Source organism: Neoarius graeffei, chromosome 8 (assembly GCF_027579695.1).
Source record: "Neoarius graeffei isolate fNeoGra1 chromosome 8, fNeoGra1.pri, whole genome shotgun sequence".
NCBI lineage: Eukaryota > Metazoa > Chordata > Actinopteri > Siluriformes > Ariidae > Neoarius > Neoarius graeffei.
In genome coordinates, this window is record NC_083576.1 from 90,949,607 (window position 1) to 91,021,695 (window position 72,089).

Consider the following 72,089-nt stretch of genomic DNA (forward strand, 5'->3'; position numbering starts at 1 on the left):
AATGCATACAGTAGCGTTTTCCTATGTCTCGCAAGAACAATATGTGGACGAGATGGGATTTATTTTGATGTCCCGAGGGTAGCTTTTCTCCATTTTGGGACTGTTTTCCTCCCTTTTGAGGTAAACAGTATGGCCTTACGGAAACAGGTGAATGTGAGGCGCTTTAACTAATTAGCATAACTATGGAACTGCGTCACACCAAGATGGCAATGTGCAGAAAACATTGTGACTCTGCATCGACCTCGGCAAGTTTTGAATCGCAGGGATGTAATTTGTGGTTGACATTCGCGAGTAGATCCTTGAAACAAAAGATGAATATATCTTTCCTCTGTTCCTGCTTTTGTGTTTTTGTTTCTCTGTAAGATCAAAATATTAGGTGTATAACTCCATACTCGTGACCGTGGAGTCAAGCCCATGCATTCTAATGTTAAGATAGCAAAGCAGTCGCTAGAATGATTTAGTTATCTGTCCAGAAAAATGGCATGTCATCTAACCTCGCTCTATCTTGTAGTTGCTCTCAGTAGGTAGACTTCCCTTTTCTTTTCTTTTCCACTGGAGGGAGAGCAGAGTCCACCATGTTTGCCCATGTCAACTTGTTTTGGTTAAAAGTAGGTCAAACACATGCCCCACGGTGGTCACGTGATCTTGTTGCTCACTTGCTTGGTAATCTGGAATCGTAAAATGCGGGATGCTTTTATCTCGGCAAAACATTTACAGTGGTGCTTGAAAGTTTGTGAACCCTTTAGAATTTTCTATATTTCTGCATAAATATGACCTAAAACATCATCAGATTTTCACACAAGTTCTAAAAGTAGATAAAGAGAACCCAGTTAAACAAATGAAACAAAAATATTATACTTGGTCATTTATTTATTGATGAAAATAATCCAATATTACATATCTGTGAGTGGTAAAAGTATGTGAACCTTTGCTTTCAGTATCTGGTGTGACCCCCTTGTGCAGCAATAACTGCAACTAAACATTTGCGGTAACTGTTGATCAGTCCTGCACACCAGCTTGGAGGAATTTTAGCCCGTTCCTCCGTACAGAACAGCTTCAACTCTGGGATGTTGGTGGGTTTCCTCACATGAACTGCTCACTTCAGGTCCTTCCACAACATTTCCATTGGATTAAGGTCAGGACTTTGACTTGGCCATTCCAAAACATTCACTTTATTCTTCTTTAACCATTCTTTAGTAGAACGACTTGTGTGCTTAGGGTCGTTGTCTTGCTGCATGACCCACCTTCTCTTGAGATTCAGTTCATGGACAGATGTCCTGACATTTTCCTTTAGAATTCGCTGGTATAATTCAGAATTCGTTGTTCCATCAATGATGGCAAGCCGTCCTGGCCCAGATGCAGCAAAACAGGCCCAAACCATGATACTACCACCTCCATGTTTCACAGATGGGATAAGGTTCTTATGCTGGAATGCAGTGTTTTCCTTTCTCCAAACATAACGCTTCTCATTTAAACCAAAAAGTTCTATTTTGGTCTCATCCGTCCACAAAACATTTTTCCAATAGCCTTCTGGCTTGTCCACGTGATCTTTAGCAGACTGTAGACAAGCAGCAATGTTCTTTTTGGAGAGCAGTGGCTTTCTTCTTGCAACCCTGCCATGCACACCATTGTTGTTCAGTGTTCTCCTGATGGTGGACTCATGAACATTAACATTAGCCAATGTGAGAGAGGCCTTCAGTTGCTTAGAAGTTACCCTGGGGTCCTTTGTGACCTCGCCAACTATTACACGCCTTGCTCTTAGAGTGATCTTTGTTGGTCGACCACTCCTGGGGAGGGTAATAATGGTCTCGAATTTCCTCCATTTGTACACAATCTGTCTGACTGTGGATTGGTGGAGTCCAAACTCTTTAGAGATGGTTTTGTAACCTTTTCCAGCCTGATGAGCATCAACAACGCTTTTTCTGAGGTCCTCAGAAATCTCCTTTGTTCGTGCCATGATACACTTCCACAAACGTGTTGTGAAGATCAGACTTTGATAGATCCCTGTTCTTTAAATAAAACAGGGTGCCCACTCACACCTGATTGTCATCCCATTGATTGAAAACACCTGACTCTAATTTCACCTTCAAATTAACTGCTAATCCTAGAGGTTCACATACTTTTGCCACTCACAGATATGTAATATTGGATCATTTTCCTCAATAAATAAATGACCAAGTATAATATTTTTGTCTCATTTGTTTAACTGGGTTCTCTTTATCTACTTTTAGGACTTGTGTGAAAATCTGATGATGTTTTAGGTCATATTTAGGCAGAAATATAGAAAATTCTAAAGGGTTCACAAACTTTCAAGCACCACTGTACACACAGGATACACGGTGCATGCGTGAAGCAGCGAAACATCTTGAAACTCCATCAGCAACAGGCGTAGAACATTTTGCCCAGAATTCAACTTTGCAGTCAGAAATTGTTTTACAAAGCACAGTATCAAAATTGAATATTATAATTAATCTGTAGATGTAAACACTAATGTGTAAAAATTAACATTTTATTTAGATCATGTTCCCTCTGCTAAGTCATTTGGCCATTCTTCATTTCAGTATACCACGATCTCCGCCTGGAACGAACTGCAATGCCAGTTGCAGCCCATAAATGTTTTGCATTGTTTTAAATCCAACTTCACAAATTTTTTTTTTTTTTTTATTTGATCAATTTTCTCGGCATTCACAAAATCCTTTTATGTCCTAGTTAACCTTCTAGTTGGCGGCATGGTGGTGTAGTGGGTAGCGCTGTCACGTCACAGCAAGAAGGTTCTGGGTTTCGCGACCGGCGAGGGCCTTTCTGTGCAGAGTTTGCATATTCTCCCCGTGTCCGCGTGGGTTTTCTCCAGGTGCTCCGGTTTCCCCCACAGTCCAAAGACATGCAGGTTAGGTTAACTGGTGCCTCTAAATTGACTGTAGGTGTGAGTGTGAATGGTTGTGTGTCGCCCTGTGATGATCTGGCGACTTGTCCAGGGTGTACCCCACCTTTCACCTATAGTCAGCTGGGATAGGATCCAGCCCGCCTGCGACCCTGTAGAACAGGATAAGCAGCTACGGTGGTGTAGCAAGACATGCAGGTTAGGTTAATATGGGACGGCCTTGGGCTGAGGTGCCTTTGAGCGAGGCACCTAACTCCCAACTGCTCCCTGGGTGCTGTTCGCATGGCTGCCCACTGCTCTGGGTATGTGTGTGTGTGCTCATTGCTCACATGCAGGTGTGTGTTCACTGCTTCAGATGGGTTAAATGCAGAGAGGAAATTTCACGTGTGTGATGAATAAAGTTGTGCTTTCTTTTCTTTTACAGATAATGGATAGAATGGGTGCCATTTACTTGTTGTACCACTCCCAAATTAAACTTAATTTGTTATATCTTTTCAACACTGATTATAATAACACATTTAACTATTCAAAATGTGTATTGGTCAAGCTCAGGCTACGTTACAAGGTTTGGAAGTCAAAGATGGCTGCATTTTTTTCAGTCCTGTTACCAAAACTCTGAAAGTAACAGGACTGAGTTTTTAGCCTAGGATTAGCTAATACATGGAATTAAGCCACATGGCATCATCACTAATAGCATGACCACACTTGGCACATTCTAGTGATTTACCAAAAATCTGTATTTTTAAAATAAACAAATATCATCTAAAAAATAATTTAAGTAACAGGACAATATGTTGACATTGACCTTATCAAAGTTAAAAAATCATCAAATATACAGAAAAGTAAATGAGAGAACTAACTTTTGGTCTTCCCATGGCCTTCAGAAGACACAACTGATGTAACTTCCTGTTGAGCACGTGATTTATGGAATGTTCCAAATTTGTCAGATGTGGTAATATGTTTGGGTAACAGGACTGAGTGAAAACTCAGGGACACGACTAAAATGTGTATTTTAGCTAAGATATTGTGGATTTCTTATGAAAAAAAAATATATTTAAACCATGGATAGGATATGGAGTCACACAATAGTGCAAAAGAAATACTGTTTCTGAAGGATTTTAATCATAATATTTCATAGTTAAGTATAAAGTTAGAGTGCGGGGACAGGTAACACATGCTATTTTTCAGTGTTTTAGGTAGTTTTTATTAATCCTTACAATTATATATCTTAAATTTGAAATCAGATCAACGTGCAGGACATTCTGCGTAATAAGGAAATGTATTTTAAATTTTCTAGTGATGGAAATGGCACCGGTTCGGTGGAATGGCTCTTGGATACTTGTTTTTCCCTCCCCTCTTTTGTTTATAGCTCCTTTTTGATGGACCACAATGGAAATAAGTGTGTACACTTTTTATTTGTCTGTGAAGATTCTCAGTCATCCAGGTACATAGTAATCTGTGGTTGGTAGAAGAGAGCAACTGGACTTGCTTGAAGATTCTTGAAAACGTTTCACCTCTCATCCGAAAGGCTTCCTCAGTTCTGTCTGACCAGGGCTCTCAAGTTTTGAATGCAGGCAAGAGTGACTTCCCCCCGCTGGGAGGCGGTTGGACAGGTCGCAGGAATAGGGGTCTTTCATTAATAATAATATTATTAGTGTTGCTGTTATTAATAACTGCTCAGACTTGCAGAAGAAAGGACAAACACACGGCACTGACAATTCAACCAAATACAAAGTCTTTATTCAATTTCCGTGTATTGAAATAAGTGTATGTGTGTGAGAGAGAGCAGAGAGAGAGATTATGACTGGTGTTGTTTATTGTAAGTGTTTGTTGCCTTTTTGGAGTCCTTCATCATTTGTGTTGTTGGCTCCCACTTAAAACAGTTCGGCTCAAGTCCAGCCATTTTCAGGGTCATGATAGAGGCCAATGTCCCGTCCAGAGACCAGCTGTTTCGGGTTGAGGTTTTGTTCAGACTGACCATTGAAAATACCCTCTCGGCATCAGCATTTGAATGAGGAAGCACCAAAACCAAGGTTGTCTTTGATAACCTCCCAAATTGGTTCAAGCCAGTCACCTTTGAAAAAGGAACCAAGGGCCTCTATTACTTAAATGGTTTCCTTTTATCTTAATAATGAGCAAGTCATGTTGTGTGCAAAAAATTTCTTACTTTGTTCTTTTTTGAGGACATTCTTCCCCAAAACTCCTCAACGTCAAAGGATGTTGGGTCCTGTAATCTGTAATAGTTGGACTTCCCGCTTCCCTATATCTTCCCCTGGAGTCACGCAGTTTCTATATTATGAACAATAAAAACTTAATCTTTCACAAACGGGTCTTCTTCGACTTTTTTACCTATCCTCCCCCTCAACAGTTTGTCCTTCCTCTGTGCTTTTTCTCTCTCAATCGCCTCTGGTACATTTCAGTCCTTTGCTCATCCTTCTTCCTAATTGCTCGGTACCTGCGTGCTCTTGATATGGCAAAGTCGGTCCTGTTCCTCTGAGGATTTTTCCTTGAGCCAAGTCATAACCTTATTCTTCTTTCCTTTCACTTTCCCATCAGTAAAACCAATGGTGGCATTCGGAGCACATCTCCACTGACTATCTGTCAAACCGAGGATCCTCTCACTTTCAATATTGTGCACTGGGGCAGATTTTTTGGTGTCCAGCATCTCTGGGGTGGGAGAGGACAAGCGGCCAGAAAGATAGTCAGCCAGCTGCCTTTCTAAAACACGCACACATCCCTGAAGCAATGACTTCATTGTCCGAGCGAAATGATCAGCCTGGGCCTCTTCAACAACCCTTTGCAGGCATGATAGAACCTGTTCATCTCTGTCCAGTGGGCGTCCAAAACAGTCCTCAGTTGCCTGCAAAACCGACATCGGATTTTCAGCAAACAACTTCACTTTCCCAACACAGTTCTTAAGCAGTGGTACAGCTTCCAAGTTGGACAGTCCCTCCTTATTTCCATAAAGCACTGCCATCCAAGGCCCTGTTATCAGCTTCCCTATCAAACCTAGGGCTTTCATCTGCACAGCAACATGAGGGGATGAAAGGTCTTTCAACAGTGCAGTTCTAAATCCAGTTGTGCAGTTACAGGAATGTTGAAGATATTCAAGCAGCTTGTCTCGAAGGAAGAAGAATGTCCCTCCAAGATGAAAAAGAACATCCATGCGGTTGCCCACATATCTGATGACCATGTTCCGTGGGACACTGTTGGTTTTCATGAAGTGTTTGAACCCTTTTGGGTCACCACTACCCTTCTTGTATCGCATTTTTGAAAGACCATATATTACATTTACAGTGGCAGTACCTTTACCCGAAACCTTTCCATGGAAGTCTGACACAGAGTCATCAGATTTCAGTGATTTTTTTTTGCCTCAGCCGCAAGGCCATCCAGGGGATGTACATTGCATTTTAACTCCAACAAAGTTATGTTTAGTTCCTCCTCAAGTTCAACACGAACACGATGGTTCACAGAAACACGGTCACTCAATGTGCTTTTCAGTTTCTTCACAATAGCTTGGCGGAATTGTACTTCATCAACGTGATTGTATTCTGTGTAAGAATCACTTATATATTTAAGAGCTTGACAAATATGTTGTACATAGTCAGCTGTGGTTCCCCCTACCAAGACATCAACTTGCAACACAAAACTTTTAGATGGACCACCATCAGCCCCAACACAGTTTATATGAATCTCATTTACATGTTCAGGAAGTGATGTAGCATCCCAGGCAATGTTGACATTTTCTTCATTTGCTAGAGCTTCCCCAACCTGAAGGTCACCAAGAATTCCGAGTTCATAGGCACACTGGCTAACAGTGCTAGGATTGGCAACTGAACGAAGTTTTTTCCCTGTTATTTCCTTTACAATGTCCTTAATCAGCATGCCAGTTGCCTCCACAGGTACCTGGTTTAATAAACAGCAGTATATGCTGTGTCTGTAACTGGAGCTGAAGGTCTTTCCATCCTTTTTGCACTCAATAGAACTGTCAGATTCCTCAGCCAATGCATCTTCTAACTGGAGTTGTAAGTCTTCCTTCTCTGCCTGAAGTTGTCGCTGGACTTTTCTATGTTGGTGAACGGATACGGTAGCTGGTGATGGTTGAGCCTTCTTTTTCTTCTTATGATACATCTTCAACTTCAGATGTTTCTGCTTAAGGTCTGCCTTGACTTTTGCCAAAGCATTTCCTTTCAATCTTTCTTGTAACCATCTAATTTTGTCACCTCTGTTTTTGATCTGCTGATCCTTACGCTTCAATGCCTGGTAGACCACACACTTTGGGCATTTCATCTTTTCTGTAAGGGCCTTTATCTTTTTCTTGAAAGCCTTTGCCTCTTTAATCTTACTCTGTGTGGTAAATTGGAGTCTCCTCTTCAACATGGCCTTTCTAGGAGTAAGTTGTTCCACCGCAGACCGAGTAGCCACATTTGATGTCGATGGGGTATGGTGAGGCATGATGAAGCAAGATCAGTGGAAGGCTGGAGATTATTATTATTATTATTATTATTATTATCACTGTCTGCTGTTTCACAGGGCTTATCCTCAGGACAGAGAGTACTCGAAAGGCAAGATTGAGCTGAACCCACATCTTCTACAACATCAGGTTGTGGCACGGCATCTGCAGGAGGAAGCCGATTAACATCTGGAATATCAGCTTCATCTTGAGCAATGTCTTCAGCTTCTGCTCCTTGAACAGAAGTACCGACTCCTACATTGAAAGTGTCATTGCAAATGTCACTGAATAAGCTGAACTCCCTTTGACTGCTTTTTAAATTTTTAAATTTCATTAAAGTTCTTGACACAAGGCTTTTTATCCTGGAACTGAGTACACTCGGCAAACTTTCAGCATCTTCTCTGTCTTGGCTCGACTACTTGACGAGGACAAATATGCCTGAAGGACATGCCCATTCTTCAGCAAGGACACACTCCCAGGAAGCATAGCAAAGTGTGCCTCAAGATGGCATCTGGCTGTACCTGGCTGGCTGTCAGCTTGCAGCTTTCTTTTCTTTTTAGGTGGCATCTGAAAAAGACCAATGTACAACTTAAAAAATAATCCTGAAAATTATCATGAGCAATTAACATTAAAATATGATAGACTCTACCATTTCAAAGACTTAAGGTACAATCATTACATCTTTCTTATCATAAACATGAGGAACTGCAACCATACCATTCATATTTCAATGAATTTTATACTCATATCAGGCAGAAGATGAGGAACTTTCAGTTTGTTAACTAAACTTAGCTTACCATGCAATCAGTGAAATTACTTCTGACACGAACTTGTCAGGATGGGCCTGGAAGAATGTCAGTTACCCCTTTTCCACCAAATCAGTTCCAGGGCTGGTTCGGGGCTGGTGCTGCTTCACAACTCGTTCAACTTGCGAGCCAGCTGAGAACCAGTTTGCTTTTCCATAGCTCGCGGTGCTAAGGGAAGCAACGTCATTATGTCGTTGTATACGTCAGTTACGTCGCTACGTTTGCATAAACCTTGGCGCGAATATCGAAGCAAAAACAACACGGAAGAAGCAGCAGCAGCAACAACAACAATAATAATAATGGATGACTTCGCGTTTGTACACCTGCTGCTTCTCGTTGCTTAAAAATGGCGATCTTTCGCGGTCTTGTTATTGTTGTTGGTCTTAACAACTCCGCCCCCCCGCTGACGTAAGCGGTTCTTTCCTCTGGCCCAGCAGAGAGTTGGTGCTCGCCTGGAACCGGTTTTTCTGGCCCCAGGGCCAGTTCTTTGTCAGTGGAAACAGAAAACCCGGTTCCAAACTAAGCACTGGCCCCGAACCAGCCCTGGAACTGCTTTGGTGGAAAAGGGGCAAGTCTGAGCCTACAAGCACATTAGTTGGGTCCTGCTCCTGAAAAGTAAATAAAAAATAGCTACAATCAATTAAACGTAAAATAATTGCAAAAAAATATATACTAATCCAAACAGCACGTGGCTATATGTTCACAATCACAACATGTCATTTAATCAGATGATGCCATTCAGGTTAGGTGACCTCCTGCCCAGATACTTCATCAATTCCAACTCCTGCAGAAATCCCAAATCATCGGGCAAACTGAAGGCTAGATCATCTACAAACATCATGAAACAGGACTTCTGATGCTAATAAAGAGATATGCAGCCATAATTTTGCATCACACTGAATTTAAAACTGCTTATTTTTTTAAGTTTTAGGGCCCATTTTCCCTTAATGCGGAGTCCGCCATGATGGATCATCAACTTGCACATCCCTCAAACAGGGGCTTCAAAATATACCTTAGAATATTCAGACTGCAATGAAACTTCACAGAACTTTAGGAAAGAATATATAATATATTTGAAAAGTGGGCGGGGATGCAACTGCCAAGCATGACATCACCCAAAGTCTGGACGTTTCCACTGATTAATTTTCTTAAAACTCAAATCGTTTATTATAAATATTTAGATATAAACACTGAGCTTGTACAATTCATCCGTTAAAAAAATAAATTTAATCTTTTTTTTTTTGGAAAGTGGAGCGCCGTTGTCCAATCAGCTTTCACTTCCGAAGGGCGTTCCCATGGAGGACGAGATGAGTCATCTCATCTCATTATCTCTAGCTGCTTTATCCTTCTACAGGGTCGCAGGCAAGCTGGATCCTATCCCAGCTGACTACGGGTGAAAGGCGGGGTACACCCTGGACAAGTCGCCAGGTCATCACAGGGCTGACACATAGACACAGACAACCATTCACACTCACATTCACACCTACGCTCAATTTAGAGTCACCAGTTAACCTAACCTGCATGTCTTTGGACTGTGGGGGAAACCGGAGCACCCGGAGGAAACCCACGCGGACACGGGGAGAACATGCAAACTCCACACAGAAAGGTCCTCGCCGGCCCCGGGGCTCGAACCCAGGACCTTCTTGCTGTGAGGCAACAGCGCTAACCACTACACCACCGTGCCGCCCCGAGATGAGTCAATTTAATAAAATAAATGAGAATCTTCACAGGCATGTTTCTACACACTTTGAAAGTTTACCCTCCCCAGGAGTGGCCGACCAACAAAGATCACTCCAAGAGCAAGGCGTGTACTAGTCGGCGAGGTCACAAAGGACCCCAGAGTAACTTCTAAGCAACCGAAGGCCTCTCTCACATTGGCTAATGCTACTGTTCTTTCCTAACCCTAGTTTCAAAGTGCGTAGAAACATGTCTGTGAAGATTCTCAGTCATCCAGCCATCTCTGAACAGAGGTGGGGGTCTGAGACATCTTTTATCAGCCACCTACTATGCAGCCATCAGCATTCTGATTCTGATTCTATGATGATCCATAAGAGTCAGACAGAACTGAGGAAGCCTTTCGGGTGAGAGGTGAAACGTTTTCAAGAATCTTCAAGCAAGTCCAGTTGCTCTCTTCAACCAATCACAGATTACACTTTTTATTGTGCTATGGAGGTCTTTTACATTTATTTCATTAAATTGACTCATCTCGTCCTCCATGGGAACGCCCCTCGGAAGTGAAAGCTGATTGGACAACGGCGCTCCACTTTCCAAAAAAAAAAAAAAGATTACATTTATTTTTTTAACGGATGAATTGTACAAGCTCAGTGTTTATATCTAAATATTTATAATAAACGATTTGAGTTTTAAGAAAATTAATCAGTGGAAACGTCCAGACTAATGCTTGGCAGTTGCATCCCCGCCCACTTTTCAAAATCCGCCAATCGGTTGTCAAAACGTCACATCGCGTCTGACGTTAGCCTCGCGAGCTGATATGTTATGCCAGCTAGCAAAACATTAGCAGTGTTGGTTTCGGTTCGGGCTCGCAGTAAATTCATCCAGTCATTAAATAATTCACTTTTGGCTGAAGTTGTTTTCGTTAAACCTTTAAGTGTCTCTTCCGGAGTCTGTCGGTGAGCATTAAGCTGTGTGTGTTTGGCCATGGGGGGATTAGCAGTGCTGGCTCGGCGCCTCCACAGGCAGCTGCTGCGGCAGGTTCAGCTCCCCGCTGTGCAGCGCTCGGTTCCGGTCCGCAGCTGTAACCTGTCCGCCTGCTCCAGCAGGTTCGTCCTGTCTCAGAGTGAGTCAATGAGCACCAGTTCCTCTTTCAGTAATGTGGGCTGCTGCTGCTGTTTAATTATATGCAGATGATTTGAGTTAAGAGCAATTCCAGCGTTATGGACGTGACACTTGAACTCAAAATGGCAACAAATGACCCAGTGCATGTTTTATTGTCCCCCAGTATTTAAACAGGTGTTGCATATTTTAAGGCTGTACCATACTGGAGAAGTGATAGAACAAGAACAATTCCCATAGTACATCTAGGGCATGCCAGAAAACGCCAATAAAAGATGCGTTATGGATGTGACAGAAAAAGTATCACTTTTCTTGGGTGACTGTACATTTTTATCAAACTCTGTGAAATCGTAAACCTAATGTCGAAATGGAGATATCCGTTTGATAGAGAGGTCCAAGGTGAATATTAAAAAATCTTTGTTTAAAATATTTTGTATTTTATGCAGAGTTTCGGAAGGAAAAGTCAGCGTTATGGATGTGACGAAATTCCGTTATGGATGTGACGCGTCTGAAATAGACATGACGTATGTTTAGAAAATCAGCAATTTAACCACCATAACCCTTTGAAAAACTCTCTAAATATCAGCTAAAACTATCAAAGTTCTTAAATAATATTTAGGATGGCTATTGTTTTGCTGTTTTGTGGATTTTAGCATACATTTCTGTGGCTTGTGGCAATAATATAGAATTGTACATGATCAAAGTTGGTTTTAGCTTGGGGTTTACATTATAAGAAAGAAAGACTGACAGTGACATATTAGGTTGGTTACAAATTGGTTCAACTTATTCACATCTGTAAAATACAGGCCTAGGTGAGATCTCTGGGAGTGGTTTTGATGTATTACATGTTGCTTTATTTTTGCATGGTGAGGTTGACATTTACATGGAATTGCCCTTAAACATGTTTTTAAACCTGTTTAGGTTCTCAGTGTTCAGCTCCACTAACAATTTCCAGATTCTGGTGCAGCCTGGAACTGAACTGGACTTGCTTTTCCAACCTTATGTTTTGAATCAGTTCCAAATATTGAAGCAAGGGTCAAGTCCTGTATATTTTGCAAAATTATTTGGAAATTGAAAGAAAAAAAAAAAAAAAGCCATCGCCATGAGAACACGATGAAACACGGTGGTGGCGGCATCGTATTAACCAGCCGTCTAGTTTCCAAAACTGTTTACAAATTGCAATTTTATAACTTGTTTTTGCTGTTATCAGCGTTTTAACTGCATTTACAGAAGATACCGTAAATGAAATTTAACTGTAACTTTTGGCCCTTTTCCACTACCCTTTTTCAGCTCGCTTCAGCCCGACACGGCTCGCGTTTCGACTATCTCAGAGCAGCACGACTCAGCTCGCTTCAGCCCTGCTTAGCACCCAAAACTCGCACGGTTTTGGAATGGGGCTGAAGCGAGCCAAACTGAGCCGAGTGAGGCTGGGGGCGTGAGCAGACACTCCCCTGTGCACTGATTGGTGAGGAGGAGTGTCCTCACATGCCCACACACGCCCCGCGAGCACGCTGGGATCTGTAAACACCGTAAACCCGGAAGAAGAAGAATTACGGATTACGAGAATTTCTGAAGCCTTATGCGCCTCGCCTCATCTATACGCTCTTGCCAGTATCTGTTGGCGTTGTCGGTGACAACAAGCCACAGCACCAAGACCAGCAACACTAACGACTCCATGTCCTCCATGTTTATTGTTTACTATTCGGGTCGTGAGACTACCGCTGAAAAGATCACTGATGTCACTGTTTGCGCCGCCTAACGACATCACGTGACGTCCACCCACTTTCGGTAACTCCACCCAATGTGTCCACCCACTTCCAGCCAGCACGGTTCAGCGCGGTTGTAGTCGAAATGCAACTCCAACAGCCCCACTCAGCTCGACTCAGCACGGCACGGCTCAGCCCGACTCAGCCGCGTTGGTAGTGGAAAAGCGGCATTTGACTCCTTTTCTGAATTACGGATCAACTAGAAAACACTGATAATCACGCAACCCTTAATTAAAAAAAAAAAAAAAAAAAAGGGCAGTAATTATACATACACTGATTGTTTAATCCGAAACACCTCACCAAGCTGCTGCACTTCAGACCAGTCCAGCGGCACGGGCGCTTTCCTCTTCTTCCACAGCTTATCCATGGTCAGCAGATACATGATGTCATCTTTGAAGAGCTCAGGAAATGACGAGAAAAGTCAGCTGACTTAGGCCCTGTTCACACGGCAACGGATTCAGGTGAATCTGATAAAATTGTTTATCGTTTCGGCCTGGCGTCCACATGGCACCGGCGTTTTGGGTGCCCCAAAACAAAATCTTTTGAGAACAGGTTCCAGAGTGGAAAGATCTGGCAACGGTGCCGTTGCGAAGTCGTCTGGATGAGTAGAACGGATTTGTTTACGATGACATCACAACTACATGTGCTTCACGCCGGGTAGAAGTGTAACGAACTCGATGCGAGTTGTCAACAAATCCTATAACTTGGTTCATGAAACGCGCTTACAAAATATTTTCACTGCGAATATTTATTGTGTAATGGTGCAAAGTGAGAGAGAGAGAATAGCCCTTAGGGCAGAGTCAATCCCGCCAGCAAAAATAGGGAAAAAAAAGGAGCGATCTCACCTCTTCAGATGTTGGTTTAAGTCCTACAATACATTCCTCAAAAAGGGTGTAGAAGAACAAATTAATCCATCAACGTGTAGCATTCAATTTATTCCGGACCATTAAAGACGCCGCCTTCCGCGTAGAATCATATGTCATCTTCGCTGCCATATTGGATAGGTCAAAGCGGAGAATAAAGATGCCTCATTCATGTGCTGCGTTTAACTGTACCAACAGGTTTACTGTCCAACAAGATCACAAACGGGATTACCTTTCACAGGTGAGACTGGAAAAATACTTTTCATTGTATTTGGTCATTATAATGTAATTTTACGAACAGATTTTTCTGACTTTGTGGCTAATATGAAGTCTCGCGCATAATAGTTTATGCGCATGCGTCCTTACTACTTCTATTGTTGTGGTGTCTCCGATGGGACCGTCTTACAGCGCACCTAGAGGTGTGGCATGTGTATTGCATCGTTTTCAGCAAGCGTTGCGTTGCCATATGGACCTGATATTTTACTGATCCGTTGCCCATGTGGACCCGATATATATAATTTTTTTTTTTTTTTTTAAATCTCGTTGCCGTTGTCGTGTGGATGTAGCCTTTGAGAATCAAATCATGCTCTTCAAACAGCCATCAGAGATAATTAATTACCAAAAGCTCGTTAGGTTAAAGTGCATATTCTGGACCAATTTCGTTTTTTTTTATATGAAAGAATGTCCCTTTACACACTCATCCAGAAGGGTAATTTTGCACAAGGCCGTCTGTCTACAGCAGAAAAAAATAAAATAACAAAACGCGTCTGGAAAAATCCCAAGCGAGTCTGGAGCCAGATTCGTGACGTCACCTGCGGAAGCGCCAGCAGGCTGCGAGAGCTTTGTACGGTTTCAGTGCACAGCCTGTGTAGACCAAGCGCTCCCATTTCTCTCTCATTGTCCGGTCTTTTGGGAAACGATGAGTACTAATCCCATCATGATTGGTGTTGCTACAGCCTCCTACGATACATCTGTTAACCATTTTAATAATTACGCGATAACGTTGAAGAAATTTGCAGAAAATCACCAGGTCGTTTTCTCATAAACAAACCAGCGCTGACGTAGGATTCAGAAGGAGGCGTCCCGCACGCGACGTCACAAAAATCAATGTTTCCCGGGAAATCCAAATGCCGAGTTTTTTCAGAGGCGGACCAATTCACCTCAAATGGCCTGATTTCAACTGAATTTTTCTGGTATTGCGCAAGGTAAAAAAACTGCACAAAATGTGACAGATATTTGACCGAAGTTTAATATAAAATGGAGAATTACACTGATCTCGCTCCTGAATTTACCCGTGATGTGCACTTTAAAGTGTCATGTGACCTCAAGATAAGTACAAGCTGTTCGTTGAGTTTCTTCGAGAACATGCCTAGTTTAATAAACAACATTATAAAGACAAGTGAGCTGTCAAAACTGGATGTTCTGGAAAAGTGTCAGTCAGGTTTGGTTGTACTGTCGCATTTCTCATCCTGAAAAGATGATAATACAGTGGTGTCATTGTGTATGTGGCCTTTTTGGTTTTCTTATTTCTTCTTTGGCTTTTGTTTTTTCTCCAGAATGTCTGCAATCTTGTTTTTAGTTTCTTACGTTGTGACTCCTCTTAGTGTCGGCTGCAGCACAATCAGGCGTACGCACTGTGTTGCGAAAATGCTCAAAGTTTGATTAAGCAGTCTCAAGAAGTAAAGTGATTATTTTTGCTGCCAGATATATTGGGAATGTGGTACTGAAAGTTTTTTTTTTTTTCTTCTCTCCTTATTTGGACCTACATTTAAAAAAAAAAAACAGATATATGAAGCCATGTATTGAGGGCCTACAGACACTGCATACTCATAATGAAGTTTTATTTATCAATAAATGCCAATGATTATATACAATATTTAGTATAAAATAACCTTTATTCATAAACTTTAAAACAGAACATGTGAAATAAATGCTTATAAATCCATATCAGAATGCCATTATGTATTTCTTAGGTCTAACGTAATGAAATTACATTCCCAGCCCAGGCTATTAAGTAAATTACTCGGTATTTTAAATTAAAATTCATTTTTTAAGTGGCACATTTCTGGATCGAGCTGAAAGATAAAAGCATGACTTGTAGGAAGTGCTGTAGTTCTGTCCGTAATAATACCCCATGTGTGCACAAAATACATCATTCATGCAGTTAGTGATTTTAAAAATAGCTTTATGTAGGTGGATGTGAGAAGGCAACTGCCACTGTAAATACAGAATGTATGTTTACTACTGATGTTAAATAACGGGAACAAGATCAGTGAAGCTTTGGACCTACGGACACTACAAGTAGCCTGTGTTATTTTTACTGATTTTATAACAAAAAAATTATTTATATTGACTGATGCGAGATTTGACAACTAGACTAAAAACAGGCAGCACTACAGCGCTAATCATCATGACTCAAAATGTTAACATTTATTCTTTGTTTGCTCTCATGTTAAATAATTTTCATTAATTTGACACTCGTACCATTTACTGTTCCTTCGTTGTATTTGTTTAGTTATTTTTAACAAAAATCTGTAAATTTAATGGGAGAAATAATCTATGGGTAAATCACTGCAAAATAGGAGCAAGAATGCTTTGGGCCTACGGACTCTACAAACAAGAATTATGTGATTTTTGACTTTTATAACAAAAAATTTATTTATATAAATTGATGTGAGATTTGACAACTAGCATTGTAGACTAAAAACAGGCAGCACGACGGCGCTAATCATATGACTCAATGTTAAAAGTTATTTTTTGTTTGCTCTCATGTTAAATAATTTTCATTAAATTGATACTCCTACCATTACTGTCCTTTCATTGTATAATCATTTGCTCATAATACAATAGTTTTACTTATTTGTAACAAAACTTGGTGAATTTTATGGGAGAAATATGGGTAAATCACTTGGTGCGTTTACATGCACATCCAAATTGAGCTGCTGTCGGTAATCGAGCTAAGGGTCCCAGCAGGGTGCCAGAGAAATCCAATCCTACATGCACACAAGGAAATCGAGCTATTGTGTGAGGTACATTGTGCACCCGAGCCACAGGTGGCGCTACACGCCCCATCGTGTTGATACACTTCCGGTTGTCGTCATGAAGAAGAGCTATTCAAGAGTAAAACAAAGTTATCAGTTCCGTGTTCACCTCAGCCCGGTAGATGGCGGTAATACACATCGATTGTTAACCGCCAATAAATCGACAGAAGAAGAAGAAGAAGTGTTCACAAGAAGAACAACGACGAGGACAGCAACATCAAGAGATGTTGTTCCTCCTGACCTCTTCTGCTGCTCACTACTACTACTGTTGTCATGCCGACCGAGGCTGTTGTGTTTCCCGCTTGTGGTCTCGTCACTTCCGGAAGGGGCAGTGCTGAAGTAAGTAGCTCGACTACGTAGCTCGATAGGGTTTACATGCACTAAGTAGCTCGGCTACAATCACATAATCTAGGTCGCGTAGCTCGATTACGAGAAATCCAGTTCGGTTCGATTTCAGCCGAGCTAAGGTGTTTCCATGGCATTTAGAACTTCGATTTCAGTCGAGCTACGGCAGAAATTCGATTTTCTCTATGTGCATGTAAACGCACTGTATGAATAATAGGAACAAGAATGTTCGGGGCCTACGGACTCTACAAACAAGTATTCAGGTTTTATCGCTGTATGTATTAATCCAATTTATGTTGAGTGCTTATGTTTGATAAAAGTATCCAACAACAAATAGCAGCATACCAATAATTATCAAACAGATTTTTTTTTAGGCAAAATTACATGGGTTCAGGATCCGGTGACAAGACCTAGTATTTTGTAAACCATCAGATAACTGCTGATTCACACAACAGAGACATCATATGCTTGCTTATAAATTACATTTTGAGGATATGCACTACCGTTCAAAAGTTTGGGGTCACCCAGACAATTTTGTGTTTTCCATGAAAAGTCACACTTTTATTTCCCACCATAAGTTGTAAAATGAATAAAAAATATAGTCGAGACGTTTTTCTGGCCATTTTGAGCATTTAATCAACCCCACAAATATGATGCTCCAGAAACTCAGGTGGGGTTTACATTAGACCGTATCAGCGGATCATCAGATTAACGTTTTTAAAACGATTAGCGTGCACACAGCAACACCAATACACGATTCGCGTGCACACAGCAACGCCAATACACGGATACGCTCGGCTCCGCAGGCATCCTGCGCTCCAAATCACTCCGCCCTGAACAGCGAGTGCCCTCTGGAGGGTGCGCACTCCGGCCCTGCGCAGCTCACAGAGCGCGCGAGTGAAGTGCACGAGCAGTAATTCGGGACTGAGCCGCTGTGTGTGTGCTCTCAGTGCATATCGGGCATGCGCGTCACTTACCACTTGCAAGTGGAAGGATGGCAAGCCTAAAGACAATCATAACTACACAATGGGCAGTATTTGCATCAGTATTTGCAGTATTTTCATACTTTTATACTCTTTAATGAAAGGTGATATAAGGCGGAAGTCCGCGCCGTTTTTCAGCAGTCGTGTCACATGACCAACGCCAGCGAATCAGGAAGGTGGATGTCACAGTGACGTTGTCCAATGACGACGCCAGCTAGAGCTCAGCACAGCGTATCCGCGTATTCTCAATGTTTACACAGCACCGGACCAGACACGATCTGGATTGAATACGTGGACGCTGGCGGATTCCTGTTTCCCGGCGTTTCCAGGCGTTTTAATGTAAACGGACAGTGCATCCGCGAAGAAAACGAGACAGATACGGTCTAATGTAAACTTGGCCTCAATCTGCTCAAAGGAAGGTCAGTTTTATAGCTTCTCTAAAGAGCTCAACTGTTTTCAGCTGTGCTAACATGATTGTACAAGGGTTTTCTAATCCTCCATTAGCCTTCTGAGGCAATGAGCAAACACATTGTACCATTAGAACACTGGAGTGAGAGTTGCTGGAAATGGGCCTCTATACACCTATGGAGATATTGCACCAAAAACCACACATTTGCAGCTAGAATAGTCATTTACCACATTAGCAATGTATAGAGTGGATTTCTGATTAGTTTAAAGTGATCTTCATTGAAAAGAACAGTGCTTTTCTTTCAAAAATAAGGACATTTCAAAGTGACCCCAAACTTTTGAACGGTAGTGTATCTTACACTTTAGTCTTTTAGAAAGAGTAGTTTTTGTCAGAAAACATATAATCATGCAAAATGACGCTCAACACATGATTTCATTTTTACATTTTTTTTTAATATAATACTGTGTGACACATTTACTCAGTGAACATGAAAAAAACAATTGATAAAAGAAATAATATTTGCAATTCATTTAAACATTTTTTATTTTTTTTACATTTAAAATATCAATAAATAGCGACTGCAACATCATATCAAATTTATGATAAATTTGGATCACATAATTAGTCATAACTTTGGACTCGATTGATCGATTTCCACAATTTTTTCAGGGATTTTAGATCCAACATAGTTACATAACTCCCATTACTCTTCATGATAGACAAGCAAACTCGTAGGATACAGATACTCGATACTAACAGTAGTTGGTACACCTGATTGTGCTGTCGCCGTGTGATAGTGCCAGTGTGGGATTGCTTTTGAGGGGAAAGGAGCTACCGTATGCTTAAAAAGTCACCAGATGGCATCACAGACTAGGCTAATTTGCATATCAGTCAAATCATGATCATCATAATAATGTAACTTTTATTTTATATTTCTTAAACATGCCCGCTATGGGCGGCACGGTGGTGTGGTGGTTAGCGCTGTCGCCTCACAGCAAGAAGGTCCTGGGTTCGAGCCCCGGGGCCGGCGAGGGCCTTTCTGTGCGGAGTTTGCATGTTCTCCCCGTGTCCGCGTGGGTTTCCTCCGGGTGCTCCGTTTTCCCCCACAGTCCAAAGACATGCAGGTTAGGTTAACTGGTGACTCTAAATTGAGCGTAGGTGTGAATGTGAGTGTGAATGGTTGTCTGTGTCTATGTGTCAGCCCTGTGATGACCTGGCGACTTGTCCAGGGTGTACCCCGCCTTTCGCCCGTAGTCAGCTGGGATAGGCTCCAGCTCGCCTGCGACCCTGTAGAACAGGATAAAGCGGCTACAGATAATGAGATGAATGAGATGCCCGCTATGTCTGAATGTGATCTGATGAAAGTGGATAAGTTTGTACTGAGAACATTTCAGCGTTTTCAGCACAACACAGGTTTGTTGTCGGATCAACATTCGAGAGCCGGATTAGCCCTGAGCACTGCGTTCCGGTGTGCTTTAAAGGGCAAAGCAAATTTCTTCAAGCTTATCTGCAAAAACCAAGATGCTGACTGAAACATATCAGCGTCCATCTGACGTGAGGTGCCGTATTGAGCTGTAAATTGATACCGTGTGCTCTAATCGTCACCTGCTGTTCAGATAGTGTGCGACAGGAAAGGAAAATGACACCGCAGTATATATCACACTGCAGAATTATTATATGCACAGCTTTTACTTTACTAAACCTCATTCTAAAATGTCTTGCTAAAAATAAAACAGAAAGCAGATATTTTTCACATCCTCTCACACCAGGCTGTCTGGAGGTAAAAGATATATAAAGCCGTTTTCTACTGGCTTAATGTTTTGATTTCATGTTTGACATTTTATTTCTCCAATGCCTTTATTTAAAGAGATTAGAAGTGAGGAGGAAAAGTTGTGTATTTAAGAGTTAAAGGAGTACTTTGGTTGGTTTGTACGGTACGTCTTCAGTTATCGAAGATATTTAGATATCTTTTCCATCCAAGATGGCGCCGCAGACGGCCGCCACGGGACTTTGCTCTCTCATACTTTCTATGTTTTTTAGGGCTGTAACGATACACCCAACTCACGATTCGATTCGTATCGCGATTTTTGACCCACGATTCGATACACCCACGATTTTTTAAAAATGTTTTTTTAAAGTAGTAAATTTGACTTATTAACATTTACTTACTTACATTAAGTATTTAATAACAAATAATTCAGACCACTGCAGAGAATGAGTAATATGTATGCAAAAATGAACAAATGTATATCCAAAGATTGTTTTATTTCTCAAAATAATACTGTTGAGCCGGAAGCTCTGTTTTTTTCGGTTCTGAAAAAGTCATTTTTCCAAATCGTGTAAATCCATTAAGATTTTTTTTTTGGGGGGGGCGCTCTCTCACTGTCTCACTCTCATAGGGCCAATGATTTTCTGTGATCGCGGAAAACAGATGGAAATTACGGAATTTTTATGGTGAAACGTTGCTCGCGTGTCAAAATGTAACTGCCGCAGAAGGCTTCCGCCCAAGCAGACATGCCTTCAGTGTTGCCAGATATTGCTAATGTTTTCCACCCCAAAATATGTTCAAAACCAGCCAAAAAGCACCTAAACCTGCCCAATCTGGCAACACTGCATGCCTTTCCGGTCAAGTGATTGTGATTGGCTTGTGGCACACCTAGCCAGCCAATGAGCTGCTTGTTTACAGATTCGCTCCCCGCGTCGCAACCAGAATGGCGACCGCTTAAAAGAAATGAATGCTCTGCCAGTGGCGAGTATGGACGTTGCGTGACTCGCAGAAGATTGTCGCAGGTCGGCGAAAAAACGCCTTACTAATAGATATAAAAAATAAAAGTAATTTAAGTAAGTTTAAAATGTAATTTAAATAAAAAGTAAAGTGTTCATAAATTGAAGTTTGGAAGCGCCTCTGTTTTTGGGCTGAGGAGAAGTTTGAAAGGGTGTACCGCGATTCTGCCTTCTTGTATCGCGATACGGATCGTGGCTCTGCGTATCGCGATTTCGATACGCATATCGTTACAGCCCTAATGTTTTTGTGTAATTGTTGTGTTAATTCTTCTCCGTGCTTCACGGAATGCTGCCCTTCCTGATAAGCCTCTCTCCTGCTTTGCTTCTGCGGACTCGTCTTGTCTGAGAGACCCTTCCTGCACTGTTCTCCGAATCGAAATTATGGATTTGATCAACTGGTCACTTCACGCAATTGACACGATTTTCTCGGTGAGAAGTCTGGGTTCGGGGGAACCTGCCTGGGAGAAGTGGCGGCTCTCCCTGCCAGCACTGCCTTCAAGGCCGTCGCTGTAGAAACGCGATTCTCCCCCTGGAGTTCACTGCAGTGAGACTCTCTCTGTGTGTGGTTTTTTTTTTCCTATACTTTCTTTCTGTCTGTACTATGAAAGCTAAGTCAAATCAGAGTCAAATTCCTCGTGTGTGTAACATACCTGGCAATAAAGTGATTCTGATTCTGATATGTTTGGAATGTGATGCAACTAACAAATATAAGTATCTCACATGCTTGGATTTTCATATCCTTGATTTAAATAACATAATTAAGCTGTGTAATTGTAATTTTTGTAAAAACTGTACTGATTTGGATTAGTTTATCAGGAGGACATCAATATTTCCGAGTTAAAGGGGCTTATTGGAGCCCTCTGCTGGTTGTGGCGTGAAGTGCAGTTGCAGTGAAAAATATGGATAAGCGTTCCTCTAGGACTACGTTCAGACTGCACCCTGAAACGATCCATATCCGATTTTTTTGCCCATATGCGACCTGTATCCGATTTGTTATTGACAATCTGAACGACACAGATCCGATTTTTTCACATGCGACCCAGGCCGCTTGGATATGTGGTCCTAATTCCGATGCATATCCGTTATTTTCACATGTGACTGCAGTCTGACCGGACAGGTCGCATTCATGCGACCTACACGTCATCAACAAGAGACAAACGTCACTATTCTGCGTCGGCTAATCCCGCCTCTTTGGTGGAAAACAACAAGATTTGTACAGTTTTCAGAATTTAAATAGACTTTTATAGAATTGATCAAGCTAATGGTGGATTTGGTAGGGACCTGGATGTTGATCTGTTAGCCTGATTAAATAAAACAGTTTCTATAACTGATTTATAACTTAAACCATCCTGTATTACAAGATTGTTCTGGAAATTTCCAGTAATTTGACACCTTCGGTCTCATTAGTCTGCTGCCCACATTAATCAGATTATTGTCTGAGTTCCGCCGCCGCCACAAAAACCACATCGCCAGGTCTCACCTCATCTCCATGCTTTACTTGCAAACTTGAAGAGTGCGCTTTTTTTTTGTTTATGTATTACGTAGATGTGCTTATTTATTACGTGTCAATTTGCGCATGCGGGACACTTTTGGGTCGTTTTCCGTTCATATTGGAGATCGCATACAAGTCTCATATAATTGGTAATGTGAACGGTCTAACAAAAAAATCAGATTTCACAACAAATCGGATATGGGTCGTTTCAGGTTGCAGTCTGAACGTAGTGTTGATGACTCCGCCCCCACATCATATGCATCCTGAGTGTCTGTTTCACATGATGGAATCGAGATCTATCTGTGTCTTGAGCTACAGAAGTGCTGTCCATAAACTCCTCCACGTGCCCGTTCACCACGTCAGGGACTCGCGCCGTCTATCCTTCACTCCATCCATCTGTCTACCCATCACTCCATCCTTCACTCCAAACCATGTCTATCCTTCACTCCATCCATCTGTCTATCCTTCACTCCATCCATCTGTCTACCCATCACTCCATCCTTCACTCCAAACCATGTCTATCCTTCACTCCATCCATCTGTCTATCCTTCACTCCATCCATCTGTCTACCCATCACTCCATCCTTCACTCCAAACCATGTCTATCCTTCACTCCATCCATCTGTCTATCCTTCACTCCATCCATCTGTCTACCCATCATTCCATCCTTCACTCCAAACCATGTCTATCCTTCACTCCATCCATCTGTCTACCCATCACTCCATCCTTCACTCCAAACCATGTCTATCCTTCACTCCATCCACCTGAGCACAGGAAGTTGTGCGCTTACTGAAAAAGATGATCACAACGTTTCTCTGTGGTGAAATATATCTACCAGCTTTTTTTTGCTCACTTCTTAATAACGAGCACATTTTTAATTAATTTTCCTCGCTTGCGTGCATAGATATTTCACACGACTTGGAAATTACGTCTGTGTCAACGATGTACCCTTCTCCGACTGACTTAAAAATAGGTTGGCGGTCCCTCTGCTTCCGTTACGTAGCCAAGATGGCGGTCATTAAGGGTGAGGAGGGTGCAGCGTTGCGCACACACTCAGCGTTTTGACCATTACGAGTCGACCATCCAGGTACTCGTAGTGCTGCACTGCATGCATGTTGCCGTACCGGTCAGCGTGGACACACTTATCCACTACAACTAGCAAGTGTAAGTACAGAAATATGCAATTTGAGGCACACTGCAAGAGTACCGTCAGTGTAAAACGCTGCAGAGTTTCAGTATTTGGTGAAGACGTAGCTCTTTATTTAGTGTTTTTGAAAACTGACGGTTAATATTAGTCACTGGATCTTCTTAATGAAGCAGATTGAGTAACGCTCGCTCGTGGCGGCAGAATGAAGCTTTTGAGAAAATGACGTGAAAATAATTCGGAGCGGTGAAGTATTTGACACTGAGCTCTATACTGACACCTGCTGGACATGACGTTTTATCACGTGGAAATTGAAGGAAGCACCAGACTCAAAAAAAACAAAAGCCTGTCTCTTCTGTTTTATCTCATCTCATTATCTGGAGCCTATCCCAGCTGACTACGGGTGAAAGGCGGGGTACACCCTGGACAAGTCGCCAGGTCATCACAGGGCTGACACATAGACACAGACAACCATTCACACTCACATTCACACCTACGCTCAATTTAGAGTCACCAGTTAACCTAACCTGCATGTCTTTGGACTGTGGGGGAAACCGGAGCACCCAGAGGAAACCCACGCGGACACGGGGAGAACATGCAAACTCCGCACAGAAAGGCCCTCGCCGGCCACGGGGCTCGAACCCGGACCTTCTTGCTGTGAGGCGACAGTGCTAACCACTACATCACCGTACCGCCCCCCCTTCTGTTTTTATCTGTAGATAATTCTCTCGAGTTATGATGTTGAATAAAAAAATAACCGGAGAAAAACATTTTAAGGGTGTCGTCTTCGTTTATTCAATAACGAGAAGATCGACCCAAAACACAGATCAGAACTGAAATCATATAATAAATGAGAGAGGAGATACAATTCTAGTCAGAAGAAAATGAGTTAAGTTGACCTAATTACTAATTCGTTAGCCAAAAATTGACGATACAGCGACCAAGTGTTGTGCAGAAGGTCGAGTTCTTTCAAATAAAACGGTCAGAACTGAAATCCATCGAGAACTGAGGGAGGAGATACGATTTAACCGAAAATAAAGTTATAAACATTGTTTACAACAAGAAAATCAAGGCAAGATCGACCCAAAACATCGATCAGAACTGAAATTGGGAGGATAAATCAGAGAGGAGATAGGATTCTAGCGAGAGGCCTGGAGAATTCGTTGATTTGGCCTAATTACTAACTCATTCGCAAAAAATTTGACAAAACAATGACCAAGTTTTGTGCGGAGTGATGAGTTCTTTCAAACAAAACAACTGGAATGGACATCCATGGAGAACTGACAGAGGAGATACGATTAAACTGAATCGTGGACGACAGACACCACGCCATGGCAATCGGCCTTGTAGTCAGATGAGCTAATAGTTGTATATCGTCCCCTATAGGTGATTGATTTATTTTCTTTTTTGCTGGGTTTTGGATTCCGTTACATCAGTACAGTGTCTACAACCCCGATTCCAAAAAAGTTGGGACAAAGTACAAATTGTAAATAAAAACGGAATGCAATAATTTACAAATCTCAAAAACTGATATTGTATTCACAATAGAACATAGACAACATATCAAATGTCGAAAGTGAGACATTTTGAAATTTCATGCCAAATATTGGCTCATTTGAAATTTCATGACAGCAACACATCTCAGAAAAGTTGGGACAGGGGCAATAAGAGGCTGGAAAAGTTAAAGGTACAAAAAAGGAACAGCTGGAGGACCAAATTGCAACTCATTAGGTCAATTGGCAATAGGTCATTAACATGACTGGGTATAAAAAGAGCATCTTGGAGTGGCAGCGGCTCTCAGAAGTAAAGATGGGAAGAGGATCACCAATCCCCCTAATTCTGCACCGACAAATAGTGGAGCAATATCAGAAAGGAGTTCGACAGTGTAAAATTGCAAAGAGTTTGAACATATCATCATCTACAGTGCATAATATCATCAAAAGATTCAGAGAATCTGGAAGAATCTCTGTGCGTAAGGGTCAAGGCCGGAAAACCATACTGGGTGCCCGTGATCTTCGGGCCCTTAGACGGCACTGCATCGCATACAGGCATGCTTCTGTATTGGAAATCACAAAATGGGCTCAGGAATATTTCCAGAGAACATTATCTGTGAACACAATTCACCGTGCCATCCGCCGTTGCCAGCTAAAACTCTATAGGTCAAAGAAGAAGCCGTATCTAAACATGATCCAGAAGCACAGACGTCTTCTCTGGGCCAAGGCTCATTTAAAATGGACTGTGGCAAAGTGGAAAACTGTTCTGTGGTCAGACGAATCAAAATTTGAAGTTCTTTATGGAAATCAGGGACGCCGTGTCATTCGGACTAAAGAGGAGAAGGACGACCCAAGTTGTTATCAGCGCTCAGTTCAGAAGCCTGCATCTCTGATGGTATGGGGTTGCATTAGTGCGTGTGGCATGGGCAGCTTACACATCTGGAAAGACACCATCAATGCTGAAAGGTATATCCAGGTTCTAGAGCAACATATGCTCCCATCCAGACGACGTCTCTTTCAGGGAAGACCTTGCATTTTCCAACATGACAATGCCAAACCACATACTGCATCAATTACAGCATCATGGCTGCGTAGAAGAAGGGTCCGGGTACTGAACTGGCCAGCCTGCAGTCCAGATCTTTCACACATAGAAAACATTTGGTGCATCATAAAACGGAAGATACGACAAAAAAGACCGAAGACAGTTGAGCAACTAGAATCCTACATTAGACAAGAATGGGTTAACATTCCTATCCCTAAACTTGAGCAACTTGTCTCCTCAGTCCCCAGACGTTTACAGACTGTTGTAAAGAGAAAAGGGGATGTCTCACAGTGGGAAACATGGCCTTGTCCCAACTTTTTTGAGATGTGTTGTTGTCATGAAATTTAAAATCACCTAATTTTTCTCTTTAAATGATACATTTTCTCAGTTTAAACATTTGATATGCCATCTATGTTCTATTCTGAATAAAATATGGAATTTTGAAACTTCCACATCATTGCATTCTGTTTTTATTTACAATTTGTACTTTGTCCCAACTTTTTTGGAATCGGGGTTGTAAAAGAAAGATTTTCAGGTTTTTATGGAGACAGTTATGCAGTCCCAAACACTTAATAATGCAAGAATGCAGAACAAAAACTTCTCAGCATGATGTCAGATTCCGGACGGTGAAGGATGTTTCCCCTCAGGGCTGGAGCTCATTTCTGGGCTGAAAAAAAAAAGCAATAAGTTTGAAATGCAGCATCGAGAATGAGCGTCTCGTGAAGACGTCTGTGAAGCTGCGGGATTATTACACATCTAAAATCAGTTCTAAATATTACAACAAGCATCTTTAAGTTATAAAGTGGAAGTCTGTGAGTGTTTGGAAAATACAGGCTGTTGTACATTTCCTGGGTTCAGTTAGGCAGCTGGGCCATAGAAGGTTCACGCTGCATGCTGCACGCTACACGCGTGTAAAGAAAAGTGGACAAACGTAGCATGACTTGCTCTGGGCCATAGAACGGCGTTCACGTTGCACGCTGCACACTTCACGCGTGAAGCGAGAAATGAACATGCACACTTTTTTTCTAGGTGTGAAGATGGAAATTCCAGTCAATGCATGCGGTCACCGCCGTGCCAGCCAATCAGAACGGGTCTAGGGAGATAACTCTATGCTTTCAGGGGAAAACTTCAGAAAAAATATAATTGAATGGTATAATTGAAAAATAGTTCTTCATCGGGATTGTCAAGCAGATTATAGAATGTTCGGTGAAATTCACCACGGGTTTCTCTCAGAAGGAAGTGTTCTCGGCTCCAAATTCTGTTCCTTTTTCTCTTCCTCTGTCTCAGTAAAAGCAGAATGAGGCAATCGTCGTCATCCGAAGAGTCCATATTGTTGGTTACTCGGTCAAAGTAGAACAGACGCAACACGTGAACATCCAACCATGAAGTTTAATGGCCCAGGGTCCGGTTCTTCACGTGAACGTGTAGCGTGCAGCATGCAGCGTGAACCTTCTATGGCCCAGCTGCCTTATGTTCGCTGTGCAGTCAGGTTTTGGGTTTTGTTCATGTTTATCTAGAGGGGTGTTCACACAGCAACTTTTACTCCGGTGTAGCACCGGGGCTGCCCCGGTAGAGCGTTCACACGGTACAAAGTTATACCGGTGTAGCCCCTGAAAGCTGCTTAAACCGGTGCAAATCTAACCCTGCTCGGGAGGCGGTTTAAGAAATTTACTCCGGAGTAAATGCTAGTTTGCGGGGCAGCACCGATATAAAATGGGCCGTCTGAACGCTACAGGGGTAGACTCGCTACGCGTGAGGAGAGTTGATTACATACGGGCATTGCATAATTTGCATCCTGGTATTTTGCGCTTCCAAAATGGCGAATATCAACAACAACAGAACTGCGTGTCTTCCAGTGTTGCCAGATTGGGCGGTTTTAAGTGCATTTTGGCGGATTTGAACATATTTTGGGCTGGAAAACGTCAGCAGTATCTGGCAACACTGGTGTCTTCATCCACGTTGTTTTCCCAGCGCTTGGTGATGCCATGACAACCGGGAAAAGGAAGTACATTTTCACGCATGCGCATATTTCATTTCCGCATTATTACTATCGTATAGCACGGTCCCAAAAACTGCTGTGTGAACGCAAGTGGGGCTGCACCGGTGCTAACACGCTTCTCTCTAGTAAGGGCCTCTGCATGCTCTTGCGACAAGGCTTTCGCAGATAGCTTTTCGCAGACAGTTGTAATTTATCGTTGAGCGGGGAGTAATAGGCGTGCGCGATGTTATTCACCGCCACAACGCAAGGGGGCGCGAAATCACTAGGAGTAGTTGGTGGGTGTGGTTAGTGGAGTGTTTATCCTCCGGTTACTTATAATGACTAGACCTGGAGTCGTATAGATGTACGTACTTCCTCGATCAACCGCTCTTCGTGCTGCTCCATCTTCGCTCGTGTTTTTAAAAATGCCAGTCGTGAAAAACAAAACAAACCGGGAAAGTAGGGAAGCGGAAGTGCGTGTACAGCAGATGTAGAGTGGACCAATCGGAGCCCTCTTGTCTGCGACACTGTCTGCGGTGGTCACAATTTTTGGGAGGTGCGCTCAGAGCGTCTGCGAGGGGGGGGGCTTTGCAGACGCCATCTGCAACGCCATCTGCGAGGACTGGGTTGTCAGCATAAATTGGCCTTAAGCAGGTTTGTGACGTGTGAACGCTCCACAAAATTTACACCGGTGTAAGAGATATCGCAACAAAATACATCGGTGCAGCATCGATGCAAATATGTGCCGTGTGAACACCCCTAATGACAGGAAGTCCCACTGTGTGAACCACATCAGCACATCTGTGTGAAAAGCATTTACATTAAAAATGCAAAAGGCTTACTTTCCACGATGCGATATAGCGTTTTTGCACCACGTCGCTGATTGCGATTGGTCAGAAGCGGGAAAGGAGCGTCTAATTGTTTAGGGTGAAGGTGAGGTTTTCTTTCACGAGATGTTTGTTTAGCTTTTATGGAAGGAGTCTCGAGAGTCGGAAGAAAAGTCGTAAGTTTTCATGTCTTGTTAACATTAAAAAATAATAATAAGAGCAGCTGGTAACAGATATAAGACCTCCTTTTTTAAATTAATTGTAATTCCTTTTGCGTAAGAGGAATAAAACCAGAGATGCCTACTAGTACGGATTGGCCGTATTTTGTACGGAAAAGTTACGTAAATACGATGTTACGGCAAACAGTGTTATTCTGTACGGAATTATTATAAAGTCTTAAAAAATTCCAGTGAGTTGTTTTTAAATGTCCAAGCAACTTTTTCAGTCCATGCGCGATTCACGGCTATTTATTTTTACGACAACCGCACATGCTGTGTGTGACATGCGCAGATTCCGAACATTTGTTCGCGCTGTTTTCGATACGGTAGAATGGCCGTGCATTCCACCCAGTCAAAAGGGCAATGGATACGCGCACTGCAAACTGTGTAGAACTGACATTAACATCACTCATAGTGGTCGCGATGACTGCACGCAGCATGTCAACTACAAAAAAACCATATGGAGTATGCTGAAACGGCGAGTCAGGCGGAAAGTAAATCTGGGGGTATCCAGCAGTTTTTTACGAAATCTGTGGATGAAAAGACACGGAACGTGACGCGTGCTGAAGCGGTGATGGTTGACCTGTGCTTGGAGTTGAACTTGCCGATTAGTGCCATGAAATGTGAGTTAAACTTATTCAGTTTCTTTTTACATGTCTGATTTTTATTCACTGAAATATCAAACACTGGCTGGACTTCTTTAATTCAAAGTCTTTTCAGTGTTGCAAGTGCAAATGTACATGTAGTCTGATCAAAAACAGAATTTTATGATTAGTGCTGTTGGGATTGTGGCAAAAAATTGATCATTCCACTCAGCGGTTGCGTTAGACTTTTTCATTGTCTGTCATTTTGACGGACAGGGTCGTAAAAATTCCGTCATTGTCCATTATTATCTGTCATTTTATTTTAACTTTTAAATGACAATGTATATCGGCTATAAATGCTATATATTTAATAACTTGTGTTTTCATGGACTCATTTTCATTTAAAAATTAATTCACAGAACAAGCTTGTATTTAATCATTTATTTATGATGCAAAAAGATGAACAGAGATTCTGACGTTCGGTCACTTGTGAACCCATTTTCCCTCCGCTAAAAACATTGCGGCTGTTGAGCCTTAACGGGCATATGAACAATGTTATTTTACAACGTAGCAAGACAATTGTAGTTAAAATATGAACAGTCCACTACAACGATTTAAGTGACAATCTAATCTGACCTGTTTGCGTGAGCTCAAACCTTCCTTCTGGCCTGCATGGATTTAAATTGGGAGCTCACTTGTGCATAATCAGAGTCGTCGATGGAGACTGCTGCCGAGGCAATCGTCATTAAATTTTGCGTCTTTGCCTCGGACAGATGACTTCTCATTGACGTTTTAATTTTATTCTGAAGGCTGAACCCGCGCTCTGCTGCGACACTGGAGACTGGAATAACCAGCGCCACTTCAGCCAAAGTTCTGAAGTCGGGAAACATTTCTCCCAGGGAAGTGATCAGAAGCCGGTAAGAGCCTCTGAAAGTTGGATTTCCTGACCCTGCTAGTCCTCTCTTCATAGGGAGGAAATCCTGCAGCATGCCGTCTTTCTGCACCAGTGTTGCAGCTGCACCCCGCGGCTCGGCTCGGCTCGGCTCGGCGGAGCCTGGAACCTGACACGGAAGGTCTTAAATAAAACGAAGTTATGTTTAAATGTTAGTTTGTCTACCCGTGCTCTCATTAAAATGATAGTTTAGCAGATATTCGAGCAGTGATGTTCCTTAGCTTGCTGGGGAAGAATACAATAAATCGACATTTGTTTCATTTTAAAAACAAGAAAACAGCTAGCCTAAATGAGCGCTATTGCATTAAGACGTGCAGGCAGGGAAACGACACAAACAACCCAATGCATCTCTTTTTTTTTTTAATAGCAAAAATGACGTGTCTTCTGCAGAGAAGGGAAACATTAATCCATCTCACTGTGCTAGTGGTTAGAAAAGTCAGAGTGCGGTGAGGAGCGCGATGGGCGGAACAGCCTTGCGCAGTGGCTACAATGAGCAGCCGATGCACTGAACATCAAGACTCGCCGCAACGTCGGCTCAGATTGAAAGTGACGGCAGTGAAGACTATGTATACTGTATGTAAGAAAACTCTGCCACAACTTGCCAATCATTTCAATTGTGTGTTTCATTATGTTTTATTATTGTTATTATTAGGCTATTATTGTTACTGGTAATGGTAACGGTAAACATCCGTCAAAATGACCGACGGCCTTCAGATTTTTCCGTCATAGCTAAAAAAAAATCCGTCAATGACGGAAAATTGTCGGTTAACGCGACCTATGATTCCACTGTTTTAAATACAATTATAAATGTCATTTTATTCAGTGTCTCTTCTGAAGCATTATGCTGAAGTATTTATATATTGGGACATTAAGAGAACAATGTCGGACTCTCTTTGGCATGAAATAAGAAATTTTTTTTAATTTTATTAGAATCCGTTAACAGGTAGAACATTTTGCCAGGCAATATAATATAATACTTTTGAGGAGTTACATTCAATACCAATGACTGGTAGTCAACCGTAATGTCTGCAAACAGGGAACACTATTGTATTTATAAAAATGTGATATATTGTATGCTCGAGAAATTTGTTGAGTGGAAATTCAGTTGAGATGGCTGCTCGTGTTTTGTTTATTCAATTCACACAAAACAGTACTTTTTTAAATAATTTAAATGTTAAACATATTGGTATATACACCTCTTTATAATGGAAATGCGCATAAATTAATGTTACTGAAAGTCATTCCGAAATACTGAAAAATCTTTTCAAGAATACTGAAATTCAAAATTTGGTGTAGGCATCTCTGTAAAACCCTTTGAGATGTGCTACAGTATTTTGCCGTAGCTCGGTTACGTCCTGCCTGGTGGATTCGGTTTTGTGGAAGTGGAACAATCCCAGCTATTTGTGCACGATTTGTAAAGCAGGTTTCAGGTTTCCAGAAGGCCGTGGCTGACTCGAAAGCCTGCTGCATTTGTAAAGGTAGCAATTTTTGTCCTGCTGGCTCTTGAATTGCCTTGGAGGGGTTACAGCAGAAGTTATTTAGCCAGTGACCTTATTTAAAAAAACAACCCTTTCCTGCTCACATTCCTGTGGCTTACATTGAACTCGGCGATACGCTTTTTGAACACCAACGTCACGTGTGACCTCATTGGCACAACAATGAGAATCGCATCTCAGGAGCAGTCACGATAGAGAGGATATGTTCGAGCATGTTGTTTTCTTTTCTTAAACTTATCCTTTACTTTTAGCCTCAAGGGAACGTTTCTGCCGAGAAAAGTTCATTCGGATTGAGTTCCTGCTGTTTTTCCTCTCGCTTCATTCGGATGACACGCTTCATCCTTCAGCTTTCCTTCACGGATCCTTCACGAGTCATATCCTCGGAAGAAAAGTTTCTTTCTTTTCTGATTTTCAATCGTGGCACATTTAAGACAAAGACCCATCGTTTGTTTGCTTGCTTGCTTTGTCGCTCCGGTGAGGTTTCATTTGTAAAATGATGTGTCATAAAGCGTGCCAGGTGGCAGATTATTTTATAAAAAGTAGGTGGTTGTTTTCTATTTTTATTATCCCAGAAAATTTGATGACGTTGGTTGTTTTTTATATTTTTCATATTTGTTGTATTTATTTTCTCACCTCAGTGCACCCGATGTGGCAGGAACCTCTGGACGTGCCCGGAGGAGAGCGCCAGTCTCCCATCGACATCAGCGTACGTAAAAGCGTCTTCGATTCGAACCTGAAGCCTCTCGTTACGCAGTACGACCCCAGAACCTGCCAGCAGATCTGGAACAACGGATACTCCTTCCTCGTAGAGTACGACGACACGACAGATAAGTCCAGTAAGAGCGACTCGAGCGTGGACATTCTAATTAAAATAAAAAAAAATCCTGAAGGAGTTGAATTGGTTTAATCGAACACGAGCTGATCGTTTTAATGCCATGAATAACATCGACAACTGTAAAGTATTTTGCCAAAATGTTCATACAATACTTTTGAAATATCAAACAAAAACGACAAATCAAAATACAAAAAAAAAAGTCACATTTTTTTTTTAGACTGGCAAACAAATTATTCGTGTAATCGTGCAAAATATCAGTCTATTACTCTTCAGAAACCTTTTATTTTTGTTCCGCGTCTTTCTCAGTTTTGTTTGACATAATTTATTTTGGTTGCGATTCCAGCTTTCTCGTTTGCGCTCCCTGACTTTTTGCACAAACTTCACGTGTGGGCGGGCTGTCCAGGAATGCATTCCCATTGGCTAACTTGTGTTTGACTGACAGCTACGCTCAGCCATTCCCTACTCGGATTCTGGCGGACTGTTTGATGAGTGACCGATCCATTGACGATAAACAAGGATCGAGTGGACTTCAGTGGCGACTATGATACTGAATTAATTCAACAAAGTGTAAGTGCGGGACAGATGTGTTGCAGTAGTGCACATTATGCAGGCGTGTTTAACGTTAGCAAGACAGCTATTATATTGGGTAGTGGAGCCAAGTCTAACATTTGACTTGCCATGAAACACCTGCATAATGTGCACTACTGCAACACATCTGTCCCGCACTTACACTTCGTTGAATTAATTCAGTATCATAGTCGCCACTGAAGTCCACTCCATCCTTGTTTACCGTCAATGGATCGGTCACTCGCCAAACAGTCCGCCAGAATCCGAGTAGGGAATGGCTGAGCGCAGCTGTCAGTCAAACACAAGTTAGCCAATGGGAATGCGTTCCTGGACAGCCCGCCCACACGTGAAGTTTGTGCAAAAAGTCAGGGAGCGCAAACGAGAAAGCTGGAATCGCAACCAAAATAAATTACGTCAAACAAAACTGAGAAAGACGCGGAACAAAAATAAAAGGTTTCTGAAGAGTAATAGACTGATATTTTGCACGATTACACGAATAATTTGTTTGCCAGTCTAAAAAAAATTTGACTTTTTTTTTATTCTGATTTGTCGTTTTTGTTTGATATTTCAAAAGTATTGTATGAACATTTTGGCACAAAATTGATTCCATAGTAAAGCAAATGCATCAAGAATGAATTTAGGAATGAATATGATTACAATAACAGCTGGTTGTTAAATAAATCACGTCTTGGAAGAGCGAATCTTTTATTATTAAAGTGCCATTCCACCATTGGATGTATTCTTTGGCATAAAATACAATATATTTTATGACAACATGACTAGACAGAGAAATCTTTTAGCTTCAAAATGATATATCAAACATAATTTTTTGACAACGACAAGTATATTAATTTTGCGACCAAAGTCACCTACCCTTTTAATTTCCGCGTGTGATGTCATCGGCAGGTTCCCCTTCTTGTGTACCACGTGACGTGGCACATATTATCAGCAATGGCGGATAGAACGCGATAAAAATAATACCAATAAATCTAGCTAATACCAATAAATCTAGCTAATACCAATAAATCTAGCTAACTGAAAGATTAACTCAAAATTTTTCGCAATTTTTTTGGCCCCCATATACGAGGAGAAATGACTCTCTCACTTTGGGGGTTTCCTGGTCTAAAAATAGACCGACACGTGGTACACAAGAAGGGGAACCTGCCGATGACATCACGCACGGAAATTAAAAGGGTAGGTGACTTTGGTCGCAAAATTAATATACTTGTCGTTGTCAAAAAATTGTTTGATATATCACTTTGAAGCTAAAAGATTTCTCTGTCTAGTCATGTTGTCATAAAATATATTGTATTTTATGCCAAAGAATACATCCAGTGGTGGAATGGCACTTTAATGTTTTCTTGAAGCCCTGATTATCATTGATAATGTTTCCTGTTAGAGCTGATGGTTTTGAGGTTACCATGACGTTTTAAAGCTGATATGAATGATTTATTAACAAGTAATACTATCTTCAGGATAAAGCAGCTAGAGATGATGAGATGAGAATACTATCTTTACAGTTACTGTTAATTAGCTGCAGTAATGATTCTGTCAATGGAAGGTATTCACAAGCTCGTGTGTGTGTGTGTGTGTGTGTGTGTGCACTCGCAGCATTGCGTGGTGGTCCTCTGGAAGATGAGTTCCGATTGTGTCAGTTTCATTTCCACTGGGGTGAGAACAACTCCTGGGGCTCTGAACACACCGTGGACCGCCACCTCTACCCCGCTGAGGTAAACACGATTGAATCCTGGGTTCTGATTGATCAGAAAGTGTTGATTTTAATTTTCTAGAACAGCAGCTCTGTCAATATCCCAGTTTATATTAATGCACTCGTTCTAATTAACCCATTGACGCCTGAAACGCCTGCAAAAAAACGTCTGCAAATGCCTAAGCCAGTTTTTAGAAAAGGTCCCCATCTGCCTGAGGGTTTTCTGAAATAAAAATAATTAATTGAAAACACCTATGAAAAATTCAATATCTCAGCCTCTGAAGCACATAAAGACATGAAATAAGTTGCATTTAAAAGATAAAATTATCTGCTTTTATTGGATCATGCTCATTCAGCATTAACACTAACACATTTTTATAAAAAAAAAACAAATCTGGCATGCGTCTTGAAAATAATGACAAATCAACAATGCTGCGTTATGCAGCAACCAGCATTTGGGGCAATATTGCGTTATGCAACAACCGGCGCTAGGGGCAATGTTGCGCGACGCAGCATCCGGCATCAATGGGTTAATACGTTATCGTTTCTATAGCAACACATCCTTCACAGAGACTCGTACAGCGAACGATCCGAAAGAAACAGATTGATGCGGTGAAGTTTTCTGGAAGGAGTCTCCAGTGTCAGCGCTTTGTAACAGTCAGACGTGAAGCTGTAACGTAAAGTTTTGCTTCGTCTTCAGGACAGAGGAGTTTTTGACGAGCTGCGTTTTCTTCCTTTCAATACGGAGCGAGAAAAAGGAGGAAGGGTTATTGAGGGACTGACTGTTCGTAGCTGCGATGATGCACAACACCACGACATGATGTTCTTTTAATAAATATAAAAACCTAATAGGTTGCTGGGGTGTGAGAGGAATAAAACGCGTTAATTAGGGGAATAATCAGATTGCGTTTACAGTCACATGATTTCTGATGACGCGTGAAGTCCAGATGAGGGTCAGGATGTGAAAAGGAGTGCTGTGCGAGTTTAGACGATGTTCTAAGAGAAAGGTAGAAACAGAAAATGACAGCATGAGCTCCTCGTGGTTTCTCAGGTCCATCGATTTTTACGCCTCCGCCACCGTAAGGTGCAGGAGGCATTATGTTTTCGGGTTGTCCGTCTGTCCGAAACCTTGTGAACGCGATATCTCAAAGGCTAATGAAAGGAATTTCACCAAACTTTCACCATTTGTGTGCTTTGGGACAAACATGAACTGATTAGATTTTGAGGTTAAAAGGTCACAGGTCAAGATTACTGTGAGGTCAAATGTCCATCCCCAAATCACAACTTAATAAGGCGTGTAGTCTACCGGGCGGAGGCATCCTCATCGACGCCGTTGGCATCGAGTTCTATCTAGTGTTTTATTTATTTATTTATTTTGGAGGGGGGACAACAAATACACCTTCAGCATTTAGAGAGCTTGGGACAGTGTCCTATAAAATCACTTCCTGAACCCCACTTGCAGTTCGTGCCACAGCAACGTAGTGACGTGATGTCATAGACAAACAAGCGGTTATTTGTTTGTGTTAATTTAATGCTCACAAAATGAATATTTGTCGGAAAAAAGCAATGTTCTACCTTTTAAACACTGAAAGTGTGTGTGTGAGAGAGAGAGTGAGTGTGTGTGTCATGTGAGTGTAGAACAGAAAGCAGGGGCGCTTACAAAAAGTCCTCTTTGTGTGAAGTGGAATGTTCTTAGTGAAGCACTTTAACCTCCAACAAGGGCATGAGTTCAGCGCGTGCACACACACACACACGTACATTACACAACCAGTCCTCGTGTGTTGCTTGTCCAAATTTTTTTTCTTCTATTTTTGATGTTCCCTTTGGGATTGTGGGCCTTCTAAAGCTTTCAACACGTGTGTGTGTGTGTGTGTGTGTGCACGTGCAGCGTGCATGTTTTTATAAACTACTGAGGACCAAATGTCCCCACAAGGATAGTAAAATCTAACAATATTGATCTTGTGAGGACATTTGGATGGTCCCCATAAGAAAAGTGTTTTTGTTTCAACAAAAAATGAAAAAATTAAATTAATAAAAAATAAAGGAGCAGAAAAGTTTCCTTTTCATTACTGAGGTCGGGTTTAGGTGCAGAAATGGCAGTAATTAACAACATTAAAAATTGTCAATGGAAGGTCCTCAGAAAGCTAGTAAGACAAGTGTGTGTGTGTGTGTGTGTGTGTGTGTGTGTTCATTCCAGTTAGATCTAGCAAGTCATAAGTTTGTTCTTATCCTGTAGAATTTAACACGGGGTTTAATAAATTTAAAAACAGTGTTATACGTGCTCTCTCTCAAACCTACACTTCATGGCATGCTGTTATAGGAAAATAATCAAGAACATGGCGGTGTGAGGAAGCGGAGTAACCGATAGCACCCTGAAGTTGATTATTTGCCTCTAACGATGTGTCAGCATCAGCAAGTTCCTTCCTCTTACGCCACAGCAATTTGCCAAAGATTAGTTTGTTTATTTAACAAAAAAAAAAAATCACGTCATGCTTTTTATCCATTTATAGTTACATGCAGTTTAATATCATGGAACGTCCACGAAACATTACCGCTTCTGTTACTGCAGCTATTATAAGCAGTCCTTCACGCACCAGCTCCCCCCCCTTTTTTTTTTTTTTCTTGAAGGTAATCTGGGGGAAAAAAAATCCCTGCAGCTTGTCATCTTACTGAGAAACCACAGCGAAGTGAAAACTCATCTGTTCTGAAGATGTCAGAAAACATAGTTACAGCTATGACCTCTGACACTGGAGACTCCTTCAAAATCTTGCATGTTAAATATCGCAATATATCGTAGAATCGATTCTCAGTGCATACCTGCTGTGTGTCAGGTGTACGGGTTGTTTTACAATCAGGGGACAAAGTTTGTGTCACAGGGGTCCAAAATTCAAATTGATTCAAACTGGTTCTTGTACCAGTTTTTAAGTGAAGGACGAGTTAAAGAACAGATTTCAGGTCATTTTTTGACGTGTGTTGTCTGGTAGTTTTGTGTAATCTGCTCTAAGATGGGAGAAACAAATGAAGTGATTCTCGGAGAGGACGGTTTTTTTTTTTTTTGACAATTCAGAATCCGCTACTTCCATAGTGCTTTTAAATCTAAGGCTGTAAGCTTTGTGTTCGTTGTCTCAAATATTTATGTCCCAATATCTTGACCACATTTTAGGATGAAAATAATCATTTTAGATGTGTTATTTTATATTGAGAAATTAGCCGTCTCGGACAGGACATTTTTTTGACGCTAATTTGATCAAAATAGTCTGAAAACTTACCGGCATTCAACATTAAAACTTAACTATGTTTCCAATGATATGGAACCAAATATGTGTTTTATGGTATGAAGGATGATGTAAGTGCATCCCTTTTGGAGCGACCTGTGGTCAAAAAAGCACTTTTTCTAAATGACATGAGTGATTTTGCTAAATATGACACATATCGCCATACATTCACCAAAAATAACGTTATCACCACATTTTTTTTGCATGGTAAATAGAGCGATCACAGGGCTACAATAAACAACCGAGTTCATTTAGTCAAGCCTTTTGATATTGAAGATAATAAGTGTTAAATGTGATTTTTTTTTTTGCTTGCATACCCTGATTGTAAAACAACCCGTATAATAATAGAGCGATAAACATTTTGCGTGTTTGTTTCACATCACTGTAAGCTGACGGCGAGTGTATCCAGGGTGTGTGTCTTTGTGCCGATTCTCTCTGGTGTCCTCTTTCACTCCACCCTCGGTCTTTTATTTCCTGGATGAATCGAGTCCCGGGCGGTTGAATGGTTTGGTTTGTGTTCAACAATTTGAACCGAAAACAACAAAAGATTACTCTGTGTTCCTCTTTACCCACTGATGTCGTGCATCAATCAAGACATGTTTTATCTCCTTAGCTTGCTTGTCAAAATGTATAGCTGCTGGTTTATAGCTATACAAACTGTGTGTGTGTTAAAGATGTAACGGAATACAGATTACAGATGCGTCCGTTCTAAAAGAATATAAACACAGATGTGAGCACTAGATAAATTGTTTTTGTTTATTTATACCGAAAGCTTGCTATAAAGTTTCAGGCTAGCTGTGTGAATCAGGACTGAGATCCAACAGGACGAAAAGAAAAACCATCGTGTTAGGTTTTTACTCTCATGAGGACAGATCATGGCCAGATTTGCAGGAAAATATTTTGAACTTTGGAAAACTTAGACTTTTTTTTTTCTCTCAGTTTTTGCCTGAGAAACGAGTTAACGGTGGTGTGCGTGCATTTCTGATTTGTCGAGTCTGCAGTAAGTAGATAGGGATCATTAAGATAACACACTCATAAATGACCGAGCTACATTCAGTCACTTTTTTTTTTTTTTCAATTTTTTTTTTTTATATATTTGGAATTCTTGTCCGTGATCCTGAACATAGCGTGTACACGAAAGTGGTCAGATGGATGTTGCATGCTTATGTGTCATGATGTCATCACTGTGCAACGGTGCACAGAAGGCAGTCCGATCGGGATTTACGTGATTTTATTTTCAGACCAAATGGATTATCAGAAGTCTGCACGATCTCTTTCAATCGGACTGCGGTATTTCATTCCGATCGAGCTGTTTACATGAAGAAATCTCATTCCGAGCTGGAATCCGATTATTAACGGGTTAGTAAGGTCTGCGTAAGGGCCCGGTCCCGTAACACTGATCAGTGTAACTCCAGCTCTGACTGTCTCTCTGGCTGAGTTTAGTTCCAGTCTGGAGCAGAAACACCACAACTATAATCCCGCTTGGTCCTGACACTCAGGGAAATAAACACATGCAACTTAGGAAGTTTTTTCCCCCAAGTAGTAGCACATTATTCCGGGTCATACTGTACAGCTTGGACTCCAAAACAACCCATGTACACACTCCGGTGGCTGATAAAATACAGATAGATCACGGATTATGGAAATATAATAAAGGATGCAAAATAAATACAGAGCTCAGATATCAATGCGCTGCTGAAGCGCGCAGAAGGTGTTAGTACACCTGTCATTATAGTGCGGACTTTCCATAGCATAGAAAATCGCTACGTTTCAATTTGTGTAATTGAACTTGTTTCATATCACTGGTCATATAAACCTATGTAAACAGGAAAAACGCGGAAGAGTTTGGTCGCATCTAACTACAGCCCCAAAAAATACCATTGGCCATGCTGAGCCTAGCTACATTGCTAACAGGAGTGACAGCGCGTCTGACTGACTGGGAGGTCGCGCAAAGCTCGGAGAGGTACGGAGCAGCTCGTCTCAATTCAGATAAGAGCATATTTCATTATGGAAGTGCGGTGGACTGTTCCTTTAAGCTAGACGGCCCGCCTCAAATACCCGTCCCGGGTAAATGTTATCCCAATTTTAGATGACCTGTTCCAAACCATCCCGCCCCATCTCTCTCTCTCTCTCTCTCTCTCTCTCTCTCTCTCTCTCTCTCTCTCTTTTTTTTATTTATATATATATATATATATATATATATATATATATATATATATATATATGAGTGATTCCACGCTTATGGGTACTGAAATGGGGACATGAACTTATTTTTAAAAATTCACCTAAAACCATTTCTTTTTTTACCATCAGGTCACAAAACATGTAATCTTTAATGAATGATATGTTAAAAGATAACTTTAATTTTCTGAGATGTAATAAAAACATATTTATATGCCAAAGTCAAGCCTATGAGTTCCAAAATGATGTCTGTTCCATTACTTCTGTTACAAATTAATTACAGTCTAGCTCTATACCATGTTAATCTTATTGAAAGAATGTGTATGTTTATTCTACTACACATGTTTATTAATCATATTTGCTAAAACATCACCTTCCTATGTTTCAAAAAGTAATTCTACATTGTTAAAATTGAGAATATATATGTCCACAACACTTCTGTTACATTCTGACTTTGGCATATAAATATGTTTTTATTACATCTCAGAAAATTAAAGTTCTCTTTTAACATATCATTCTTTAAAGATTACATGTTTTGTGACCTGATGGTAAAAAAAGAAATGGTTTTAGGTGAATTTTTAAAAATAAGTTCATGTCCCCATTTCAGTACCCATAAGCGTGGAATCATATATATAATATTAGTGCTGTCAAGCGATTAAAATGTTTAATCGCGATTAATGTCGCGACTGTCATAGTTAACTCGCGATTAATCGCAATTTAATCGCACATTTTTGTCACATGAAAAACCATTGTAATTCTCTTACCAGCATAAAAAAGTGAATGGGCTTGCTCACCGTTCGAACTACGGGGGTACTCGGGGGATCCGAGATCCCCTGAAACAGACATGAGATCCCTTGAAAACATGATTTGGGAAATGTTGGGGGGTCTCTAAAATATTGGCAAAATGATGTTTATTGACATAGCAATCGTGTGTAACGGGAAGCATTTGCATATCCAAAGTGAGCGCGCGATCGGAGATCCGCGCTCTGAGACAAGCGCAAGCACCCCCCCAAGGGAAAAAAAAGGACCCCCCCGAAAATATCGGCAAAGTTCGAACACTGGTTGTACCAATGGGGTTTTTTTATTTATTTATTTATTTATTTTTTATTGCAGAGCATAACACGTCTTGTCACAGCCACTGCAAAGTGGGGCTGGAGCCGCCGATGGGAAAACGATCGGAGCACCGTGGCTCTTTGGGGGAGGGCAGAGGACTCTGGCTGTGCGGGGCGTGGCATCATGTCACAGAGCGTTAATCTCGCGATAAAAAAATTATCGCCGTTAAAATTGAGTCAAGTTAACGCGTTAATAACGCGACATTTTTGACAGCACTAATTTAAAAAAAAATATATATATATATATATATATATATATATATATATATATATATATATATATATAAAAAAAAGTTGTTTTGTTCTTCATCTGTATTCAAGATTTCACCATATTCTTCAATAGTATTAGAGAATCTGGAGAAACTTGTCACCTTAGCTTAGTCAAAGTGCACATCAGACTTAAAATTATTATATCATCCATATGTGGATTTCAATCGGACTACTTTTTATGTGTTTTGTTTGCAAATATTTCTGAAATTTGATAAAATGACTGAGGTATGGTTTCATATTTCAAGTTTCCAAATAGTATTGATTACCCTTTATTTTCACTGTTAAAAGTTACCAGAGGCCACCATTTCTCAGTGCATTTCATAAAATTTTCCGTGCCCAAAGGGGGGCGCACCTCCCTTTGAAACCCCCCTGCACGCTTTGCGTGCATTATGTCTGCCGCTGGCAGACATTTTACCATTTTGCACCCTGCTGTAAATTATTTGTACCCTGCTGTTCTCCCAGACTTTGAAGCCCCTGCAGATGATGCATCACAGATGATAAATTAAGTCGAAAACAATTAAATGTTTGGACTGCTGAAGTTCATAATTAAAATATCTTACTTGTATTTATATGTTTATTAATTTACTATTGATATTTTACACAGACAATCACACATCCGTGAATAAAAGATCCGTGCTTTGCATTATGCTTTTTTTTTTTTTTTTTCCCGTGAATCCCTATTCCGTGACTTCATGATGCAACAAGGATTTACAAAGATGCCCGGGGAAAACCAGCACGTGCTCAGACAACGTTACATGGAAACAATGACCTGATTGATCGGATGTTTTATTATCAGATCAGGTCCAAGCCTGGAAAAATCGCTCCAGAAGCGATCTCAGCAATACGGATAAACCCAGGCCTGGGCGATAGGGATCGTTATCGGTCTGTTGTGAGCACCGACCACATAACCTGCAGGGGACTGATGTATTTATAGTTATTGTTATAATTGTGGTTATAGTTATCAGTATTGTGGGACCGAGCCTGAAGTGCAGCGATTGCGAAAATAAATCTTCTTGGAAAATCATTCAGGAATTTTCACGTGAAAGGATCCCAGTTTGACTCTCAGCAGCACTGGAAGGAAATCTGATCAAATACTATTCGATGGATATTGTTGTCAGTTATCAGTGACAAGTTTCTTAATTTGGGAAGACGTCATTGTTTTAAAATATTTAAGGGATGAGTCAAACGAGACCTTTTTATCGTTTTAAATTTTGCATTGTTTATTCCAAATAGTGTCCCAAAGTTGTCATTTTTCTGTATAATCTCCATTTTGTTCACCGCAAGTGGGAGTTTAAAGGCCCGGTCCCACTGGCCGATGGACACAAAACGTATGCAAAAAGGACACAGCGGACGAGCAAAATTTCGGGGGTGGCTCTATCCGTTTTCATCCGCTCCAGAAATGGACAAAATTGGCGAAAATTTGCGAAAACAGAACGGAAAAGAACGGACGTGGGTAGTATATAGCGGGGATGTTAAACGCATGTTCATAGGAAGCCTAGCGGATGAAAGCGGATGGAAGTGGATGACAGCTCCGAAGGGGTTACCGGTGATAACTGAGAAGCGGACGCATAGCAGAAAGAGCGGATGCATAGCGGATGAAGGGGATGCATCACGTACGCCTAACGGAAACAAAGGGGATGTTGCGCGGATGTATATCGGATGCAGACCGTTCACTGCGCATGCGGGGGGGTATGAATTGCGTCTGCTCCGCGGATATAAAGGGATGCAGCACGCACGCCGTCAGCATAAAGCGGAAAGACGTGCTGGCGGCTACATCGATACATCTCCACTACTAGACGATTTTCTCCCCCTTTTTACACAAAATATCGATTGTCCGCTAGGTGTCCTTCTACATACTCCAGACATCCTAAATATACGAGATACATCCCAGATATAAACGCTTTGTCCGTTTTGAATACTTTATATACGAGATGCATACGCTTACATCCTTTCTATTTCCGTGCTACTAACGATGAATAGACGTTTCATGTACCTTATCTTTCCTCCCTCTTTCCGTTTTCAGCTGCAGCGGATGTGAGTTGCGAGGATGCCCAGAGGATGCAGAGAGGATACAGCAGACGTTTAACGGATGATAACGGACACAGAACGTTTGTTGCTCGTATATGTCGCGGATTTACATCGTACACGGCGGAAAGTTCATCCGTTCTAAAAGTTTTGTGCAGCTCAAAACTTTTTGTGCGGATGAAATCACAGTGGACGGATGCTCGATGGATAGAGCGTATGAAGCACGTATGCAATGAGTACACAACGGATGCATAGCGTTTTCCAACGGATGGCAAAGATTTTTTTACGTTTTACATCCTCTTTGCATCCGTAAGTGCAGTGGGACCGGGCCTTAACGAGTGTCTGGGTTCATCCGGGGGGGGAGTTGCATTTTCATTTAATTCACCCTCACAGTTACAGCTTGCTTAGTTGGTTGCATTAGATAGAAGATAGAACGCTTTCTAGAAAGTTCCTCAAGACTTTACCCTTCTTTTAAATCTGAATATGAAGCAGATATGAATGTTTTGAGCACTAAACAAATGCAGATAAGCATGATGACCTTGTGTTGCACTCCTCGTGTGTGTAAAAGAGAGAGAGATGTCATGTTGTAGTGTGTGTAACTCTTCCTGCTCTCCTGCAGCTCCACTTGGTCCACTGGAATGCGGATAAATATGCTTTGTTTGAGGAAGCCGTTATAGAGGAGAACGGGCTGGCTGTTCTCGGGGTTTTCCTGAAGGTATTGCTTCTCAGTGTCCTCACACCCAGATAACACCAATTTTCTTTATTTTCCATGTACTGTATTTTGACCCCAAATTGGAGTTTGATCTAAACCGTGATGAGTCAGAATGCAGAAGCAGAAAACGACCTTCTGTCTGTAGACCTGCATCATGGTTTAACTGCGCTATGGTGACTCGAGCTCGTTACCATCGTTCTGCTTTCTGTTTGAATACTGATGGTTGATTTATTTTTTTGTCACTTGTTTAGGTTGGGAAGCGACACGAGGGTCTGCAGAAGCTGGTGGACGCTCTACCTGCCGTCAGACACAAGGTGTGTACTGCTGTTTTAAAACCTGCTTTATGGAGCTTTCATCAGGAGCTTGTGTGAACTTGTTTTCTCCCATAGAGCAGCCAGGAGAAATGAAATACTGATTCAAAGCCATTTTAAATGCATTTTCATTCTATCGCTTGCATTATTCTCACGGATCGGATCCTTTAGAAAGGGGAGGAGCCAACTCTTTCTAAGGAGGCTCAGGTTGTTCAGTTCTGCGGACTATTTATGAGTCAGCAGTGTTGAGCAACATGCACGCGCACACACACCGCAGTCTGATCATCAGCAGTGTCTTCTGCCTCAGTGTAGGAGGGAGCGCGTTCTCATGTCCTTCCTCCCGGCAGCTATCGGACTGTATGACCTGTTTGTCCTTCTCTCGTCTGTTCAGCTCTCCTGTTCTTACATGCACAGATTACACAATGACATTTTTGCACACTTATGACTGTACATCTCTTTTTATTATATTCACTGGATATGAGCAATTGTGCGCTCTGATTGGCTACCCTACTACTAGGATATCAGCTCATATACCATGAGTAGAGAAAAACAAAATGGCGGCGCGTGTTGCTGAAGCAAACGAGGATGAAATAAAAACTCTACTTGAAAACAAAACCCCAGAAAATACAAAAAAAGAAGCAAAAAAATATGGAATTAAAGTATTTGATGGTAAGAACATCTCATTGTATTTTTCAAGAATTGTTTATTATTGTAGCATTTTTCACAAATCGCTCCTGTCATTTCACCGGTTTGTTACGCAGCTCGTCGACTATCAGCTCATGTACGATTCGATTTTTTGGAATAACTGTTAAATATTCTACCTTATTTTGCACAATTATTTATACAGTGGGGCAAAAAAGTATTTAGTCAGCCACCAATTGTGCAAGTTCTCCCACTTAAAAAGATGAGAGAGGCCTGTAATTTTCATCATAGGTATACCTCAACTATGAGAGACAGAATTGGGGGAAAGAATCCAGGAAATCACATTGTAAGATTTTTAATGAATTAATTGGTAAATTCCTCGGTAAAATAAGTATTTGGTCACCGACAAACAAGCAAGATTTCTGGCTCTCACAGACCTGTAACTTCTTCTTTAAGAGGCTCCTCTGTCCTCCACTCGTTACCTGTATTAATGGCACCTGTTTGAACTCGTTATCAGTATAAAAGACACCTGTCCACAACCTCAAACAGTCTCACTCCAAACTCCACTATGGCCAAGACCAAAGAGCTGTCAAAGGACACCAGAAACAAAATTGTAGACCTGCACCAGGCTGGGAAGACTGAATCTGCAATAGGTAAGCAGCTTGGTGTGAAGAAATCAACTGTGGGAGCAATTATTAGAAAATAGAAGACATACAAGACCACTGATAATCTCCCTCGATCTGGGGCTCCACGCAAGATCTCACCCTGTGGGGTCAAAATGATCACAAGAACGGTGAGCAAAAATCCCAGAACCACACGGGGGGACCTAGTGAATGACCTGCAGAGAGCTGGGACCAAAGTAACAAAGCTACCATCAGTAACACACTACGCCGCCAGGGACTCAAATCCTGAAGTGCCAGACGTGTCCCCCTGCTTAAGCCAGTACATGTCCAGACCCGTCTGAAGTTTGCTAGAGAGCATTTGGATGATCCAGAAGAGGATTGGGAGAATGTCATATGGTCAGATGAAACCAAAATAGAACTTTTTGGTAAAAACTCAACTTGTTGTGTTTGGAGGAGAAAGAATGCTGAGCTGCATCCAAAGAACACCATACCTGCTGTGAAGCATGGGGGTGGAAACATCATGCTTTGGGGCTGTTTTTCTGCAAAGGGACCAGGACGACTGATCCGTGTAAAGGAAAGAATGAATGGGGCCATGTATCGTGAGATTTTGAGTGAAAACCTCCTTCCATCAGCAAGGGCATTGAAGATGAAACGTGGCTGGGTCTTTCAGCATGACAATGATCCCAAACACACTGCCCGGGCAATGAAGGAGTGGCTTCGTAAGAAGCATTTCAAGGTCCTGGAGTGGCCTAGCCAGTCTCCAGATCTCAACCCCATAGGAAATCTTTGGAGGGAGTTGAAAGTCCGTGTTGCCCAGCGACAGCCCCAAAACATCACTGCTCTAGAGGAGATCTGCATGGAGGAATGGGCCAAAATACCAGCAACAGTGTGTGAAAACCTTGTGAAGACTTACAGAAAACGTTTGACCTCTGTCATTGCCAACAAAGGGTATATAACAAAGTATTGAGATGAACTTTTGTTATTGACCAAATACTTATTTTCCACCATAATTTGCAAATAAATTCTTTAAAAATCAGACAATGTGATTTTCTGGATTTTTTTTTTCCTCATTTTGTGTCTCATAGTTGATGTATACCTACAGTATGATGAAAATTACAGGCCTCTCTCATCTTTTTAAGTGGGAGAACTTGCACAATTGGTGGCTGACTAAATACTTTTTTGCCCCACTGTACCTGTACTACTAACACTACTGCCACCATTCAGTCGTCTCTTATTTATTGTTTTTGTAAAGCATTTTAATACATTTGTGTGGTGGTGTTTTTTGTTTGTTTTAAATTTGATTTAGTCCCCTGTATTGCTTTATTGTCTTTATCTTTTGCTTGTATTATCTGTTACCTGATTCCTTCTTGCCTCTCTCTCTCTCTAACACACACACTATACAGGACAGTGTGGTGGAGTTCACTAAATTTGACCCCTCCTGCCTCCTGCCTGAGAACATGAGCGAGTATTGGACGTACGCCGGATCGCTGACCACGCCCCCTCTGACCGAGGCTGTCACTTGGATCATCATGAAGCAGCCTGTTGAAGTGAGCCACGATCAGGTACGACCAGAAACAGGGACAAACATCCAGAGCATGCAATCTCTACAGGAAGTGAGCTTTAAAGGGCTGATGACACGTTTTTGACATCTTTGGCGATGTTTTATAACATATAAAAAGTAATTCCCGATGATCCATATATTAATTCACGAAGGCGCCTATTTTACAAGTTATGATAAAAAACGCGGCTATTTGGGCAAATTTGACGGGGCTGCAGCACCCAGGAGACGAAAGAGGAGGAGGAGCTATATGACGTCAGCGAAAGAACCTTCCTCCTAACTTACCAGTTTGTTGTTGATGCGACAGGTGTTCAGTTTATCATTATTAGTATTTTTATTAGACATTATTTTATTATATATATATATATATATATATATATATATATATATATATATATATATATATATATATATATAATATGCCTTCGCGTTGTGTTGCCGGCTTTTGCTCCAAAACCCACAAGGATGGGGTAAGTTTATTCAAGTTTCCCAGAGATCCCGAGCTGCATGCGAAGTGGGTGAAGCAAGTCAGGCGCACTCGTGACAAGTGGGAGCCCTCACCAACATCCGTCCTGTGCTCTGAACACTTCGATTTGGATTGTTTTGACACCCTTCCCAGCTTAAAAGAATCGCTTGGGTGTTCAGTTCAGCACAAACGTGTGTTACTACCATCAGCAGTGCCTACAGTATTCCGGAGGGGGTCTACTAGTAGCTATGCCGGATCCAGCAGTCGCCTGGGACAAGGCGACTCCTCCAAAGACAGTCCAACTGTCAGAACATGTGTTGAGAAACGATATAAGATAAAGGTACGTAGAGCTATAGAGTGCTCCGACATGACGCTAAAAATAGTAACCATGCGGTCTGCGTGGCCATCTTGGAAGTGACTCGCTCCAGAGCGCTCATAGAGTACACATCATAGAGTACACATTCATGATAATCATAAATGTAATCATAAAGTCGGCGTGATATCAGTCATGTATTTGCTTGTGAAAGCTTGCGGCTTTCATGTAACTGCCGCCTAGCAACGAGAGGCAAAGGGTAAAGAGGGTAGGCTATCATAGATTCTATTCGGAAGAGATCAACACATGATTGCTTAAAAATTAGGTATTTTAACAATTTGCATCTGTTTTGTGATTATCGTGACACTTGTGTGTTCTATAGAACTGTATGTCTTATCAGCACATCGAGGATCTTCCACCGGAGGCTTTAGCAAGTACTCGTAGCAACACTACACTTTACCCTTTGCCATGCGTTGTTAGGGAACGGTAGCAAGTACCCCGATGACCGACTTCAAGAATATGTCGAAAAAATTTAGAAATTATACTTTCCAAAAGTCATTTGAGCTTAGTGTATTGCATTTCCATTTATATTGTAGGTTCTTGCTGATGTTTTTGCGGAGTATGACGCAGCTGCTGAATCAGAAGCTGCAGAGTTTGTATGTACTAGTTGTGAACATTCACATTATTATCAATCTCATTTATTTAAAATCAGATCAAATCATGCCATCATGATCACTGCTTAAAGTACCAGTATTTGGTTGTTGAAGAGCTAGCACTAGAGAGTTCACCGGCGTTTTCATGCGCCATTTCCATTGAGTAGAACAGCCAGTGAACCGCAGCGTGTTCTCCCGCTGACGTCACAGCATGGCTGCGAGCCACGGACCCAGTTTTCTTGCGCTGTGCAATTAAAAGTTGGATATTCGCGTAACAACAGCTTCTTTTCACGTAATTATAACAGAAATCTAACATGTTTGCCGTGTTGTATAGTTTAAGAAATTGCATAGAGTCATGTTCGTGTCATCAGCACTTTAAAAAGTGTTTGTTCACTAGCTTTCAGCTCCATCTTCCAAGTGTAGGTGGAGTTCTGACTGCACTCTAAATATCAGTAGTATATAATTAAAATGTTTATGTTCAGAAATGACAGGGTTCAGTTTAATTACATGTTTTGTGTAACGACCGGTAATTAACTGTCCGGTTGTCTCATTGTCCTGCATGTGTTAATCCTCCCTTGAGTTCTAAGATCCGGTTTTATTTTAAAATGATTTTTTGTGGTTCCCCCTCCACTGGTCAGACACTTGATCACTTCAGTGAGAAACTTGAGTTTTTTCCATGCAGTACTTTTCCATCAATAACACACACACACACACTTGGCCTCATTTTCTGTCTCTCTCCGGGTTACGATATCGTCAAGATATTTAAACCAAAAGATCATGAATCACAATTTTTAATAAGAAAGTCCAGGAAAGACCAGATATAAAACCTAGCGTGCTCTGCTGAACCTCCTGCTCACGCCCAGTTACAGTGGGACGTCCTGCTTTCTTCCAGTAAAGCACAACAGCTGTTTCGGCAGTGTTGGTTCCAGAAGGAGAATATTCACTCGCCAGGTATTTAGCTATACACAGACTTTTCAGAAAATTATTTCAATAACGAGTTTAAAAAGCGCCAAACTGAACCAAACCGCTACGAGATGAGCCTCATTAAAATGATGTTTTTGAAAAACAGAAATAAAGGCGCTGTGTAGTTATCGTCTGTTATGAAGGAACAGTAATTCCCATAATGCATTGGGAATGAAGTAAAGTGAATCCTTTCTTTCCACTTTTAGCCTGTTTTGACCGTGCGTGTGTGTGCGTGCGTGTGTGTGTGTGCGTGCGTGCATGGGTGTGTTTGAGTATTTATTTCACTCAGCAGGAGTGTCGGGTGGTTTTTTTTTTTCCTTTGGTTTAACTTTTTTCTAACAGTTTTCTAATTTCTAGGCTTTAGGCACGTCTCGGATAAAGCTCTCTATCATTCTCTCTGCATTTTTCTTTCTTTCTTTCTTTCTTTCTTTCTTTCTTTTATTCTGTCATTCTCCCTCTGTCCTCTCTCTTTTAGTCTGTCTGTTTGTCATTCTCCCTCTCTATCATTGTCCTCTCTCTTTTATTCTGTCTGTCTTTCTCCCTCTCTATCATTGCCCTCTCTTCCTTTCTTTCTTTTATTCTGTCATTCTCCCTCTCTGTCCTCTCTCTTTTAGTCTGTCTGTTTGTCTTTCTTTTATTCTGTCATTCTCCCTCTATCATTGTTCTCTCTCTTTTATTCTGTCTGTCTTTCTTTCTTTGTCATTCTCCCTCTCTTTCTTTTATTCTGTCATTCTCCCTCTCTATCAATTTTCTTTCTTTTTCTTTTTATTCTGTCATTCTCCCTCTCTATCATTGTCCTCTCTCTCTTATTCTGTCTTTCTTTCTGTCATTCTCCCTCTTTCTTTTTCTTTTTGTCATTCTCCCTCTCTGTCCTCTCTCTTTTAGTCTGTCTGTTTGTCTTTCTTTCTTTTATTCTGTCATTCTCCCTCTATCATTGTCCTCTCTCTTTTATTCTGTCTGTCTTTCTTTCTTTGTCATTCTCCCTCTTTCTTTCTTTTATTCTGTCATTCTCCCTCTCTATCATTGTTTTCTTTCTTTCTTTCTTTCTTTCTTTCTTTCTTTCTTTCTTTCTTTCTTTCTTTCTTTCTTTCTCATTCTCTCTGCCTGTTATTCTCCCTCTGTTATTCTCTATCATTCTCCTTCTCTCCATTTCTCTCTAATTCTGTTGATGTATATAATTCTCTTTCCATCGTTCTTTCTCCATTTTCTCTCTCTCGCTCCATCATTCTCGCTTTCTCTTTCTCTCTCACTTCAATTTAGCTTGATTAGCATGAATGTTATAAATCACATTGTTTCCAAAGAAAATAGTGCAGGTATATAAATAATATACCTTCATTGTGTCTCCAGTTCTTCTTCTTCTTCTGGCTGCTCCCGATTAGGGGTCGCCACCGCGGATCTTTCATCTCCATCGCTCCCTGTCTTCCACATCCTTCTCTACCACACCTGCCACTCTCATGTCCTCTCTCACCACATCCACGTATCTCCTCTTTGGCCTTCCTCGTTTTCGTTTGCCTGGCAGCTCCATCCTCAACATTCTCCTTCCCACATGCTCTGCATCTCTTCTCAGGATGTGCCCACACCATCTCAGTCTCATCTCTCTGAGATTCATTCCCAAGCTCTCCACATGTGCTGTCCCTCTGATGTGCTCGTTCCTTATCCTGTCCAACCTCCCATTGCAAACCTTAACATCCTCAACTCCACCACCTCCAACTTTGCCTCCTGTCTCTTCGTTAAGGGTACGGTCTCCAATCCATACATCACAGCTGCTCTCACTACTGTCTTATACATCTTACCTTTCACTTCTGCTGGGACTTTCCGATCACAAATGACTCCCGAAATCCTGCTCCACCCTGCCTGCACTCTCTTTCTCACCTCACTATCACAGCCCCCATTTTCCTGCACAGTTGACCCTGGGTATTTGAATTCATTGTGTCTCCATATATGCATAAAAATTACAAACACAAGCAGTAAAAAAGCATAACAGGCGAAGAACCCTGAGCAGTAAGTACTGTATGTGAACGTGTACGAGTTGAGGACACTCGGTGTCCCTCAGACTCTCACATTCTGACACGGACTGTACAGTGAAGGCTGCAGTGTCCTTCTCTGAAGATGATTTTAATTTATCATCATCTGTTAATTTACAGAACTTTTGGTATTTTGTGAGTGATTTTATGTCCGATAGAGTTCTCCTTATTTGTTGATCTCGATCTCTCTCTCTCTCTCTCTCTCAGTTGGCCGTGTTCAGGAGCCTGCTGTTCACCTCGGCGGAGGAAGAGGTCCAGAAGAGCATGGTGAACAACTTCCGGGTCCAGCAGCCTCTAAAGGGGCGAACAGTTCGCTCGTCCTTCTTCCCGTTCCTCCTGTCGACCCCCTAAACCCTCACCATGACCTTGTCATGTTCTGATGGTGTCATTTCAGTCTTATACTCGGTGATACACATCACAACATCCGTTCAGTTTACAACCAGGAACCCGAGTCGGGTCCAAAAGTCTGAGTCCACTAATCATTGAAACACACAATGAAGTACAGTCTTTATCGAATAATTAATTACTTGAATTCCCTTCACTGATCAAAATTAGAATAAATAACACAGACGGGATGTTCGGGACACGTTTTATTTCATTTAAAATGTCAGTAAAGGACAGGACTTGTGTACTCGACTCTCCTTAAACACTTTGTGCCACTTTATGCAGCTCCTGTTCAAAGGATTTAAACTTTTAACAGCTTTTTTTTTCTCCCCTACAAGTGTTTTTTTTTTTTTTTTAAACTGAAAGTGTACGCATGTTGCAGGTGATCTCTGATGGATTGCAATGTAGGAAACGTACAGCTTGCTGATCCACTGCCAGTCATTCGAGTTTGAGCCCTAAAGTTTCCCATCTTTTATTAATCACTATCACACTGATGCACAATCGTAGTTAATTATGCAGAGGTAAATAACTTCTTACACTCTCGCTCCTACATCCTATAGAGATCTTGCAGTCACGTGACCGGAAAGTACACAGCCGCCATCTTGTCGGTAAAAAACACCGCTGAATACTGCTGCACTCGTGTACAGAATGGATCAATTTCAACCGACGGACTACACGGCTCATTTTTCTAATGAACAGATAACTAGATACATGTCTAAAATGAACGATCTACAGATTAGTGACCCTTATGGCTTACCGGACGGAGTTTTCACGACCGTGTCAGTGGATGTTGAACTGCCAGCGGAATACCCAGACGTGTATAATTACCTCATTAACTTTCCCTCGCTGTTCAGTGGTGAAGCACTGCATGCTTATAAATCTCTGGACAGTTATCTTTACAGAAATTCAGGATTTGTCAGCGACTCAGATGTGGCATCTTGTAAACAAGAAAATAATCCTCATTGGACGGGTAAGTCACTTAAGTATTGAGTACTGCACTGACCAGCCGATTATAGAATAGAATAAGGTAATTCCAGCTGTAATTCCAAATCATCCGTCTTGTTTACCATGGATCTGGCGTTGGAGAGGTAGAGGCTTAGCAGTGGAGATTTGAGTGGCTGTTTTCTGAGCTTAATCAACAGGCCGGCTCTGCCTGCAGCCTCGCTTTTGCTTCCGCTCCCGGCGCCGCCTCCTTCTCTTTGCTTCCGATAACAATCCACGGAGACCCTGCTGGTCTCGCTATCTCGTCCGGAATGTTGTGCATGCGATGGAAATCGCTACAAACCGTCATTTTCTGCTGGAAACCAATGTCCAGTAAGTCCATACGGTTGTAGTGGATATTGAAGTCCGGTACAGACGAACAACACGCAAAAATACACACACAAAACATAAACGTGCACAGGTAGGGACAGCTTGTAGCCGCAGCCGTTGTAGTAGAATTGTATATAGTAGGGTTTTCCAGAAGAAAAGGTAGAAGTAGAACCAGAATGAAGTAGAAGGCGGAAATATGGCGTTTGACCGACAAGATGGCGTCTGTCACAATCTGGATCGGCTGTGACGTCACATGCAAGTGCTCCATTGCAGCTCTAAATGAGGATTTTATTTTATTTCATTTGAATGGAAGGTGCCCATGATGGATAAAGCTGTTAAGCTTGTAGATTATAAAAAAAAAAAAACTTCTTTAAGGTGCAGTGTTAGTTTTAACTGCAGATGTACCATCGTTTAAGGTTCAGCGCTCGCATTTACAAAGAAAATGACAAGGTTTTCTGTTTTTTCAGCTGAAACAGTGGTGAAACTGAACACGCGCACACACAATTCACCCATTAGGAAAAAAACAAGTCGCTGTATTTTGATCGATGAATTCACAATTCCAAAAAAAAAAAAAAGACGTCCACATTGAGGCCATTTAAAACTTCGACTGGACTGGCAGCATGTGTGTTACAAGTTTGTTCGGGATTTTTTTTTTTTTAAGCAGGCCACAGAAAGCGTGCCTTTAATGTACAGTAGCTCTACATAAATATTACAATATTTGGGGACTCTTAAAGCAACTGGAAAAATATTTGTGTGAATTTAACTTCCTGCCTTGTTGATCTATTACAGTCGACATTAACGTATAATTAGCGCACCAGGTAAGCTTTAGGCTTTGAGAAGCTTTAATTTAAAGTAGACACTGACTGCGTAATCCTTTAATTAATCCTGAAAAGATTTCATAAGACACCATCAAACTTCTTTGATTTTCTCCATTCCTGTGCAGTGACGCGGTGCTTCTGATGTTCCTGCCAACGCGCGTCCTTTTTCTGAGATCCGTTTATCTCGTCAGGAGTCGTGCAGATTTATTTCCAGTCTCTGTAGCCGTCCCTGCTCAGAGTTCGTCTTCATACAGAAGAGAAACGGTACAGTTCCAGTGATCTCCTCGTGTGGTGTTCGTTTCTCGTACGGGTTTAATAACTGACCCTGTACTTGATGTTTCCTGCCTGAGAAAACGCAATTTAAACCTTAAACTGCAAAACCTCCTTTAATCGTGTACTGTCAACAAGTGAGATTTGTTTGTTTTATCTTTCTGATCTGATCGTAATTAATTTTGCAAATTATGAAAGGAGATAAGCTCGCATAAATCTGAGTATAAAACAATTTAACTAAGTACAAGTGTTCATTTTTTAATTATTATTAGAATACATGACTTTTGTTCTTTTGTTAGTTTTGCTATATATATTTACACTTATCTTTCACTTTAACATATATAACATGACAAAAAACATGGGTGAGGGTAGTATATTTGTGCTTGACATATTTTATTTTTTTTAAACAATCCGTTTTCTTTTACTTCCTGTAAAATTTAAGGTATTAAACAACATCCGGGTGCGTAACACTGAGCTACAAATGTCACAGAAGCATCTGTAACATTCCTCAAATGCAAACGTATTAAGAGAATGCATAATAGAATAGCCTACATATAATACTTTTTAGAGTCTTTATGATAGTATTTACGTGCTACTCCAGAATTTACAGTAGTTCGTTTTTTGCGTGTGATAAATTAAAGTTGAAATGACATTGCAGGGCCCGTAGGCATGCCCATGCTGTTTTCTCTAGACAAATGGAATCCATCATCTCAAATCCACTTATCCAGAAAATATGCTAACGGCATTCCAGCCTGTGTCTTCGTTACTGATTTACTCTTGGTGTTTTGGGGACTTTTCCTGCTTCCTGTGTGTTTATATGAAAAGTACATGCTGTATATCTATAGTTTAAGAGATTTATCTGTACGTTATGGTGACATGATGGAGTTTTAACACTTATGCGCATTGAAAAGATGCGTGCACACACAGATTTTATTCCGTATGCAGCAGACTTTGGAAAACCTCAGTGCCTTTAGCATTACACTCCTACGCTCTTTCGTTGTCCCACTGCCAAAAATCAGTCTTTTATTCCCATTCAAGTTTGAAGGGCAGATCAGTGAGAGAGGTGCTGTATTTGTGATTTTTTGTATTATTATTATTATTATTATTATAGGCCACTAGAGGGCGCCGGAGCTCCAGGAGAGTGATGCAGGTCCTGTAGATTCACATTCCAGCACTGATCATCATCTGCTTTTACAATCTCATCTCATCTCATTATCTGTAGCCGCTTTATCCTTCTACAGGGTCACAGGCGAGCTGGATCCTATCCCAGCTGACTACGGGTGAAAGGCGGGGTTCACCCTGGACAAGTCGCCAGGTCATCACAGGGCTGATACACTCACATTCACACCGACGGTCAATTTAGAGTCACCAGTTAACCTAACCTGCATGTCTTTGGACTGTGGGGGAAACCGGAGCACCCGGAGGAAACCCACGCGGACACGGGGAGAACATGCAAACTCCACACAGAAAGGCCCTCGCCGGCCACGGGGCTCGAACCCAGGACCTTCTTGCTGTGAGGCGACAGCGCTAACCACTACACCACCGTGCCACCCCTCTTTTACAAACTGGCAAGTTAAATAACCTAAATGTGCTGGATGTACAAAACTATTGGCACCCTACCTTCTCCACATCCCAAAGAGATTTGACATTATTACTACTTTCATGGGGCGGCACGGTGGTGTAGCGGTTAGCGCTGTCGCCTCACAGCAAGAAGGTCCGGGTTCGAGCCCCGTGGCCGGCGAGGGCCTTTCTGTGTGGAGTTTGCATGTTCTCCCCGTGTCCGCGTGGGTTTCCTCCGGGTGCTCCGGTTTCCCCCACAGTCCAAAGACATGCAGGTTAGGTTAACTGGTGACTCTAAATTGAGCGTAGGTGTGAATGTGAGTGTGAATGGTTGTCTGTGTCTATGTGTCAGCCCTGTGATGACCTGGCGACTTGTCCAGGGTGAACCCCGCCTTTCGCCCGTAGTCAGCTGGGATAGGATCCAGCTCGCCTGCGACCCTGTAGAAGGATAAAGCGGCTACAGATAATGAGATGAGATGAGATATTTAAACTTAAAGACTAGGACCCCGTTTACACGTAGCCGGGTATCTATAAAAACGGATATTTATTTATGCGGTTGCACCCATCATTTACATGTAAACGGAGGTTTCAGTCACTGAAAACGGCTGCTTTCGAAAACTCCAGGCAAAGTGGAGATTTGTGAAAACTCCGTTTTCATGCCTGCGTGTAAATAGTGGAAAACGGAGTTTTAGCATTGTGATCTGACGGTCCCTCCTTTTTGGCTTTCAGATCTCTGGTTGGCTTTCTATTTGTTTGACATGTTTTTGAGCATTTGTGTAAACGGAATTATTTTCTAGTCCGGGGAGGAGAAGATGCCCGTTTTCATAAATACCCGGCTACGTGTAAACGAAGTAGGTTTGGCAGGAAGACTTGCAGAGGGTTTAATTTGAGCCCACTGCCTGTTTAACTAAAATGTTCACATAGTGTTCAGAAACCATTTAACCAGTGCTGTGCTGTGCAAAAGTCTTAGGCACATGCAAGGAAATGCTGTAGAGCAAAAATGGCTTAAAATGAAATTAAATGTTTCAGCCGGGGGAAAAAAAACAGTCAGTATTTGGTGTGAGACGACCCTTTGCTTTAAAAAAACATGGTAGTCTGAGGTCCAGTGAGTGCAGTTTTATGCGGAAATGAGCTGTAGGTTTTACTGAACATCTTACAGAACCAGCCGCAGTTCTTCTGGACACGTTGACTGTCACACTCACTTCTTCATTTTACAGCATTTTTCATGTTTTCTTTTTTAATCTGAAAGCAGTCTCTTGTGGAATATGCTGCTCAGATATAAACTCCCCCCGTAACATTTAATTTTGTGCTGGAAAATTAATGAACGTTTGGAACTCTAAAATGTTTTTGTAATGTTTTGACTTGATAATGTAGAAGTCATAAAATAGAAATCAATTAAGTCTGTATGAGGAAAAAAAAGGGGGGGGCCAAGACTTTTACACAGTACTCCATTACCTTCCATCAGTTTCTCTGGATTGATGCAGATTAGTGTAACTTTGGTCATCAGGAGCTTGTTTGTTTCGTTTTTTTTCTGTGGCTTTGGAGGCGAAAACCAAGAGAACTGAAGCTGCTTGTGGGACTTGATCATATGTTGATCCAATTAAAGTGGCGTCGCGTCGCATCACATACTGGTGAACCTCTCAGACATTCAGGATTCAACGTCGTAAAACTCATTTACTCACCAGTAAGATTCTGGTTTTTTTTTTTTTCTTTCCACTAGCACTTTGTCCTCCATGTTTTGTTTTTCTTCACTTTCCTTCCAATTAAAAAAAAAAAAAAGTGCTTGATGTCAGTCCTTTCGAACAAACACCATTCGTTAACCTTTTATTGAATTAACTCGTATGAAGTAATATCATTTTTATAAGATCATGTGACGGTATCCGTGGCGACCCCTTCCTTACGGTCAGCACACAACGGGAGACATTAAACAAGTTCTGGCGTAAACACAAACAATGGTGATTTTACACGCTTCACCTCTCCAACCAAACCCGCCGGAAGAATTTCTAAACTGTGCTGGAATCTGGATCTACAGGATCAGAGATGGGGTGGAAGGGTCACACGAGCAGATTAGAGACTTAAATCCTGTAAACGTGCTGCACCACAGCTGGAGAATAAAACAAAAACAGCCGGGTTTTATTGATGTGAGGAAATTGGTGTGAGAAATTAATTGTGGGAACTCGGCTGTGTTGTGAGGGAAGTGAGCCGCATTCCAGCGAAAAACAACTCGGAATAAAATCCTGGTCTCTGGTCAGTTTGAGGGTGAAGGCTCTGATCCTGCATCAGCTCCGAGCCCGCGTCCTCTTTTGTTTCGGTCTGGACGCCATCCTGCTTTGAGACTCGCTGAAAAACAGCGTTTCTGTACAAACCCTTCCTCTGGTGGCCTCCAGTCTGAAAAGGCCAGCTGGTGTGTGCGCGTGTGTGTGTGTTGGGCACAAGTTTCAGCCTCACTAACCGGATTAGAAATCCAGGACAACTGAGCAACACACCATGATTGTTTGTTTTTTCTTTTCTTTTTTCTGTTTTTTTTTTTCGTTGAAGTTGAAGCGGTTACGAGGTCAAAACAAGCCGCACAATTTTTGTTACTTTTGTGACCGACACTACAGTTTCCTTTGGTTTGTTATTGCAAATAATTGGTGCATTAAAAGCCTGGCAATCTGGCAACCCTGTGTAGCTTTTAAATCTGATCTGTTGGTGTGGAACAAACCGAAGTGTGTTAAATTGTCTCACCTGCATTGAGCGCTGTCAGACATGCACAAACGTTTGGGTTCAGTATTTTATTTTATTTTATTTTTTTCTTTATATCACAAGTCATTGCAGTTTCCAGCGAACTCCATGTTGCCTCACTGCTGCTTGTTTGTGTTGTTTTTATGCACCAGTAGGGATGCACTGATTGGATAGTTCCATCATGTTTGTTTGTGTTTTTTTACGTTTTTAATAAATGTAGTATAATGGGTGGAAAAGTTTACTGATGCATGCAACGCACTGGACAGAACTTAAAGTTCCCATGAAAATGATATTTTCGACCTTTTTATCCAACTTTCTTGAATATTCTGATTTTAAAGGGGAACTGAAGTCATTTTTAAACTTGCTTTATTTCTTAACGTGTTATTTAATTACGTTTTCGGTTTTAGTAACCTTATATCGTGACTCGTATTGACAATTAATTGCAGTTAAATATTATACTTATCGGCCTATTCGGTTTTTAGCCATGTTGAGTTTAGTTCGTTTGGTCCACGGTAGGCGTCGCTTATCCGCGCGATCTTCACGAGACTTGTGAGACTTCGAAACGTGAAGTGTCAGCCAGGTGTCAGTGCCGCCATTTTGAAAACTGTTTTCCAAACGAAGTATTGCACAAAAATGAGTTTAAGGGCGTATTCACACCTACGTTGTTTGGTCTGGACCAAACGAACCAAATTTCCCTTGGTCCGGACCTTTTGGGTTGGTTTGAATACAAACCACCGAACTCTGGTCCGGACCAAACAAGCGGACCGAGACCGAGCTGCAAGGTCGGACTCGGTCCGGACCAAAGGAACCCTGGTGCGGATCTTTTGGAGGTGTGAAAGCAGACCGGACCTAATCCGACAGTTTTGCTTTTTTGTACCTCGGGAGCTTCCGTCGTTTGTCGAGCATTATGGGAAACAGAGTCTTGACACTCCACCGCAAAGTGCAAACACTGTTTCGGTTGTCAAGGGTCGTTCAGTCACCAGTGGTAGGCGAGTACAAAAAAATGAGTAGGGGCCAAACGTGGGCCGAGGAAGAAACGCGCACCCTTGTGGATATATGGGCAGATGTCCACATATCTGAGCTTTTGGAGAGAACACACAAAAATGGCGACGTGTTTGCTGTATTCAGTGAGAAAATGAAGGAGAAGGGGTTCACGCGCTCCCCAGAACAATGTCGGCTAAAAGTGAAGAAACTCCGTCAGACCTACATTAAAATCAGGGACATTCTTTCAAAAAGTGGCGGGACTAGCGACGCAAAAAAGAAATTCATCTATTGCGTGAAGAGCCAGAAGTGTCACAACATGATGTGCGCTCATCAGCGCTATCCTCCGTAGCCGCCTTGCCCTTTGTCGTCGTCGTTGATAAATTACTTGTACAACAGCATAGTAATCGCACAATTGTGAAAACAGTAAAAACTGGAAAAAACATATCGCTTTGATGACATTAAAAAGAATAACAGCGCGGAAAGCCTCCATGACTACTTTTGAACTTGACGCTTTGTGCGCGTGTCGTCTCTGACCAATAGCTGAACGGCCTCAGGGCGCGTGGCTTTGTTGACAGATTTTGGTCCGCTTACTAAAATGTACAGTGTGAAAGCGAACCGCACCAAAATAAAAAAAAAAAAAACATTTGGTTCGGACCAAAGCAAGTGAACTATCGAACTATCCTGGTCTGAATACACCCTTAATGACGATTACTGCTGACTTTTTTCAAACTTTCCTGATTGCTATCAAAACAAACAAAACTTCCGGCTTGATTACGTCAGCATTCGAAAGAGGGCGTGCGCGTCTTTTGACGATGTTGGCAGATGTTGGTGACTTTGATTTGCACTGTACGTTTTACTTCCGTCCTACGATGTCGTGCACAGGTCTCAACGAATCTCATTTACGGCCGTTGCTTTGACATATGGACTGATACATTACAGAGCATATTTCACACACTCAGAACCAGGGCTTTGAACCGGTTCAAGGAACGAAAATGAAAACCGGGAACTTTTTCTATTTCACATGGAACAGAAACGAAACCAGAAACTTTATTATTTTTTATGTTCCGGAACAGAAACGCTTATTAAAAATAATGGTAACCGGTTAATACCGGTTTTTATTTCGTTCCTCAAAGTTTCTGTAGCCTACAAATAGTCATTCTTCTCCTGCGCAAGTTTCTATGACCCGCTGGGGTTCACTTCCTGTGTGACGTTCGCTGATTGAATGGAGAGAGCGGGAAGGTGGACTACTAGTGAGTAAATGCATTACTGAGTGTTTGAGCAAAGAAGAGCCTGAACGTTGCAACCTCCCTATTGGCTGTTTGTAAAAATGTGTCAATTGTTGCCCCTCCCACGGGAATCATCGCGGGCTCGAGAGACGAGACCTGACGAGTTAGTTCGTTGGTAGCAGAACAAAATGTCTGGACACAAATCGGGTTTTCAGAAAAGGAAAGAAAATAAACGGAGGGTCGAAAATACCAAAAAGGAGGCAGAAAATGCAAAACGAGTTTTAAGGTAGGACAAATGGTTAGTTTTCTGAGGCAGCCCGCCGTGGCTGCCTGCAGGCTTATTTATTATAGCCCATTTAGTTAAAATAGTTGATATAAAATGTTTATAGTTATAGTTATGTGATGGTTGTCCTGATTTAGACTGTTTTTTTTGGGGGGGGGTGTGCGATGTTGCACCCGGGTCCAGATTAGGGCAGAACCGGCCCTGGCTACATTTCAGCTGTAGTTTGTTATGAATGTATGTACTTGCATAGATGTGTACTTCCAATATGGCGCCTAACAAAATCTCGCGGCGCGGTGACGTCATGCGGTAGCCCTCTATAGGGCCTGACTAGCCTTTGGTAACACACTAAACGAATTCTCTTTCATTTTTGGCACTTTTTCTGTTTGTGTAGATGGGAAGACATACTGAGAATCCAAATCGCCAACATTTGAAATAATAATTGTTTTGAATTATTTCTTGTCTTATTTAATGAAGGTTGTAATAGAATTAGCCTACATTTGGCTTAAGCTGGATGAGACAGAGACATAATTTTATAGCCATTTGTTAAACAGCTGAGAGGGAACGTAATTAACCGTTCCGGGAACGAAATTTTTTTGTTCTAACCGGTTCGGGAACGTCTATTTAATGGTGGAACCCAAAACCGGAAACGTTAAAATTCCGTTTCTGTTCGGAACGAACCAATAGGAAAAAAATTCCGGTTCAAAGCCCTGCTCAGAACTTCCTATAGCAGCGACAAAATAGCAATCAAACATGCATTCCTATATTTAATAAAATGAGAGAGAATTTTGATGATAAATTTGCTTTCAGTTCTCCTTTAAGCTTAGGGTTTATCATTTCCAGGAAACAGTGACATGTCTTTTTCATTTTCAGTTCATCCTGTAGTCGTAATACAGGATGATCTTGGATCATAAGTATGGTTTTAACTTCAAAAACACACACGTAATCTTTCTGATTGGCTGTTGCCTCTTTTGGCCGTCACGTCACATCACAGTTGTGAAAAATATCTTCTGGAGTTAGATGTGCAGCGTTAGGATCAACAGAAAGTCTGTGTTTTTTTGATGCTTGAACAAAAGCAATAAAGATCTCGACGACGTCTAAGGCGTCTGAAATGTTTCTTGGAAAGATTGAAGAACAAAAGGTCGCTCTTGGCATTGGCGTGATATTGAAAGTGAATCAGTGCATCCCTATTTACATTTTCACTGCTCATTTTCTTTTTTTCTTTTCTATCAGTTCTGCCTGTTTGAAAATAATCACGCACAATGTTGTTTTTTTTTAATAATTCTTCTGTAACCTACTGAGTAAAGTTTCCTCATGTTTAACAGGACTGTAACTGTTCGAACGTCGTGTGGTTTTGTGCTGTCGGGTGTCCTCTCCTCTCTGCCCTCTCATTCCATGGGAATCTAAAGTGGGCGGGGTTTTTTTTCTTTCTTTCGGAGGTTTCCTAGGGCATGTGAAGGACCTTTTCCCAGCATGCTCTGTTGTAGCAGGTGCTGGCCGGGTGCAATCCAGCTGCTTGGCCTCTGTGAGAGTTTTCTGTATAAATATACACACCCCAGACGTTTACGCTACAAACGCTCATTCATGCAGCCCAAAAAAAACGCAGTGTAGTAAAGATTCTTTGATGTAAAGGATGAAATAAAATCTAAACAACTCGAACCCTGCTTCCTCGTCTGTGTGTTTCCAGCTGACTCCAGGCTGTTGTGAATTAAACAGCACTCAGTAACAGGTTGATTTTATGAACTGTCTGTGTGGAAATGGTGATCCTGCCAGAATGGAAACACTTCACCTCCTGTCATTAAACCTGTCCAGGATCAGAATAGGACTGCTTTTTTTTTTTTTTTTAATAAACAAGTAAAATAATCATCTGAAATTTCCACAGCTGTCTGTGATTGAGAGCTAAAGGAATACGGTTTTACTCATTACTGACGGTGTTTATTTTAAAACCTTCAAAACTTATTCAAAAACAATCTATTGAATTAGATATAAAACGAATGAAAGTGTGATCACTAAATGCATTTCATTCACAAACAATTTTATCGTCAGTGAAGCGAACAAGTCGTTATCAGTCGCTGCTACAAACTGAATCGTTCCTTTCCTTTTCAGTTGTTGCTGATGGACTTTGTGATTAACCAAAACTAACTTGAGCATCAGCAAATAGCCACAATATCTCATCTCATCTCATCATCTCTAGCCGCTTTATCCTTCTACAGGGTCGCGGGCGAGCTGGATCCTATCCCAGCTGACGACGGGCGAAAGGCGGGGTTCACCCTGGACAAGTCGCCAGGTCATCACAGGGCTGACACATAGACACAGACAACCATTCACACTCACATTCACACCTACGCTCAATTTAGAGTCACCAGTTAACCTAACCTGCATGTCTTTGGACTGTGGGGGAAACCGGAGCACCCGGAGGAAACCCACGCGGACACGGGGAGAACATGCAAACTCCACACAGAAAGGCCCTCGCCGGCCACGGGGCTCGAACCCGGACCGTCTTGCTGTGAGGCGACAGCGCTAACCACTACACCACCGTGCCGCCCACTAGCCACAATATGTCAATATTATTCAAAATAGGTTTTACACAGTTTTATATTTGTTTAAAAATCTAAGTATCAGTGTTTGCCTTTTGAGTCAGTGAGTCGTTTGGTTGCGACCAAGATTCGATCCTCATATTCAAAAGGGTGAGTGTTTTGACGGAGTCATTTGGTCATGGAAAACGATTTGCTCCTCTTACATTTTATCAGGTCAGTGTTTCGAGTCCTCAGGTCTTTCGGTCATTACTCTGATTCGACCCCTTTTACATTCAGCAGGTCAGCGTTTGGTCATTCAGTTATGACGGAGATTCGCTCCTGGGTTTGAGTCATTCAGTCGGAGCGTCAGCAAGTATCTTACAGTCTCGGACAAAAAGCACATGTTGGGCAGTTCTTTGGTCGCGAGTTGAGTCAGCAGTGTTGCAACACGTACAGCTGCAGTCAAACGTTTACATGCAGGGACATTTGTAATATTGGGCTTTTGATGATTTCTTTGAACTGTTCTCTTTTTCTGGGGCAGACCGATTGTACATCTTTAATAGAAAAAGATGAATTTGGTGCACAAATTTTAATTTATTAATTTGGGTTTTCTCAAATCAACACTGTCAATTTTCGCTCCTCATGGTCAAAAATGTACATACACCCACTTACGAGTGCATCTCAAACAATTAGAATATCATGGGAAAGTTCTTTTTTTTGTAATTTAATTCAAAAAGGTAAACTTTGATATACTCTATATTCATTACACAACATGAAATATTTCAAGAATTTGTTTTTGATAATTTTATGACTTCTCAAATTATTAGAATATTTCCTTAGATCAATCAAAAAAGCATTTAGAATACAGAAATGTCCAACTTCTGAAAAGTATGTTCATTTACTCATCAATGGGGCGGGGCATGGCATGGAGGCGATCAGCCTGTGACACTGCCGAGATGTTACTGAAGTCCAGGTTGCTTTGATGGTGACCTTCAGCTCGTCTGTATTTTTGGGTCGGGTGTTTTCTTATCTTCCTCTTGACAATAGCCCAGAGATTCTCTCTGGGGGTCAGGTCAGGTGAGTCAGCTGGCCAGTCAAGCACAGTAATATCATAGTCAGCAATCCATTTGGTAGGAGTTTTGGCACTATGACCAGGTACTCAGTCCTGCTAGAAAAGGAAATCGGCATCTCCATAAAGCTTGTCAGTAGATGGAAGCATGAAGTGCTCTAAAATCTCCTGGTAGATGCTGCATTGACTTTGGACTTGAAACACAGTGGACCAACACCAGCAGATGACATGGCAACCCAAATCATCACAGACTGTGGAAACTTCACACTGGACTTCAAACACCTTGGATTCTGTGCCTCTCTGCTCCTCCTCCAGACTCTAGGACCTTGATTTCCAAATGAAATGTACTTTCATCTGAAAAGAGGACTTTGGACCACTGAGCAACAGTCCAGTTCTTTCTCTCCTTTGCCCAGGTAAGACACTTCTGACGTTGTCTCTGGTTCAGGAGGGGCTTGATATTAGGAATGCGACAGTTGTAGCCCTTTTCCTGAAGATGTCTGTGTGGTGGCTCTTGATGGACGGACACCAGCCTCAGTCCACTCCTTGTGAAGCTCTCCCAAGTTCTTGAATTGACTTTTTTCTTGACAATCCTCTCAAGGCTGCGCTCATTCCTGTTGCTTGTGCACCTTTTCCAGCCAGCCTTTTCAACAATGACCACCTGTGATTTACCCTCCTTGTGGAAGGTGTCTGATCATCTTCTGGACAACTGTCAATTCAGCAGTCTTCCCCATGACTGTGGTTGCATGGACTGAACTAGACCGAGAGATACATGATATTTACTATTTTACTCAAATTCTAAATAAAAAAAACTCTAATATTGAGAGGGGTTTTTTTGCACTGTAGGCCATAATTCTCAAAATTAAAACAGAAAAACACATTTTAGTTTACATGTAATGCAATCTAGAAGATATTAGAAGAAACCTTTATTCATCACATGCACACTTCAAGCACAGTGAAATTCATCCTCTGCATTTAACCCATCTGAAGCAGTGAAAACACACACTCAGAGCAGTGGACAGCCACACCAGAGCACCCGGGGAGCAGTCAGGGGTTTGGTACCTTGCTCAAGGGCACCTCAGCCCAAGGCCACCCCACATCAACCTAACTGCATGTCTTTGCATGTCTAAATTTTCACTTTCTTAAATAACTGATGGAAAATATTGAACTGTCACAATATTTTAATTGTTTGAGATGCATGAGTAGATGATTAAGTGATGCTGAAAGTTCCAAAATCCCTTTTAACTTGCCAAGGCCTTTTAACTTCCTGTAAGTGATGATTGACTACGACTGGTAGCTTCTGTGTGTATAAGGCAAGGCAAGTTTATTTCTATAGCACATTTCATACACAGTGTCAGTTCAATGTGCTTTACAGAAGTAAAACCAAAACAGTAAACAATAGAAAATAAAATTACATAAAATAAATGAAGAAAATTAATAAGAATTAAACAATAGTAGAAATAAAATAATAAAATGAAATAAAAGTTCAATTTAAAAACAAAAAACAGCAGAATAAAATAGAATAAAAGTTAAGTAAAATTTAAAACATGGAGAGACTGTAAAAGTAAAGAGTTTAAAACATGTAAAGATGGCAATATTAATAATTTAGCAGAAATCATCTGAGAACAGCTTGGTCTTTAGTCTAGATTTGAAGCTGCCAACAGCAGGAGCATTTTTAATGTCCTCTGGCAGTTGGTTCCATAGCTGTACTGCATAGTAGCTAAAAGCTGCTTCACCACACTTTGTTTTAACAACTGGTTTTAATAGTAAATTTTTCTGCTGCGATCTGGTAGATCTGATTGGGTTAGGCCGCTGCAACATATCAGAGAGGTAATTGGGCCCTGTACCGTTTAGAGATTTGTACACCAGCAGCAATGCTTTAAAGTCAATTCTGTAGCTTACTGGAAGCCAGTGAAGGGACCTTAGAATTGGAGTAATGTGCTCTGTTCTTTTTGTTCGTGTGAGAACCCTCGCCGCTGCATTTTGAACCAGCTGAAGTCGTTTGATTGTTTTTTTCTGGCAGGCCTGTGAAAAGGCCATTGTAGTAATCAACCCTACTAGAGATGAAGGCATGTATTAGTTTTTCCAGATCATTTTTTGACATAAGTCCTCTTAGTTTGGAAATGTTTTTTAGGTGATAAAATGCCGTTTTAGTGATTGCTTTCATGTGCCTGTCAAAGTTTAGCTTGCTGTCAATGAAAACACCAAGATTTTTAACCATTTCTTTAGTTTTAATCCCTTTTGTGTCAAGAATAGTGGTAATCCTGAGTCTTTCATCTTTTTTTCCAAATAGAATTACTTCTGTTTTATCTGTGTTCAGCTGAAGAAAATTTTGTGACCTCCAGTTGTTGATTTGATCGATACACTGGTAGAGACATTCAAGGGGGGCATAATCATTAGGTGATGGAGCAAAATAACTTTGGGTGTCATCTGCATAGCAGTGATATAAAATTGAATCGTTCTTGATAATTTGCCCAAGTGGGAGCATATAAAGGTTGAATAGTAATGGTCCAAGAATCGACCCCTGGGGGACACCACAGGTCAAGGACATTGACGTTGAGGTACAATTTCCCATGGTAACAAAGAAGCTTCTAACCTTTAAGTATGATTTTAACCAATTGATAACGTTACCAGTCAGCCCAACCCAATGTTCAAGTCGATATAGCAGTATGTTGTGATCAACAGTATCAAAAGCTGCACTGAGGTCCAGTAATACCAGGACCAATGTTTTGCCTGCATCAGTATTAAGACGTATGTCATTTATAACTTTAATCAGCGCTGTTTCAGTGCTATGATTGGCACGAAATCCTGATTGAAAGTTATCAAAACAGCTGTTTGATATCAAGAAGGCAGTTAATTGATTGAAGACAATTTTTTCAAGAATTTTCCCGATGAATGGTAGATTTGATATTGGCCTGTAGTTATTTAATACTGAAGCATCCAGATTATTCTTTTTAAGTAGGGGCTTTACAACGGCTTTTTTCAGGGACACAGGAACAATGCCAGTCTCTAGGGATGTATTTATGATTTGAAGCACATCTGTAATTATAAGATGTAGAACAGACTTTAAAAAGTTGGTGGGCAGAATGTCCAATTCAGATGTTGAGGAACTGAGATTTTGTACAGTTTTTTCAAGAGTCTCAATCAATTAAACAAAATTCTGACATTGTGTTGAAGTTATCTGTCTGTGTCACTGGTGATTGCAGTTTTTCAATTATTTGCAACTGAGATATATTATGAGCAAAATTATGTCGTATTTTATCAATTTTACCTTTGAAGAAGGATGCAAACTCATCTCATTATCTGTAGCCGCTTTATCCTGTTCTACAGGGTCGTAGGCAAGCTGGAGCCTATCCCAGCTGACTACGGGCGAGAGGCGGGGTTCACCCTGGACAAGTCGCCAGGTCATCACAGGGCTGACACATAGACACAGACAACCATTCACACCTACGGTCAATTTAGAGTCACCAGTTAACCTAACCTGCATGTCTTTGGACTGTGGGGGAAACCGGAGCACCCGGAGGAAACCCACGCGGACACGGGGAGAACATGCAAACTCCACACAGAAAGGCCTTCGCGGGCCACGGGGCTCGAACCCGGACCTTCTTGCTGTGAGGCGACAGCGCTAACCACTACACCACCGTGCCGCCCCGGATGCAAACTCATTGCATTTATTAACTGAGAGAAGTTCAGGTGCTAATTGTGGTGGGGGATTAGTTAGCTTCTCTACTGTTGAAAATAACACACGGGCATTGTTCATATTCCTGTTGATGATGTTGGAGAAGAAAGACTGTCTTACTTTACGAATTTCATAATTATATTTACAAAGCATCTCTTTATGGATTTGATAATGGATGTGAAGTTTAGTTTTGCGCCATTTTCTTTGTCTTTCTACATTCTCTCTTTAACAGTTTAACAGCTGGGTATTGCTTCCATGGTGCTTTCTGCTTATCATTGACTCTTTTGATTTTGAATGGAGTAATATCATCCATGATTTGGGTCATATTTAAATAAAAAATTTCCAGTAAATCATCTACAGAGTCTGACATTTTGGTTGAGATCCGAGAGAGAGCTTGCTCAAAGAGAACACGTGTTGTCGTTTATGACTCTCCTACCCATAGTCATTGAGCTGTTCTGAATGTGAGGGGACATAGAAACATCAGAGAAAACACAAAAATGATCAGATAAGGCCAGGTCAACAACAGTAGTAGAAACAGTAAGACCCTTTGTGATGACGGGGTCAAGGGTATGACCACGAGAGTGGGTCGGCCCCTGTACATGTTGTACATAAAAATGGTTTGATTGACACTCATTGGTTTGACCAACACAGAGTACAATGGGAAAGTCCAAGGAGCTTAGTGCAGATCTGAGAAAGAGGCTCATGGAGACGCTTGGGAATGTCTCGTGGAGCTGTTCCTAAACAACTGAAGATTCCAAGATCATCAGTTCATGCAATTGTAAGTTATTGGGAGGTGAAGCCACTTTTGCTGGAAGATGGTCTAAACTGTTCCTCCTCAGAGAAAACGATGAGAGGAAATTGATTCAGGTGGTCAGGAACAACCCAAGAACCAACAAGGCACAGACCTGCCATAAACTGGAAACTGCTGGAACACCAGTGTCACCGTTTCCAGTTAAGTGAGATTTACACCGCCATCGACTAAGAGGCTGCCGTCCAAGAAAGAAACCCCTGCTCCAAAATCAACACTTTCAAGCTTGATTAAAGTTTGCAACTGATCACAGAGACCAAGAAAAAGCTTTCTTGGAGGAAAGTTTGATGGTCAGATGACGCAAAAATTAAGTTGTTTAGCCACAATGACCAGATATACAGAAGAACACTGTACCGACTGTTAAGCATGGTGGTGGTGGTAGCATTATGCTCTGGAGCTGTTTTGCTGCCAGTGGAACTGGTGCACTGCACAAAGTGGATGGGATAATGAAGAACCTCAGAATTCATCATCACCTCAAACCTTCAGAAACATTGGGTGTTCAGATAAGACAATCACCCCAAACATGCATCAGAGTTGGTTGTGGAAGATAAAGCAGGAGAACATTGAGCTTAAAAATAAGTCCTGACCTTAACTTTGTCAAAAAAATATATATATACCGACTGTGCTTAAAAGCTGGGACTGTGCCATGAAGGCCATGAGTTGGCCTAGTGGTTAGTGTGTCCGGCTCTTGACCGGGAGATCATGAGTTCTATTCGTGGTCGGGTCATACCAAAGACCATCATAAAAATGGTACCTATGGTACTACCATCTGGCAAGACATGATGTAATACATATGCGAGTGGGGAAGTCAAACTCTCGTGGTTACCAGAGGACCCGCCCCCCACTGTAACCCTAGCTGTCTAGGTGAGAGGCCGAGGGCTATCGAAACAGGGATCAGTGCCACACCCATACGCCTTAAAGAGCTGGTTAGTACTGGGACAGGAGACTGCCTGGGAAGACCAGATTCTGGCGTGAGAGGGACTTTGACTTTTTTTTTTTTGACAATTTTAATTGAACTCTACCAATTCTGCCAAGAAAAGTGGTCAAATATCCAACCAGAAATCTGCTGGAAGCTTGTTGATGGTGACCAAAAATATCTGGTCAAGAAGAAACTTCCTAAAGAACAGTTTAACCAAATATTAGGTGGCTATACACTTGTGTTCAAAATAATAGCAGTCCAACACGACTAACCAGATCAATCACTGTTTTTGGTGGAAATTATATTACTACATGGCAAATAATTTACCAGTAGGTGTAGTAGAGTCATAGAAAACCAACAGACCCAACATTCATGATGTGCATGCTCCCGAGTCTGTGTAATCGAATAATTAAGTGAAAGGGGCGTGTTCAAAATAATAGCAGTGTGGAGTTTAATTAGTGAGATCATTCATTCTGTGAAAAAACAGATGTCAGTCAGGTGGCCCTAATTTAAGGATGAAGCAGCACATGCTGTACATGCATTTCTCTCTGAAAACCTGAGAAACATGGGTCGTTCCAGACATTGTTCAGAAGAACAGCGTGCTTTGATTAAAACGTTGATTGGAGAGGTAAAACGTATACTGTAAAGAAGTGCAGAAAATGACGGGCTGCTCGGCTAAAATGATCTCCAGTGCTTTAAAATGGACAGCAAAGCCAGAGAGATGTGGAAGAAAACAGAAGACTACCATTCGAATGGATCGAAGAATAGCCAGAATGGCAAAGACTCAGCCAATGATCAGCTCCAGGGTGATCAAAGACGGTCTGAAGTTACCTGTGAGTACTGTGACAATTAGAAGATGCCTGTGTGAAGCTAATCTATCGGCAAGAAGCTCCCGCAAAGTTCCACTGTTAAAAAAAAAAAAAGACGTGCTGAAGAGGATACAATTTGCCAAAGAAC

The 72,089-nt window shown here is 41.5% G+C and overlaps 1 protein-coding gene across 1 annotated transcript; it reads left to right on the plus strand.

The window, feature by feature from the left end:
* Positions 1 to 10,617: 10,617 nt before the first annotated feature.
* ca5a (carbonic anhydrase Va) lies at positions 10,618 to 56,601 on the plus strand. The gene is made up of 7 exons (XM_060928477.1): positions 10,618 to 10,937; positions 32,988 to 33,185; positions 35,363 to 35,481; positions 44,942 to 45,037; positions 45,286 to 45,348; positions 48,014 to 48,172; positions 52,795 to 56,601. Exons 1-7 carry the CDS (start codon positions 10,799 to 10,801, stop codon positions 52,936 to 52,938), a joined length of 918 nt encoding a protein of 305 aa, XP_060784460.1. The 5' UTR covers positions 10,618 to 10,798; the 3' UTR covers positions 52,939 to 56,601.
* Positions 56,602 to 72,089: the final 15,488 nt, after the last annotated feature.

Excerpts from the sequence above, each read along its gene's own strand:
- ca5a (XM_060928477.1), top strand. The coding sequence starts at position 10,799 with ATGGGGGGATTAGCAGTGCTGGCTCGGCGCCTCCACAGGCAGCTGCTG. Across the intron at positions 10,938-32,987 it reads CAGGTTCGTCCTGTCTCAGA|TGCACCCGATGTGGCAGGAA; the intron begins GTGAGTCAATGA and ends TTCTCACCTCAG. Across the intron at positions 48,173-52,794 it reads TTGAAGTGAGCCACGATCAG|TTGGCCGTGTTCAGGAGCCT; the intron begins GTACGACCAGAA and ends TCTCTCTCTCAG.